This window comes from Felis catus, chromosome B2, assembly GCF_018350175.1.
Source record: "Felis catus isolate Fca126 chromosome B2, F.catus_Fca126_mat1.0, whole genome shotgun sequence".
Taxonomy (NCBI): Eukaryota; Metazoa; Chordata; class Mammalia; order Carnivora; family Felidae; genus Felis; species Felis catus.
The window spans coordinates 109,493,542-109,565,630 of NC_058372.1; the positions used below are offsets into that span (position 1 = coordinate 109,493,542).

General features: G+C 35.6%; 1 long non-coding RNA gene across 1 annotated transcript; it reads left to right on the forward strand.

Moving 5' to 3' along the window:
• The first annotated feature begins 31,758 nt into the window (after window positions 1-31,758).
• LOC109499876 lies at window positions 31,759-59,935 on the forward strand. The gene is made up of 3 exons (XR_002157428.3): window positions 31,759-31,946; window positions 57,982-58,107; window positions 58,332-59,935. It is a non-coding gene; the product is annotated as an uncharacterized LOC109499876 (long non-coding RNA).
• The last annotated feature ends 12,154 nt before the right edge of the window (window positions 59,936-72,089 follow it).

Here is a 72,089-nt window from a genome sequence, read left to right on the forward strand (position 1 = left end):
ATGGCTGATTTCATGAGGAAACTCCACCTCTCTCTGCTCCCTATTTTTGTGTTGGACAAGAAGCTCTTCCTTCTGGAGATAAACTCTTGAAACTTTATTTGCCCATGTGGCATGAAGTAAACCAGTGTCAATCTGAGAACATAGATAAATTTGACTGAGCTACAAAGCATTTAGGCTTTGTGAAAACCAGCCAAATTTCACCATAAAATCTTTCCTCATTTGGCCTACAGTTTACAGTCAAAGTCATTTATCTGTCAAGTATTTATGGAATATTTATTTGTACCAAACACAGAATTATTTTAAGTGCAAGAAAGGAAAAAAAAATCACAAAATATTCAGCGCTAGCAACCCCCAATTTTAAAATTCCATGGGCTTTGAGGTTTGATGATTTAGTTCAAGTTGTGGGTCGAGTAACAGACATTCTGGTCAAAGGACTTATTATTTTTAAATGCTCTATCTCCTAAGTAATATTGGTGATGTAGAGATTCCAGGAAAATATGGTCACAGAAGGTGCAGAGAGCAATCAGTGCTAGTTGAAAGGTTGGAGAGAGAGACAGACACAGAAAGAGATTAAATAAACCATTCCCATAACTCCTGTTTGTCACTTACATGAATGACCCCTTGCCCAGAGAACAGGGATAGAATTGACCTAAATTAAGCCTACTTAGATATGTCTATTTGTCAATCCAAAATCTTTAGGTTCGCTCCATGCACCAACCACCGTGCCAGGCATGAGATCAGCAGTGACTACCAATACAGCCACCAGCTTAAAATGTCTCCTCTAGTTTTTATCAAGCTACGATTCCACATAATTCCTTATTGTTCTGCCATTTAGATGTTTGGCTTTTGAACTAAGGCATTTGAAACAAGGTCAAAAGAACATTAAGATAAGACCAGGATAAAATGCTAGGAGAGTACAGTTTTTGGATTTTGTCTGAGTTTGTCCCATGAAATGCTCCTCAGTGAAGTTTTCTAAACTGAAATAGCTATAACTATTTCCTCCTTCTTCCTCTCCTTCTTCTTCTTCTTCTTCTTCTTCTTCTTCTTCTTCTTCTTCTTCTTCTTCTTTCTTCCAGTCTTCTTTTTGAGAGAGAGAGAGAGAGAGAGAGAGAGAGCAAGAGCAGGAGCAGGGGAGGGGCAGAGGGAGTGGGAGAGAGAATCTTAAGAAGACTCCATGCCCAATGCAGAGCCCTATGTGGGGCTCAATCTCCAACCATGAGATCATGACCTGAGCCAAAATCAAGAGTCAGATCCTTAACTGACTGAGCCACCCCTGCACCCCAAACTATTTACAGTAAAACCTTAGATTGCAAGTAATTGTTCTGTGAGTGTTCTTCAAGATAAGCAAACATTTATAATAAAGTTTAATTTGATAAATGAATGTCTTGCAATGTGAGTAGTACATGATGCCGGATGTCACATGATCACAGCTGAGCCAATGGTTCAATGGTTCTTGAAATTGGGTTTGATATACAAATGTTTTGGACTACAAGTATGTTTATAGAATGAATTATGCTCAAAAACCAAGGTTTTACTGTACTTCTAATTGGCAAAACCCCACAAATGTTTGGTTTGGCCTCACTGGGGGTGGGGTAGCCAGGGGAAAGTTAAAGTTTTTGCCTCATTTTTGGAATTCATTTTTTCCCATTTCTCCTTTTCATTAAATGAGTGCTAGCATCTAAGCTACATGTCCTTTCTGACCATAATTGTTTGTTTGTTTGATAAATTTTTTTTTACATTTATTTATTTTTGAGAGACAGAGAGAGACAAAGCACAAGTGGGAGAGGGGCAGAGAGAGAATGAGACACAGAATCTGAAGCAGGCTCCAGGCTCTGAGCTGTCAGCACAGAGCCTGATGTGGGGCTCGAACTCACAAACCGTGAGATCATGACCTGCGCCAAAGTCAGACACTTAACCGACTGAGCCACCCAAGCGCCCCAATAATTGTTTGTTTTTGAATTCCAGTAGTTAATATGCAGTATTATGTTAGTTTCAGATGTACAATATAGTCATTCAACAAGTCTATACATTACTCAGTCTTATGTATGTATGTATGTATGTATGTATGAAGTCATGTGTCTTTCTCTAATTTACTTCACTTAGATTCTACATCTGTGTTGTTGCAAATGGCAAGACTTCATTCTTTAATGGCTGAATAATATTTCATTGTGTGTATGTGTGTATATATACATATATAATTTTCCCTATCCATTCATCAATCAATGGACACTTGGGCTGCTTCCATAATTTGTCTATTGTAAATAATGCTTCAGTATACATAGGGGTGCACATATCCCTTCAAATTAGTGTTTCGGTATTCTTTGGATAAATATCCAGTAGTAGAATTACTATTGACCACAGTCATTCTAATTAGCCAAAAAGTAGGTGTGGAAAATGCAAGAATTATGCACATTTCTAACAGGTTTTACTCTTGAGAAATTTTCACATGGTTCTCCTTGCTCCTTCCTCATTTTATCCATTCCAGGACACCTATGATTTCAAGAACAGTCCTGTGGGGCGCCTGGGTGGCTCAGTCAGTTGAGCGTCCCACTTTGGCTCAGGTCATGATCTCACAGCTCCTGAGTTCGAGCCCCGTGTCTGGCTCTGTGCTGACAGGATGGAGCCTGGAGCCTGCTTCAGATTCTGTGTCTCCCTCCCTCCCTCTTGCATTCTGTCTCTGTCTCTCTCAAAAATAAATAAACATTAAAAAAAAACAGCCCTGTAAGAAAATACATTAGCACCTTCCAAATTAAAAGCCAATGTATGACCAGCAATGTTAAGGCATTTTGAAAAATCCAAAATAGTAAAAATGGAGTAAAATAGGAAATAAGAAAAAAATAGGGAAGAATGGAGTAAAGAAATAATAAAAGGAAATAAATCAGCCAAACTGTCAAGCTTTCTTGATTTAGGAGATTAAGTGTTGATTTTTACATTTTTTTACTTCAAGATGAGATGATATTGGCATGGCCATTTAGGGCCCTCACTCTTGTCTACATTGTTTGGCAAGCTTTACATGGATGCTTTTGTAGTACAGTAATCGCCTCTCTTTGGGTATACTTTTCATTTCAAAGCAATATATAAACATCACACCTCCAGTTTTGGGAGAGCTTGAGGCACAAAGTAAAACCAGAATGGATGTGATCATGGGAATATCCATAACCAGGCGCTAACATTTACAGTTAAATATGTCAGCATCAGACTTCCTGCTGTACCACCCACCATTTCACACAATTCAGCCAGCTGACTCATTCAAAACCTTAAGGCTAATGAGAATAAATTAATGAGTCATCATTAATAAATGGGCAAAGTATGTCCCTTTATTCCTCACCGGAGTAAAATAACACTCCTGGGTACTTCTGGAGTAAATGTGTATCAACTATATAGTCTTTTGAATTACTAAGACTATCTATAATAAGTTACTTAGGGAAAACATACAACTTTCAGAGATGTGAGCTACTACTTGTCAGGTAAGGGAAACTATAAAACAAATATTTACCTTATATTTATGAAGAAAATTAACTGACAAACAGACTTTGTTATGATTCTTAATGATAATGAATCATAGTTTTATGTGTAATGGTGGAATGAAGTAGTCAGAGATCAGATCGTGGCATTTCTGCCTCCATGTTTTTAATTCATCAACAGAGGTATTCAAAGAAAGCCTTTGTTTTGTCCTTTCTTTGAATTCAGAAGTCTCACACTGTGCACAATATTTTTCACTCCTATCAGGTGATGTAATGACAAGAATATGTTTAAGATCAGCAGATGAGAAATTATATGTAAATACAGTGTGTTATTGACAGAAGCCAAAATACTCATTCAACTGATAAGGAGAACACAGAAATTTACTAGAAGTCAAAAATCCCAAAAGAGACCTCTATATTAATAAGTGCTTATTTTAAACATATTAACTACTTCAATAAATCATATTCTTTGTTTTTTCCATTAATTAAACAAATATTTAACAGTTTTATTGCACTACAATACACATACCATAAAATTCACCCTTTGCAGCTTGATGATTTTTAGTAAACTTTAGAATTGTGCAAGTATCACCATTATCCAGCTTTAGATAACTTCTTTTACTCTAAGATCTCTCATGTCTGTTTTCAGTGAAACCAGATCCCACGCCCAGTTTAAGCAACCACTGATAGTCTCTGTCTCTATAGTTGTGCTTTTTCTAGAAATTTCATGCAAAAGGTGTGGTAGACAGAATAAAAGCCCTCTAAAGATGTTCATACCCTAACCTCTGGAATATATTACCTCATATACCAAGACGGACTTTACTGATGTGACTAAGACCTTCAGATGGGAAGATTATTCTGGATTATTTGGATGAGCCCATTCTAATCACACAAGTCTTTAAAAATAGAGAATTTTTCCAAGATGGATCAAAGGGATACAATCATAGAAGGATCAGAGAAATGCAATGTGAGAGGGACTTGACCCACCATTGCTGGCTTTGAAGAAAGAGGAAGGGGACCATGAGCCAGGGAACACAGCCAGCCACTAGAAGGAAAAATTTCAGAGAAACTGATTTCCCTCTAAAGCCTCCAGAAAGGAACGATACCAAAAGCAATATCCAATATAAAAATAATCAGTGATATCTTTTTTTTCAATATATGAAGTTAATTGTCAAATTGTTTTCCATATAACACCCAGTGCTCATCCCCAAAGGTGCCCTCCTCAATACCCATCACCCACCCTCCCCTCCCTCCCACCCCCTTCAAAAAAATAAATAAATAAATAAAAATAATCAATGATATCTTTTGAAAAGATTGCTAATTATTGATAGCCTATAACTTAAACACCATGTACAGTCTTAAAAGGCTGGTGCTGTCCTTGTTGTCACTCAAAATGGTAGAACCCAAAGAGGCTGGATAACATTTTAATTTTCTACTATCTTTCCTCCCATGGTACCATATAATAAAGATTTTCTTCCCTCTGATTTTTATTTTGCTGTTGTATAAATATTGTTAGTCTAGGAAGAACCGTTTTTTTAATTTAAGTGAAACGAACATTAGCTAATTATTAGCTAATACATCACTTTTGCACAGTCTGTATGAACAGGCAACTTTTCTCTAGTGCCAGATCTCTTCTCATTTAATCAGATAATTCAAAAAATATGAGTGAAAATGTCAAGATCTGATTATTCCCGTTTACCTTGGACTCTGAAAAGAGTCAATAAGGCCTGCTTACAATTTAGCCTAATTACCATAACTGAAATAAGTCCTGTAGGAAAATGTCAGTGAAACTAAAATAATATCCTTTTTTTTTTCATATTAGTTTAGTAGTTTTCCCTAATCTCTACTTATGGGAAAAGATATGGAGAGACCTCTTGTTGTCAGTTTATACTTGAGTTGTATAAATATATAGAAGAAGAATATCTAGATATCTTCTAATGTAACTGAATTTTGTGTTGGTGCTAAATCTCAATTCATCTATTTGACATATAAAGTTATGTCTTATTAAAATTAAAGAAAGCAATAGTAGCTCATTTATAGACTTTTATTTCTTTGGATTATAAAAATACACCTTTAGAAATGATTAGGGTATGTTAAACCATAAATGTCACTGGGTAATAACCTATCCTGAAAATTATTTTTCCTGTGAAGGCTAATTACTGAACTTTAGTTTTTGCTAATGTATTTGCCACTAAATGAGATGTATATGAATATATTACCTATTGTTCAGGCAGCAATTTCTGGGTTTGGAAATTTATAAAAAATAATAAATCCAGGTTTAGTTCATGAAATAAAAATGGTTTGAATCTCATTTAACCAACGAAAAATGCTAAGGACTAAAGCACAGTAAATTCAAGATTAAGATTAGCTCAGATTTGTGCTTTACAGAAAATTCTGTTTTGGGATGTGACTTCAGTATGTTTTTAGGAATCATCGTAATTGCCACTATAACATAAAATTCAGATACTCTTAACCTTTTGCTGACTGATCCTTCACTCATCCTTCTATGCTCTTTCTAATTGAAACTTTTATTATCTAGTATTTGTGAAAATTGAAATTCTGCCATTTGTTACCTTATTTTTATGGGTTTGTCTATATAATGATTTTAAAAAAATTATTAGTGAAACAGATTACAAGCACAGAAAATTAGAGGCTGCTTTTAGCACTTATGTATTGGTCATGGAATTTAAAAATTAAATCCCCAAAATGTTAAAAACACATTAACTATGCACAAAAATTTATAGAATAATTCATAGATGTCAAAGAATATTCTATGATTACTTTTGCACTATATATCACTAACTTGTTCTTTTAGGTTTTGGTTTTGGCTTTTTGTTTTGCTTTTCATGAAATACCAATTGAATTAAGCTTTCTTATGTGTTATTTCAAACTATTTAAAATAGTGTCTGATGGGAGTCCTTTGTTCGTCAAGACACTACGTAAAATTAGCACTATATCCCAAAAATAAGATTGTTTTCATTACTACTGTTCTTATTTATTACTTAAACTGATCCACCTTTAAAATAGTCCTGCTTAAATTGATCCCCCCGATTTGTCATTTATCATGAGTTATAATACAATTTTTGTTTACTTTTGTAAAATATTATACTTTACATTTATAAATTATGTATCACTCGGTACCTGGAACAAGTAATACAGGAAGAGTATCATCTTCTACTGAGTGAAAAGGAGCTCACAATAGAAAGTTAGGAGGGTAGAGCTTGAGTAATCTGGCAAATTATGGGAATCCTTCCACACTTCTCTATGTCCAAGGAAATCCAGAATTCTTTTGACTCTATACATCATATTTTAAGTTCTATTCACATGGTGGCAGGGGGTCTATTTGCTTTTAAAAAGGAAAATAAAGAGTGAAGTGATATTAAGCTTTGTCATGCTATATTCCAATTTTACATTACTATACAATTTTCCAATGTTTTATAAAGTATTTCATAATGACAGTGGGGATCACAAGAGAATATTTGTAGCTACACTAAAGTGCTAATTTATGTAAACAGATTCAGCTTCTACTTTATGAAATCAGTGACTTTTCTTGATTGCCAAAGAGTAGCTTCAAAATGGTGAGTTTCTGGAGTGCCTCAATCAGTTAAGCGTCCGATTTTGTTTTTTGTTTTTTTCTGGCATTCTTTTTTTTTTTCAGTATATGAAATTTATTGTCAAATTGGTTTCCATACAACACCCAGTGCTCATCCCAAAAGGTGCCCTCCTCAATACCCATCACCCACCCTCCCCTCCCTCCCATCCCCCATCAACCCTCAGTTTGTTCTCAGTTTTTAAGAGTCTCTTATGCTTTGGCTCTGGTCATGATCTTATGGTTCCTGAGTTCCAGCCCTGCTAGGGCTCTGTACTGACAGCTCAGAGCCTGGAGACCGCTTGGGATTCTGTGCCTCCTTCTCTCTCTGCCCCTCGCCCACTCATGCTCTGTCTCCCTCTCTCTGTCAGAACTAAATAAACATTTAAAAAAATGGTGAATTTCTTCACATATATGATTGAAGACTATGCTATAGATCATTGGGGTTCCCAATAGTGTCCAAGCTTTTCTTTCTAAGTCACATTTAAAGTATATAGTTTGAGGTGGAATGAAAATATGTACAGTCATTTTAATAAAAGCTAGGAAGGTTTTCTTTGCAAGACCTGCATTATTAATAAATATAATCCCCCATGGGTTTGTTTTCTATGGTGACATTCTTACATTTTAATAAAAACAAAAAAATAGAAATCAATACTCATTTCACAAACTCATGGTTCAAACTATCATAAGTTCTAGAAATAATATTTCCTGCTATCAATATAGGAAAATATAATTTTTCTAGATAACAGGTTAAGGAACATCACTTCTGATAATCCAGTGCCAGTTACTGTATTCAGTGTGGGTGGCTGAACTTACATGAACTTTTTCCCTTGTGTTTTAGCTGATATGAGCCTCGGTTTAGTCTTGTCTGGCATCCTATGAAGTCTATTACTTTCTTTAATACTTTCAGGTTTCCTGTTTCCTTTTTAAATATCACATGTAATGTATTGAATATGTATGCAGTTATATTTTAATAGAATGTCAAAACAGAAAAGAGAAAAAGGACATTTTGCTTTTTGGATTCATCCACATGAGAATTTTCAAAATCATTACTGAAAAAGAATGTTTCTCCAATATATTGAATAATAGCATATTTCTTTGTTGGGATACCCAAATCTGAATTTGAATGTCAAAATCTATTTTTTTGTTTCTCTATAATTTTCAGCAAAATTCCTAGATAAAATTATAAGTCAATAATCAAATGGAAAAAGATTATGTTATACAGTATCTTTTATTTATTTCAAAATAAATTTGGTATTGTTAAATCCACTTATAACCCTCCTTGTTTTTCCTTTTAGTGACTTAGTGGCCTTGTGAAAATTTTAACTTTATTGATGATTTTGTGTACTTATCATGAATGAATGTTAACAAGACTTGACTTATAATTTTTGATATATACGGACATTAAAGAAAGTTTGCACAATGGGAATTTTTTTCGTCAGAAAAAAATGGGTTGATTTTCTCTTATAATTATTTGGGTTTCTGTGTGATCATATGTACATTTAGGATCTGGATGCATACTATCATCTAACTCTTTAAAAGATGAAATTATCATTACTTTTTCAACTAAGAGGAATTAATTTGGGGTTTAAAAACTTAAACAACACTGAAAATGAGAGTCGTCTTCTGGATTTACTGGGGTCAAAAAGCAGTGCCTAATTTCATGGGCACTATCCTTTACAATTCCTGGCATTTTTTACTTTTGAGGGTATCCTGATATATCATTTGGCCTCCTGCTTTACCTCCTTGTTTGCCAAGACAAGTCTCAATGAGGTGTAGAAAAGATATTTGGGGCCAAATAATACAGTGTGGTTGAAAAACACTTGCCTCATGTAAATATAGTCTTGGTGAGAGAATATCTAAGATTTGCCTTTCCAACAATAATATTATGTAGTTTTGAGAAAATTGTGGTATCATTGCCTTAGTTTGTTTATGGGTAGAATTAGAAAGGCTTAATGGATACTGTTAAACATAAGATGATTCTTTGCTCAAGTTGTTAATTTGGAATTCTTTGTAAAATAGAAAATCAGCAAAGTAATGTTTGGTTTCGATATAACATTTTTTTCAAAAGGCTTGCAGCAGAAATGGTTTAGAAAAAATTTCTTAATATAATAATTGGCATCCTAAAAAGCTTGTTGTCCATTGTGTTGTAACACATTGACGATTACCTAGAAAAAAGAGTTTCCAATGACATTATAATACTGTTATAAATCTTTGCTTGCATTGTATTTCTGCTTACTCCTGATGAATTACAAAACAGCTGTAGCAATGGGAAAGTGCCTCCTCACATTTTGTGTTGTGGAGACTCAGAGGTGAAGGGGTTTTTTTTGTTGTTGTTGTTTTTTTCATTGCTTGATTTAGCAATGCTCTTACAGATATGTTATATAAGGTGAGCTTGCTGAATTTGGCTAGTCAGGAACTATTGCCCAACTCCTGAGAGTTTTGTGTAGTCTCTCATAGCTCGAAACTACAAAACAATTTTGTTTTCAAAGTTCATGTAAGACCTAAATTTAGAGATTCTGGAAAATAATTCACATGAATTCTTTGAATGCTTTCTTCTCAGAATTATATTTTTGATGGCCATCCACTTGTATGTAACATTGCCACATGCTGATATCTTCTATCATAAAAAGATGGCAATGGTATTCTTATATTCTTAGCATTCACAGCTCTATATTTTCTATCATTTACCAAGTACTAAAGGCCCCAGGGGAGTCAGTGAGGTGCAAATAGATTTGTCATCATACAATCCCATGTTAAAAATTCTATTTTTGAAATATTTTTGCTATGAGGACAAGTTGCTTAAACTTTCTCAGCCACAGTTTCCTCACATATAAAATAGGGCAAAGAACAGTGGCTAACTAAAGTATAGTTATCTTATGTCTTTACCTCAGACTATTTAAATGAGACTGACTTGTAAAGAGCTGAGCAAAAGCAATTAAAGCAGCAATGAAAAGACACATAATTTATGTCATAAAAGATCCATGGAAACATCCTTTAGAAACAGTAACTCTCTCCCTCATGTAGGATAACTTGTAATGTCTATAAGGTAGGAAACAGCAGATGTTATTCCTTTAACGATCAGTATAACCTTGGGGCTGAGTGGTAGGGTGGATGTAGTTGTTGAATCTTTCATCTGCTTATGTACTGATTGGCGAGTATGTGCATGAAAACATGTGTGTGTGGTGTGGGTGTGTGAAGATGTGGGTGTGTCGGTGAATTGCTAGGATTCAGGAAGCCTCAACCCCAACTTACTTGTTCTGTGATCTAGTCCCTTAATTGTGGTTTCCTCATATTTAAAAGCAGGTAATAACAATTTCTCTCTAAATGTCACCAGTTAATTATAAATATCACATGAGATAAGTATATGCCAGTGATGTACAAACCATTAAGTACCGTAAGATGAGAGGTATTCTTATTTAAGGGACGTATATGAGTATTCAGATAGAAAACAAATGCCTTCCATGCCCCACCATGCTCTCTTAATTTTTTTATTATAAAACAAAGCACAAATAAAGAAAACCTCACAAAAAGTATATGACTTAATGTATTATTATAAAGGGAACACCCTTGTAAACACCACCCAGATCAAGAAATAGAACTTTACTAGATACCCCAGAAGCTCCTCTATGTGCCTAATCCTAATAATAAATTTTTGTGTCCTCCCCCCCAAATAATCAGTACTTTAATTTTTATAGTGATCATTTGCTTGGATTTCTTTATAGTTTTATCACCAAGTGTCCATCACTAGACTCTATACTTGCATTGCATTTATTTCTTTAAAAAAGTAATATGTCTTTTAAGCCTCTATAAATCTACCAGTTCCCTCCTGTATTTCTTTCTCTTTCTTCCTGTTGAAGATTCCAAGTAATTCATACTGGACATTTCCCACAGTCTGAATTTCGTTGATTACACACTCATGGTATAATCAGTAAGTTTCCTGTCCTTTGGGTTTCCGGCAAATTGGCAGCTGGATCCAGATGCTTGATCAGAATGTTTATTCTTTTGGCAAGACTATGGTCAATGTAGGGTTTATTCATCAGTGTATGGTTCTTTCCTTTTTTCTTTCTTTTTTTAAAGTTTATTTATTTTGAGAGACAGAGAGAGAGAGAGAGCACAAGGGAGGGAGAGAGAGAGAGACAGAGAGAGAGAGAGAGAGAGAGAGAGAGTCTCAAGCAGGCTCTGTGCTGACTAGCTTGATGCAGGGCTAGAACTCCTGAACTGTGAGATCATGACCTAAGCCAAAATCAAAAGCCAGGTGCTTAACCAACTGAACCACCCAGGCACCCCTGGTTGAAGCCCACATTGTTTCATGTAGACATGACCCACTGGTTCCTAAATCTTTTGATGTGATCTTGGTAGTCTTTGATAGTTTCAGGTTCATCTAATTTCCTCCTTTGGACTTGGAATTATCCATTTCTCTTTGAAATCTTGGTTTCTTTAAAGGGGAAATGATATTTCAAACCACAATCTGGGCGCTAAGAGCTTGTGACTTCTTTCTAGGTCTTTTCAGTGGACAAGACCAGAAAATGCACATATACATGTTTACACATATATTTAGTTGTATATATATAAAATCTCTCATGACTTCATATCAATACTTTCAACTCATATTTAGTACTACTGAATTTTTACTTAATTTCTGCTGAAGTATACCCATTTTTTTTTGTTTTTCCACACCAAGTTTCCTTGCTTTCAAGGACATGGGGGATAATAGTATCTCATTAGAATTAAATTGTTTTATTTTACATTACACACATGATATCCGCAGAATAACAATACTCTATATGATTATTGAGAGCAGTTATTTATTTTCTACATGTTCTTTCTAGTCATCTCCACTTTTTAAAAACAGCTGTACTATATTTACATTGTCAGACCATCTAGCTATTACAAATGTTCTTTCTTTTTTAACTCTCATTTAACTGACCACATAAAAGACTTACTGAGAAACTTGTAGAACCTAAATGCAAATACTTATGGAGGGAAAAGAGAATACTTAATACATGGGTAGATATATACCATGTTCTTGAATATAATTCATTAGTTAGAAATAATACCATATAGGGGCACCTGGGTAGCTCAGTCAGTTAAGCGTCTGATTTTGGCTCAGGTCATGATCTCAACAGTTCGTGAGTTCGAGCCCCATGTTGGGCTCTAGGCTGACAGCTGGGAGCCTAGAGCCTGCTTTGGATTCTGTGCTGTGTCTCCCTCTCTCTCTGCTTTCCCCCACTTGCTCTCTCTCTCTCTCTCTCAAAAATAAATAAACATTAAAAAAAAGAAAGAAATAATACCATATAAGCACCAAAATAAAATTTAGGTGAATAGCATATTGCAGTAAGAAAGACCTTTCTAAGCATAATATCTAAGGGAGAAATCATCAAGAAAAGATGAAAAATTTTGATTTTCAACCACTATTTTCTCCCAAATAAAACTAGGTCTTTGTAAATTAAAAACTAACATCAAAAATTAAAAACCAATGGGGCCCCTGGGTGGCTCAGTCGGTTAAGCGTCCGACTTTGGCTCAGGTCATGATCTTACAGCTAGTAAGTTCAAGCTCCACATCAGGCTTTGTGCTGACAGCTCAGAGCCTAAAGCCTGCTTCGGATTCTGTCTCTCTCTCTCTCCCTCTCTGCCCCTCCCCCACTCACACCCTGTCTCTGTCTCTCTCAAAAGGAAGTAAACATTAAAAATTGTTTTAATTAAAAAATAAAATGATAAGCTAAGAAAAAATATACATATATGTGAAAGAAGTTTAATATTCTTTGTTATAGAATAAAGTAATATAATAATCTTGTTTGGGCAAAGTATGTTTAAAAGAACTTACCCATTAAAATGCACATGCCCAAAACTAAGTAATTTTCTCTAAGATCATCATAGGTCTAGGGAAGTATTTCATTCTAAATGCATTAATTAAAGTATGATTTATAATTTAACAAATTGAAAATATAATATATTGGAAAAATACACATTTCCTAAAATACAAAATTGGCCAAATTATGTCCCACCAATACTATGATACTCAGCATCAATTAAAAATAATTTTAGCTGTGTTCGTCTGTGTGTGTCTGTATGTGTGTGCATTGACTAGAAAGATGTTTATAGTACTATAAAATGGCAAAACATCTTACAGGCAATGTATATAGACTACTCCAACCCTTTTTAAGAAAAAATTTTTCTGAAAACAAGGCTCTCAGACTTTACCAACATTTAATTATATTTAACTCATTTTAATCTTTGAAATATGTTCGTGACACAAGAAGATCTTCTTCAGTATTATTGAGGTTTGTTTACATCATCTAGTGGAAAAGCGGTTACTTGTATTTCCACTTCCCTTTCTATACAAAGAAGTTGCTTTTAATAGGGTCTTTCCTTATTACCATAAACTATTTAACTACAATAATGATTTATCTAAAAAAACCAATAGACTTACACACATCCAACCATCTGGCATTAAGCAGCAAATAATAAAATTTTGTGTCAGATGCTTAAAAGAAAAAAACGAAACAAAGAAAAAACACTTAAAAATAAAAACACATGACTTAATTTTTGAGGTTAACAATACCTGTTATTTGAGTCAGGCAGTTTGAAATTAATATTTGACAAATATATAGAATTATATGCATATGTATAGATTTTAAAAATTAGCAAACTTATTACCTCACTAACATGGATTTAAAACCTTGCCCTCAGATGACTAGTACGTGGTAAAAACATTATAACCTCATATTCTCTCAAACTTCAGTCTATCACTCTATCCAACTGATAACATTAAAGAAGGATTGACTCATGATATATATCCATTGTATGGGATCAACAGTATTGAGGTAAAGAAAGGAAGAAAACTGAGTAACTCTTAATTGATAAATAGGAATACATTTCAGTGATTTCACAGTATGTGTTGAAATTTGTCATTTTGTTGTTTTTAACTCATATTTGACTTCTTTTTTTTAAATTTTTATTTTAATCACCTAGTGCTCATTACAAGTATACTCCTTAATCCCCATCACCCATTTCACCCATCCCCCAACCCACCTCCCTTCTGGTAACCATCAGTTTGTTTTCTACAGTTAAGAGTCTGTTTCTTGGTTTGTGTATCTTTTTGTTTTTTTTTTCCCTTTGCTCATTTGTTTTGTTTCTTAAATTCCACATGAGTGAAATCAGTATGATTTCACTTTGCATTATACTCTCTAACTCCATCCATGTCATTGCAAATGGCAAGATTTCATTATTTTCTATGGCTGAATAATATTTTATATCTATTATATATATATATATATATATATATACATATATATATATATATATATATATCACTTCTTCTTAATCCATTCATCAATGGATAGACACTTGGTCTGCTTCCATATCTTGGCTATTGTAAATAATGCTTCTATAAACATAGTAGTGCACATATCCTTTTGAATTAGTGTTTTTGTATTGTTTGAGCAAATACCCAGAAGTGCAATTGCTGGATCACAGGGTATCTCTATTTTTAACTTTAAAAAAAAAGCTTATTTATTTATTTTGAAAGAGAGAGTGTGTGTGCAAATGGTGGAGGGGCAGAGAGAGAGGGAGAGAGAGAATCCCATGCTAATAACATGAAGCCTGACACACAGTTTGATCCTATGACTCTTGATATCATGACCTGAGCTGAAATCAAGAGTCAGATGCGTAACTGAGCCACCCAGGCACCCCTCTATTTTTAACTTTTTGAGGAACCCCTACGCTGTCTTCCACAGTGGCTGCCCCATTTTACATTCCCATCGACACTGCATGAGGGTTCATTTTTCTCCACATCCTCACCAACACTTGTTGTTTCTTGTGTTGTTGATTTCAGCTATTCTGTCAGATGTGAGGTAGTATCTCATTGTAGTTTTGATTTACACTTCCCTGATGATGAGTGATGTTGAGCATCTTTTCATGTGTCTATTAGCCATCTGTATGCTTTCTTTGGAGAAATGTCTGTTCATGTCTTCTGCCCATTTTTTAATTGGACTATTTGTTTCTCTGTGTTGAGTTTTATAAGTTCTTAATATATTTTGGATACTAACCCTTTATTGGATATGTAATTTGCAAATATCTTCTCCCATTCAGTAGGTTGGCATTTAGTTTTATTGATTGTTTCCTTCACTGTGCAGAAGTTTTTATTTTGATGTAGTCTGAATAGTTTATTTTTGCTTTTGTTTCCCTTGCTTCAGGGGACCTATCTAGAAAAAAGTTGCTATTGCCAACATCAGAGAAATTACTGCCTATGCTTTTTTCTAGTATCTCATATTTGAACAACGTCATAGCTTTCCATTTATGTAGATGCAAAACAAATAATTGAACAATCTTGGAAAAGAGCAACAAATATTCTTTTTCACTCAGCAAAATTGTTCAAAGCATACTACTATTCAAAACCATTAAATAGTTTATTTTGTAAAGTACCTCAGGAAAATTTTGTGACTTTTCTTAGCTTTTATTTAAAATTCAGTATAATGAGTGTTGTTTTATCAAATGCTTTTCAGCATCTGTTTATATCATTGGGATTTTCTTCTGAATTCTGTTAATGTAGTAAATTACATTAAATTCATTTTTAATGCTAAACCAACTTTGATTCCATTCTAGAATAAAACCAACTTTCTCATCATGTGTCATCATTTTGATAAATAACTAGATTTAATTAGTATAATTTTTAATACTTTTACATATGTGTTCATGAGAATCATTGCCTTGTAATTTTATTTTCTTTATAATGTGTAATTAGGTTTTACTTTTGAAGTCATGTGAGCCTCATAAAATAAGGTAGAAAATGTCTTCCCTTTTTCCTATTCTCTGAAAAATATTGTTTAAGAATAATTTTTTTTTCTTCCTTAAATGTTTGGAACAATTTATCAGTAAAGCCATCTGGACCAGAGCACTTTTGTGGCAAAGATTTTAATTACAGATCCAAATTCAGATATTCTATTTCTTTTTGTGTCAGTTTCATTAAGATGTATTTTTAGAAGAGGGGTGCCTGGATGGTTCAGGCGGTTAAGTGTCCAAATCTTGGTTTCAACTCAGGTCACAATCTCACGATTCGTGAGATCAAGTCCTGCGTCAGGCTCATGAAGACTGCTTGGGATTTCTCTCTCCTTCTTCCTGCTCTCTCTCTCTCTCTCTCTCTCTCTCTCTCTGTTAAAAACAAACAAACAAACATAAGAAACATTTTTAAAAGAAATTTTCTCATTTCATTCTAATTGTCAAAGTTATCAGCATAAAGTGGTCCATAATGTTCTTATCTTTTCAACGTCTCTAAAATCTTTACTGATGCCCTTATTTTTGATATTGGTAATTTGTGTTTTCTCTTTTGCTTTTTGCATCATTCTTATTCAGAACTTGTCAATTCTATTAATCTTTTACAAACACAGCTTTGGTCAACCCTACATCATTAATAATAATGGTATGTGCAATATATAGCAAATTTTAAAAAGACCTCTTTGCTTTTGTTGCTTTCCTATTGTATATAATCAATATACAAAGCCTGGGCAGGTGAGGAGCCTGGGTCCATGGGAACTGGCTTGGAGGCTGGGTTAGCAGGGGCTGAGTTACTTGGTGCTGGAGTGGGCCTTGTGGCAGAATTCATGAGACTAGCAAGTGTAGCCTGGTACCAGGATTCACTGGGGTGGGCCTGGAGCTAGAGTCTATTGTGAAGTCAGCTGATCACTTAACTCTCTTCCCCATCTCCCTCTGTGCTGGTCCTTTCAGGCTTAGAGGAGTGGTGACAGAAATAGTCTAAAGTTGTTCTTTCTACCTTCTTATTTCAGTGTTCCACCCAGGTGCTGTAATCTCTCACCTAGAACCTTTAGCTCTTATGAAGGTATTTCCATCCATGGATACTTGTTCAAATTGATGTTTCTACAAGGGGACAATGCTGGTAACTACTATATCATCATCTTGCTGATGTCAGTATCTAATGTTTTCTTTGTATCTATCCTGGTTGGGGTTTGCTGACCTTAATAAACATGGAGATTGGTTTCTTTCATTAGTTTTAGGTAATACTGGCCATTATTTCATCAAAAATTGCTTTGGTCCCATCCCTTTCTGCTTCTGATACAAAAGACATGTTTATTAGACCATTTAACTATGCCCCAAATTCTCTTACACTCTCCTTACTTTTTCCATTCTTTTTTTTTTCTGTGTTTCTATCTGACTATGTTCTATTAACCTCTCTTCAGGTTCACTAACCCTGTCTTCTGCTATGGCCCATCTTCCATTGAGCTCATCCAATGAAATATTAATGTTGAAATTAATTTCAATAATATTGAAAATTTTAGTTCTAGGATACCCATTGTTTTTCTATAGATTGATCCCATTTCTCTGTTGAAATTCTCCCTGTCTTCATCCTTTTGGGATTTGTTTTTCTCTATATGAACACACTATTTGTACTTGTTTTAAACCCATTGTCTGCCATCTACAGTGTCTGGATTGTCTGTTGGTCCACTTTTTCTATTATTCTCTTTATAATCGGTTACGTTTTCTGCCTTTTTGTATGTTTGTAGTTGTATTATGTGGAAAAGAACTTTGGTTCCAAACGTTATTTTCTACCAATTCTATCTGGTCCTTTACTCTATTAGGTAGATAAAGTAAAAGTGTGATTACTTTAATTTACGGGTCAGGCTGATTTTTAGTTTTACTAAGCCTCAATCTACCTTGGGGTTTGTCAGTGCTCTTTAGGAATAGTCCTTCCCAGATTTTAATTGAGACCCTTATGCAGTCTCTGTTTATTCAGCCTTCTAAGACAGAAGGAGATTGAATTGTTTTCATTAGAGGTTTGAGCTTAGCTCTCTAGACTTCCACTCCACGCATGCTTGCAATTCTGGGAAAAGTCTTATGAGAGAAATGGACGATGCATTTGAGGCAGTCCCCTTCCCATTAGTAAAACTTTGTTTTCAATCACTAAGAGATTTGGGAAAATTTCATTCGGTTTTCTAGAATGCTTGGGCAAGCCCATCAGCCTCCTGTGTAACCCTAAAGTCTGCCAAAAAGAAGCTTAAGTATTATAAATACTATTTGTGAATGTTAAATGGTTAAGGTTGTGTTTCTCTCTAGAAAATATACTAAAACTTATATCAACTGAGAACGTATTGTGTTACTGATTTTCTTTTACTTACATCCAATTAACATTTGTACATGTGGTCTCACATAGTAGTCAACATTGTTTCTATATTAAATTTTAAAATGGCGATCTTTGAAAACATTTCAGTCAAGATAAGATTCTTATTATAGAAGACTCCAGTTTTTGCTAAGCTTACTTTCATTACACCCATGTGGATTCTCTTGATTAAATCATTCCTATTTCTTAGGAGTGAACAGGAACTACTTTTTTTCCCATTAAAGATTAAAAGTTGTCAAACAATAAATATTCAGTGAAGTAACATGAAATTAAAAGAAAGTCCAGAAAATGCTATCTCACTCTTTCCCCCAGGTTCTGTAACTAACCCTCACTCCAGCATGGGTGAGGTGGGTTACAGGAGAGAAATAAGGGGAAATTTTGGAAATTCTTCAAGTTCATGTTTATTTAAACCTTAATCTCTAGAAAGCTACTCTCTGCATATTATCATATTTCACACCTACAGTAGCTTGCTTAGAAATTATTGCTCACCATTCTAGTTGAAGCAGAAAGTAGGGGGCTATGACTCTCATACAAAATCAAGGAGAAATTATGAATTTACAGGACAAAGCTATTTAAAACAGGATGTGTGCTTTTTTGTAATCCATGTGCATTTGTCCTACTAATTAATCTGAGATCATTTTAAGAAGAAATTGAGGCTAAAATTGGTGAGTTATATTCTAAATAAATGCTACTCAAATATGAGAAGCAATTAAGAGGACACAGAAAGACTATAATTAAAAAATAAAAAGCTAACTATCTTCTTTGTATTGCAATGTTGTACATCAAAACAGAAAATCTATTGAAAGTACAGGATTTTACAGCAGATAAATCAATTAATCTAATTACAAAAACTAATCTAGAAAAATCAATTAATCTAAGAAAGCTATAAAGTTATTCCTGACTTCTTAACGCCATGCTAATTAAAGTTCATTCTGAGTCTCTGAATTTTATTATAGAATTAAAATCACCAAACAAAAGCTTTCTTACTAATCTGTTGGAAAATTTAATTCACAAAACTCATTGAATAAAAAATGTGTGTATGAGTATCATCAATAAAATATCCGAAAGGGTGTACCAAGACTATTTTTTCTTGTTTCAAATGAGAAATCAAATCAACTTAGAAAAGAATGTATTGGTTTGTGCAACTGAAAATCCAATTTGAATGAGGTTTGGTCACAGTCTAATTCCCAGCTCATCACTATAGATGGATGGGTATGGGTGGGTCTGTGTGGATAAACAGGTAGAAGGAGACATTAAGGTACTTAACTGGCCAAATCTGGACTAAGTGCTCTATTCCTGGAACCCCAGACTAAAGGAAGAAGGATGTGGATATCTGAGCCAAAACTGGAGAATGAAGTTTGCTTCAGGATAAGGGAAAAGAATTTGGGAAAGTATGAACAAAAATAGAGAGAGAAAAAAGAGGGAAAAAAATAAAAAAGAAAACAGCAGAGCAGTTTTCAGTGGATAGCTGGGGATTGCAGTTCAATTTAATTTTGTTCTTTTTTTTAAATATATATTCTCTGATGTGAAAAATACTAAAATATTTGCATTTATTCTTACTGGGAAGCTCATATAGAGAATTAAATTAGTACTAAAACCCAAAGTACTATCATGTACAGAAAACTTGGGTTCCAGATAAGATGCTCCACCTGAGTGAATTCCTAGCTCAATCAACTCTTTAAAAGTCATTACATCCAGAATTTCTGGGCATTGTTGAATATAATAATGTTTCTTTGGGTTGAAAGTAAGGTCATGCTCTGGTCACCTTCCTCAGGAATATGTCTGAAAGAAAGAGATATATTTGTATGAAAGTTAATACCAGAAATGTGTGTATCAGGCCTTAAGCAAGAACATTCTCAGAATCCAAATTGATCTTGGGGTTTCTAACACCACCCCTGGGGATTTTAGTCTGCTCAGTGAATGGATCAAGAGGTGCTGGTAGTTCAAGAAACAGAAAATCAATCTTTGGAGTCAGAACCTCAACATCAAATTTGCTCCATGAGTATATCTCAGAGTCCCTATAAAAGTGAAGAAACATGGTTGGTGCACTCAAGGTTTCAACATGATATTGAAAAGGAAGCACTTACAAAAATAGGTTTATTAGAAATGAATATGGGTTTCATTTTTCTATTATAATGATTTTATATGCAAAGCATAGCCATATAATGATTTTATAAGCAAAGCTGACTTTCTGTTAAATATCTTTCCAAAGGTAGTTGTGCTAAGAACAAATAGGTCAAGGAAAAAATATTATTTCTACATTGCAAAATAGAAACTGTATTTGCTAAGAGAAAGAAAGAAAGAGAAAGAAAGAAAGAAAGAAAGAAAGAAAGAAAGAAAGAAAGAAAAAAAGAAATGTCATTTGTTAATCTGTTTCTTGTGATGAACATTAGAGTTAAGTATAAAAAACATTTTCTTACATTTTACTTCTTGAAACCAAATAAACTAAATATGTGATTATAAATTATTTCTTTCAAAACAAGCAAAAGCCCAGTTCTACGGTTCTTTACCTCCAAACATGCACCAATAATATGTTTTAGGCAGCATTATTTGTTGACAAGTGAATAATCTGTAACATCAAGGTCTCTCCTTACTAAAAGCACATAAAAAGTGCCTCAGTAGGTTAAGCATCCAACTCTTAGTTTCGGCTCAGGTCATGATCTTACAGTTTGTGAGTTTGAGCTGATAGAGCAGAGCTTGCTTCGTATTCCCTGTCTCTCTCTCTCTGCCCCACCCCTGCTCTCTCTCTCAAAATAAATAAACAAACATTTAAAAAGTGAACCCTAATGTAAACTATGGACTTTGGGTCATAATGATGTGTCCATTGCAGATTAATTGATTGTAACTCTGATGCGGGATGTTGATAGTGAGGAGTTGTGTGTGTGTGTGTGTGTGTGTGTGTGTAGGGGGAACAGAGAGTATAGGAGAACTTTTGATTTTCCACTCAATTTTGCAGTAAACCTAAAACTTCCCTAAAAACTAAAGTTTATTTGTTTAAAAAAAGCATACACATAACGATGTTTCACAAAATTACATATTGTTCTGAAAAGCATCCCAGTAACTATATTCATAGTGGCAGAAATTCTAGCTATTCACGAAACTTACACTCCCAATTTTTCTTGTTTACCTGTTTCTTTAAGTATTTTCTCAATTATCGCATACTGATACAATAAATCTTTTTAAAAACTTAATTCCCTCAGCTTATGTTATCTTTGAACTCTTCTGAGATGGATCTCAACCTACTTCTGTAAAAGTATGAAGCACACATATTTTATCCTTCCAGGAATACTGCAGTTTTTGTTTCATTTTTTTCAGAGAAGTCAGTGACAAACCACTCACCCATCTGTTTGCTTAATAGAATATTTCAGTCAATGAGGCTGGTGTCTGGAGCCAGACATGCCTGGTGGCACTGGGCTTTAGCCAAACATCTCAGACCATTTTTCTAGATGTTTTATGTCCAGCAAAATACAAAGCTGGTCTTACCAAGTACTTTTTCTCTTTAATTTCTTAATTTGTGCACATTGTGAGGAAAATGTAATCCATCTGTTTCATTGGCACTTATTTGACAAATTACTGTTTTGTAAGAGAATTTGATGTCCAAGAAGCCTACGAGTCTTTTTATGAGCATTTGAAAACCTCCATGACCCATCAGAACCCCGGGGAAGTGGGGTTTTCCAAAAGCAAATGGATCTCAGAATTCAGAAGACACTGGTTTAATAAAAAATACAGTGCCCTTAGTATTCCTCATCTTAGGAAGTTTATCCAATACCACCAGAAGAATTAATTAGAAATACAGTCTAGTGGATTTAATTATTAGGCTTTTGTTCTCAGACTCTTGGCTTCTTCTTAATTCTTTCTAATCCCCACTATCCCTAAGTGGTGCAATGCATGGTTCCCAGGCTATATATTTTCTTTTTTCCATGCTCTGAGTATCAAAATGTTATGTTTTTCTATGAAGGCTTTGATTACCTCTAAGTGATTCCATTTCCCTGGGGCCTGGCTCTCTGTAAAGTTGAGTATGTTTGCATTGTATAGGCAGGCACCAACCATATTCCACACTGCTAGCTCTGCAGGATCTTGATGTGTGTTACATTTAAAAAGCCTTTGTGGACTCATAAATTTTGGAAACACTGGAGTAAGGGAAGCTAAAAAGATTTCTTTATTTCAGGATTTTGGTGCCTTTACTATTTTAATAAGTATTGTGCATCCCCTAGAGAGGACAGCATATGGAACGCTGCAGAAATGTGTTCTGCCATGGAGCACACTGCTCAGAGCATCTGGTTGGACTAAGAGATCTGTGGGAAAAACTTGAGAAATTGTGACACACATCTTTCCTCTTTGCATTTGTTTCATTACCTTCCTGGTGTCTAGTGTCTATTGTCTAAAGACAAACAACAAACTGTCTTCTTTTAAAATTTAATTTTCTTTTCATTAGAAAAGAAGGGACATGCCTACCATCATCAGTAGGCAGTCTGAAGTATCAAAGAATATTTTGCAACTATTTGAATGGAAATCCCCATTTCTTGTACTGTTTGATAGTATGGCAGTTTGGCTTTTAGAAGAGCTTATTTCTTTGATTAATTTCTATCAAACTGCACTACTATATACTCTTTATTTTTTTAAAAAAAATCCTGTGAGAATTAGCACATGTTAAATAGGGAAAGAAGAAGTAGAAAGAAATTTTTTAAATAGCTTGAAAGTAAAAAAGAAATTGTGCTGGAAGCCTTGTCTATAATTGCTCTATCACCTATCTATCACCTAGCTATCGTCTGTCATCTCTTGTTTATCTATTTATTATCTATCTATACATACATGTAAGGACATAGGAATTTGGAATTACTTGCTTTTCCTTTACTAAATAATTCTGAAGTTAATCTTTCTAAAATGACTGTATAGTATTTGTCTCAATCCCACACATCAATTAACTACCTGGTTAAGGAATGACTTTGGGAGATGAGTGGGTGGAGAAACTGCTTGTCTGAAAACACCCTTGAGAACAGTCACATCCTTTGTGAGAGCTCATATAAATCTTTCAATTCATGGATGCCTTGGGCGGTAGTGTGTGTGTGTGTGTGTGTAGGAAAGAGAGGGAGGTCATGAGTTCATCACACAGAAAAGGAAAGAAATTAGTTCCACCCTTTTCTCCAATGAGGCAATTCTACCCAATCTCCATTTCAGGGTATAGGATGCCCCCCTGAACACAGAGCCATCGAACATTGAAACCACCTATGTTAGCTGTGAGCCATGCCCCCCACTCTGTCCTTGTATTCCAGACCTCAGTTTATCCTCTAAAGGTCAACAATGATGCTCTCTTCCACTACCTTGATTCTGCAAGTAGGCCTCAGTATGGTTCCTATCAACAAATGAAGAGAATCACAAAAGATTCATGACTTCCTCTCTGTTGACACAACATAAAACACTTTTTGCATTATATATGCAATTATAAATTCATATATTCATAAACCATTCATGTGAATCTTCATTTACTTATATATTTATTCCTGTATATATTCATCCACTTAACAAACATTTATTCAGCATCTACTACATAGATGTTAAGGGTGTTTCCAAAGTTTCTCACTTTGTAACCAAGTAATAATCATTCCAGATTTTCTGCAAAAGGCTTCCAGATGAAATGTAAATACAGAGCAGAATAAATATTAAAGGCCAATAGCAACATTAGTGGCAGGTTTAATTCATTTTAGCTTAGAAATAATGATCTTTTCTTGGACTTATATAAAATCCACATACTTCTAAGATTAATATTAAGTCCAGAATCACAGGAAATAATATTTTGCTTAAATATAATATTCCAGATAGCAAACTGAGTCAATATTCTACATTTTCTCTATATTTCAACTTTTGATTTTATTATGCTTTTGTTTTAAGTGAAATATCATTGCAGAATGAAAATATCTTAGAGATAGAATGGTATGGTTTATAAGACAAGTCCCACAAGAGAATTAAATGTTACATTGGTGTTTACTCCCATGATTTTTGTGTTAGATAAAATTTAAATAGCTAGTATGGAGGAAAGAAAGTGTTTCTCTGAAAAACTTTTCAAACATTTAAAAACAAAATAATTTCCCTTTTATGCCTATATCCTTAGATATCTTAAATATTTGTAATTTTGTTCTTTTTTCAACAAAGTCCTCTTTTCTCTGCTTTGTTTATATCAGTTTTTTTCCAGAAGAGTTGCCTATGTTCAATGACTTCAATTAATTTCCTTCCTTTTTCTATTAAAAGGACATGGATTTGGCTCCACCTCAGTCTTCATTCTTACCATTTGCCTCCGATGAAAATATCAGAGTAATCTTTGACTCTGCTCTACTTCTCACATGCCACATCCAATCTATCAGAAAATCATGTCAATTCTTCTTTTAAATGTTATCCAGGATCCAACTGACTGACTCCCTGCTTCCATTGTTACCACCCTTGCCTAAGTCCCTGCACTAATGGTAAGAGTTAGACAGGGTCCAACCATTAAAGAAGACTCTCAGAAGTCAAAATGAAAGTGCCTATATTTGTAAGGTTTATTGTTGAAAAAGAATGTAATAAGCATTAGTGTAAGGATGCATTCTAGACAAAAGCTGTCTCATAGCAAGGGTCTAGAGAGGCTGAGCCCAGGCTTCAACGGCTTTCCGTCTTCAGGGTCCTATTGTTTTCTCTCAAAGATCAGGAACCAGGGATACGTGCACTACATGGAACACACTGAAACCAGGGAGCCCAAAATGGATTTTTGACTGGTACTTTTTATATCTTGCTGGTCATGCAGGCATATTTTTTGCTAGGTGTCAGAGCCCACTTGAGGTCTCACTGATACCAAATACAGTCATCAAGCTCACTGCTGTCTATAAACAAAATAAATGATGCCAACAAGCTGATAAAAACCATCCTGAAACTTGACCTGGACTCATGGTTACAAAACAACACTATTATTCAGTATACAGTTGACTCTTGGAAAATGTGGAGGTTAGGGGGTACTGACTTCCTGGGTACTCATAAACCTATGTATAACTTTTGACTTCTCTGAAATTTAATTATGAAGATCTTACTGTTGACCAGAAGCCTTACTAATGACATAAACAGTTGATTAACATATATTTGAATATTATATGAATTATATACTATATTCTTATAATAAAGTAATCTAGAGAAAAGAAAGGGTTATTAAAATTTTAGGAAAAGAAAATATTTTTACAGTACTGTATGTATATTTATTGAAAAAAATCTGTAAGTAGCACGTAAGTGGACTCATGCAATTCAAACCTATGTCGTTCAAGCGCCAACTGTTATTTCATGCCTTGACTAGAGGTTAGCACCATCCAGATACATCTCTTACTTGAACACATTTCAGTCCTATTTCAAGCCTCCTGCAATTAACCACCACATCATAACTTCCATTGATTTTATCTTGAATTATTCCAATTTTCCTTTCTTCGATTTCAATCCTTGACCACCTATTTTTTTTAACATAACCAGAGTGATCATTTAAAAATACAAATCATGGGGCACCCGGGTGGCTCAGTCGGTTAGGCATCCGACTTCAGCCCAGGTCATGATCTTGCAGTTCATGGATCTGAGCCCTGCACCAGGCTCTGTGCAGACAGTTCGGACCCTGGAGTGCAATTTGGAATCTGTGACTCCCTCTCTCTCTCTCTCTCTCTCTCTGCCCCTCCGCCACTCGTGTTCTGTCTCTGTCTCTCAAAAAATAAATAAACGTTAAATTTTTTTTAAAAATACAAATCAGAACATTTCACTCCTCTGCCTAAAATCTTCCATGAGTTTCTTCCTGTGATGGCCTAAAAGACTCAAACAATCTGGAAACTCCACCTCCTTCCTTTTCCAGCTTCATATACTACAGCTTTCCCTCTTGCTTACTCTACTCTAGTCACATTGGCCTCTGTGGAGTGGAGACATGACTACCCAGGACCTTTGTACTTTCTGTACCCTCTCTGGACACATTCTTGCTCCATGTAGTGGCTTGGTTTCATCCCTCATTTTCTTCGTTCTTAAATGTCATGTTTCTAGTGAAACTTCCCCCCAACTACCTCACTGAAAATTGAAAACACCTCTCTACAATCATTTCCTTTCCATCTTCTCAGCTTTAATTTTTCTCCAAATAACTCATAGCCATCCAATATATGTTGGATGTTTTAGTATGTTTTATTATCCTTTCTTTACTGTTTTCTCCACTGATTGTAATCTCTCCAAGCAAAAATACGTTTATCTGTTTTGTTCACTGCTCAATCTCTAGCACCTAGAATAATGCCTGTTGAATGAAAGGTTATCATATCTGAAAACCTAGAACACTCATTAGAGCTCCGGACATAAAAGCATAGGAATCATCTCCCCAGTCAAACACCTGCTGTTTATAAAAACAGAAGTTGGATTTCATAATACCAAGGAAGTGCTGAATGCTAAGAAGTATGACGGGTATATGCAAATGAGTGTAATATCTTCCTGGAGCAGAATTAAGGAAAATATCTTACAAATTCAGAAAAGATCATTGCTTTTAAATTTACTTTATAAATTTGAGCTCTTAGACTATAAGCCACTGAAAAACTAGGTAGTTTTTTTTTTTTTGGTCATTGTTGTTTTTAATTATAAATCAAGACATTGTGAGATAAATCAAGATCACTGCTCAAATTTCTAGACCTGAAGAAGCATCTGGAATCTAAATATGACTTCCCACTGAAGTGATAATGGAAGATTTTATAGAGGATATACACCAAGGCTGAACTCCGTAGCCACACATCCAACTGCTCATGTTTCTATCTCCCATGCACCTCAAAGTCATCATGTCAAAAGCTGACACTTCTTCTCCCCCAGACCCAATCTATTACCTTGTACTAATCCCAATCACAAATAATGCCACCAGCATCACTAACTGAAACAAAACAAACCCCAAATCCTGGGAGACATTCTTTCCCTCAGCTCCAGAAACCGATCAAACATCAGGTTTACCCGATAAATATTTTTTATATCCACCTACTCCTTTCCATCACCACTAACACCGCACTAATTAATGCCAATGTTTTCACCTGGATTCTCACCAAAGCCTCCTAACTGATCACCCATGTTTCAATCATTGACCTCCATATTCTCCACGTTTCAGCCAAGGTGAACTTACAAAAGTGTGAATTGATTGTGTTGCCCTTGTACTTCAGTGATTTCTCATTATTGCCAACATAAAGTTCAAGCCTCTTTACATTTAAAAGGCCATCTGTGACCTGGCACCTGCCTATGCTCTCAGTCTCTACTCTCCCTATTCTCTCCCTTGCAAGTTGGGGTATACCAGATTGAATTGCTTTTAGAACCTACAGTGTGACAGGCTGAATTCTACTGTGTTCCAGTATAATTTCCTCAGAGAAGATAACCCCGACTTCCATATTACAGCCCCCTACCAAACACACACCCTACTCCACACACTGAAGTCAGACACTCTTGCTTAGCATTTCCACAGCCCTCTGTAACTCCTCTATCAGGGTAATTACAACACTTTTCCTGTAGTTGTTTCAGCATGTCTTTCCCACAAGACTATCATAATAGTAAACATTAAATGAGTGATTACTATGGACCAGGCTCTGCTCTAAGCTTGATACACAAATTAACTCATTCAATGCTCACAAAACCTAATGAGGTACGTACTACTTTCATCTTGGTTCATAGTGGAGAAAAGTAAAGCACAGAGAAGTAAAATAATTACAAATCTCAGAAGTGGTAGAATAGGTATTTGAGGCCAGAAACTCTGCTCTTAACTCCTATAACATCTGTGAGAGAACACAGCAGTTTACACATACATTTCACAAAAATTTTTGCTTTAATTGTAAATAATTTCACAATTCATAAAGCAAAACAACAACAACAAAACCCAAAAACTTGAGCTGCTCTTGAAAAATTCATAGATTCTTCTTCACAGGGGCCCATGTTTTCTATGATCTCTACTTTCTGTTTTTCTCCCTGATAAAACTAGTTTTTTTCTATATGATACCTGCTTGGTCATTGTAGAAATTAATGTTTGTGATTATAGTTTATAAATTCCTCGGGACTAAGAATCATGCCTAACTTAGTTACCTTCAGATTTGCAATAGCAAGCAAAGTTCCTAGGCAAAATACAGGCACTGGGTAAATACTTTTTGAATGAATGAATGAACGAATGAACTGAAAAAAGACTAGTGACAGTGGAGAAAGCACATTCAGACTGGGAAAATGACACAAGTAAAGCAATTTCAGAGAGATTTTTTAATAAGAGTATTATAATTATGTTTGGAATTTTCTTAAAATCATGGGCTTCTAAAATTCCTCTAATTATGTGATTTTTTTGGCCTTAAGTAGTACTTGCTGAGAGTACGTAATGACAATTCTTAGTTGTACTCTTTGTGCACTCTTGAATTAAGATTTGAGTGTCATTACTGATTTTCATCTTTTCTCTATTACCATGTAAGCAACCCGTTGCTCAATCCATGACTGTATGGTATGTGAGTGTAGTGTGTCAGCATAAAACAATAAACAAAACCCGGAAACCTTTTTAATCAACGCCATGAAGGTGGTTCATATTGGTGTTGTGGCAAAGACTCTAAGAACTTGTTACAAAGGTTAATGATGATGTGATTTCTATTTACTGGAGAAACAGCAGGCCCTGGAGTCCTTTGTAGAAACTTGGTCTCTCTTTTCCTTCAGCATGGATTTTCTCTGCCCAGCAGAAATCAATTAATCTTTTTATGCCCAAGTTTATGCCTCTATAAACTGAAGAAAGCTCTTGCTACCTACGCTCAGAAGAATGTTCTGTTAAATAATGAAGTCATGTCTGAAAAGCGCTATATAAAAACAAAGTATTATTATGTTTTTTTTTAAATCAGAATTAGCTTGTTTTCCAGTTTCTAACTAGTCTGTAATAACTGAAGGACAGTCCAATATTTTCTTGACCCCTTTTCCTGGGTTACTCATGCAGCTCCTAGGAATGCTAATGTACACGCTTAACACTACATGTATTGTAAACGAGTTCACGCATAAACCATTGGTTTTTAAGTACAGCACAAGATATTTCTGCTAAAAAGAAAATGAGAGGAATATGCCTCACTTTCAATATTTTCAAGCTAAGCAGCATGATTTGCTCCTTTAACATGTTTAGATTCACTTTATGTAGCAAATATTTGAAAATCTCTTGTCAGGGAAGAACAAAAGGGTGATACTACTTTCTCTGAGCCAATAAAGAAACCTCTGATCTTTCAAGTAATAAAAATTTCATACAAAGCATTGACATGGGGAAAGCAGTTGTATATTGATGCAGCAAATCTTAACTAAATAACCATTTGCTTAATCGCATTAGTTTGACCTCTTCTTTTCACTGAAATACAGTACTATTTATAAAGTGCTTTCGGGTTGCAGTAAAGAACATTTGTCCACATTATGGAGTTATTCACTGGCTTCTGTGCAATCCTCAATTATTTTTAAAGTTTGAGATATTGTGGAAAACGTTGTTATGGGCTTCGTAGTTTACAAAATTCAATTACATTCTAATTTTCATGAGACAAGCTAACTTTCTTCATGCTAGGCAATATAACACAAAGTTTTCAGAGTTTTAGCCATATTGAGCCTTTATCAAAATGTGCCAGACAGGGAAAGGGACATAATAAATGTCTGAAGTGAGTAAAAGATGTTTTATCAAGATATATTTCATTTTGGTTATTTTCTTGAACTTTTTTCATTGACTCCTTATCAAATGGTCATTTACATATTGCCCTTCCTGAATCAAATTTATCGTTTTAAAATATCTTTGCCAAAAGACTTTTTCTTCCACTTTGAATATGGAGGAGGGATCTTCTTTTGGTTCTTCATCAAAAGATTTTTTTTTTTTTGGCAACTCTCCTCTCTTCAATTAACTGTGAAGAAATCTCAGGTCTGAGGAAGGGATCTCATCCCTAAGAACACCAATCCCATGTTGCTGGTAGTCTAACTGGTCTTTTGTGGCGAGGACCTGGAAAAGGAAGGAGAAGTAACGGGGTCTTGCTTAGTTTAAGACTAGTTTAAGACTGATAAGAAAGAGGATTTAAGTGCTGAATTATGTTGTAAGACAGTTAAGGAAGACTTTCAACTCGTAGGTGAAGGTGAGTACAATAGAGAGTTTCTACATGATATCAAAAACCTTCACCTTTATTTTGGAAAAAAAGGGAGGACTAAACATGTTTATCTTGAATTTGCCTATATAATTCAATCATTCCCTGGCAGGAGCTCCCCCTACTTACCAGAAGCCTCCTCACACCCAGGAGCATATGTTTTCAATTGGAAAGTGCTTGCAAAAAGACCACCTGCCAGCAAAGGGAATGTTTTCCCTCTCCCAGTGGGGGTCTTACAGACAGGTTTTGATGCAGTTAAACAGGAACAGAGCAAGAAGCCTGGAAGAATGATGCTACAGGCTAGCCTGCTTATTTAAAATTCTTTTAAATAGAGAAGGGAAATGTATAAGATATTAACATTATCATTTTTATTCTCTTTATCAGTCCTCCATCAGAATTCTGAGTCCTTTCTTCCCCATATTGCCTCTCCATGTTTCTTTGTTCAGTCACGTTTTGTGATATGACCCAATGGTTTTAACGAAATGAATAAAACACTTTAAAAGTTTCCATTTTGGGGTGTTATTACTCTAAAGCATATACAAAAATCTGTGATTATGAATGTAGATAAAAATGAATCTTACTGTTTACGCTGTGTCCATTGTATATTTAAAGTGCAGAGACAATATGGGGGCTGTTGAAGAACTACTGGCTGAAACATTTAAGTATTAAAATAAGTACTTGAACACCAAATGGCAACCTTTTGTGCACAAAGAGTAAAGTTGAAGAGGCAGGGGGAAACTAAGGAAGAGGGGAATAAAGGAGAAAAGAAATCAAATATCCTCAAAAGAGTTTAGGAACGGGGCCATTCCTTACTTATCCTCTTGGTTTCTGCCATTTTCTTTTCACACATACTCAGTCATTCTATGAGTGTAAACAGATGCTGAGAACTGGAGTTCTGGGGCTCAATAAACATTTTTTTTCTTTGTTGAATGAAAAATAAAACAGGCTGAGGAAAACTCAGCCACCATACTGGAGAGAGAAAAGGCTGTGGGTAAAGGGGCCACTACATATTTTATTTCATAAAATCAATCTCACAAGCAAATAGCTAGAAGGAGTGCTTCCTCCTCTGACATTCTTGGGAGTTCTCCCCATCCCCCCATCGGAGGGGAGGGCTTTGTATTAATCTCACAAATCCGGAGAACACAAGTAAAACAACCCATTCAGCGGTGATAGCCTTGTGTGGGGGTCTGAGTGGACTGGCCCTCATGCCAATGGTGCAGGCACATTCCACAGGGATGAAAGTGATCTGAGACACCCAGCTAGAGCTGACAAAATCTAGGAGGCAGGTGACAAAGTGGTGACATGGTCAATGATGACAACCAAAAAGCAGTTCCAAGTTAATATCACATACAGAGACTTGTGCCAGCTTCACTCTGTATCACATTGTTATGTGGTAGAAACAAACTGCAGCGAGGGGGCAAAAAAAAAAAAAACCTCATTCCACAGATCTTCACTGTTGTGTAATGAGATTACAATGCAAAGGTTTGCTACCCATGGGAGGTCTTTGAGCAATTCACCACCCAGGAACCCAAAACGAACTAGATGAACTCTGCTTAAAACAATAAGCCGAAGGTTTCTGTATTGTATTACCTCACCAGGCAAAAGTGACGAGAAGAAATGGGAATATAAGAAGGAAATAGGTAAACTTCCTATGGTTACTTTCTCATGACACATTTCTCTTGAGCATTCATAGGTCAGCACTGTTTTATAATAACCTGCTTTTAAAATAGCATGACAGAAGCATGTGTAATTTGTGTTTAGTGACCTGAGAGCAATCTTTCAGTAAAACAGTGTGGTTAAGTGCCTGCCAAGGCAACCCTTGGTCTGTAATCCTCTAGGAAATAAGGGTGGAGAGTATTCCAGAAGTATCCATTGCTTTCTCTTGTTTATTATGGGAAAATCTATTGCTTAATGTGAAATTTTTTCTCTGTCTCAGAAGCCCCACTCTACGTGCAAACCATGAGGTTCATATTTTCTTGCTCAAAAAGAGGGAAACAAACTCTTTTCCTTTTGCCAAAGCAAATTAGCATTTATGAGATTTATTTTCTTATGTATAGGTAGTAGCCCAGAACCACACCCCTCGCCAAATCTGCTTCTTGTGTAGCATGTCTCCAATGTTAGAATGAAAGAAAAAGTAGTGCTTGAAGATAAAATCTATTATCTTCTTCAAAATACTCACACTGTGGCAGAAATGGATATCAAGTTTCAGAACAAGGTGAAGGTCTGAAAAAAATCAGGTTTTTTTTTTCTCATCATCATGACTGAACTAACCTTAAATTCAACCAATTTGACCTTCTGCCTGTCACCTAGCCTTCCTGTTCCTGCCTCTCCCTTCTAATCTCCCTCCTTCCTTCCTTCCCTTGACAAATATTCATTGATGACCACTTACTCTGTGCCAGGTGGTTGTGCTAGGCTCCAAAGGTGAGAGAAAAAGAATCCAAAATGAATGAAAAGTTTTCTCTCTTACATTTCACTTTGTACACTCCTAAAATTTAAGTTTCTTCTAACAAGTATCACTTTCTTTAAGGTATCCTAAAAGAACTTTTTTTTTAATTGTTTGTAATATTTATTTATTTTTGAGACAGAGACAGACAGAGCATGAACAGGGGAGGGTCAGAGAGAGAGGGAGACACAGAATCTGAAACAGGCTCCAGGCTCTGAGCGGTCAGCACAGAACCCGACGCGGGGCTCGAACTCACGGACCGTGAGATCATGACCTGAGCTGAAGCCGGACGCTCAACCGACTGAGCCACCCAGGCGGCCCTAAAAAAACTTTTATAAAAAGTAATCATGTCATCATAAAACAGAGCTTGACAATTTTTTTCTGTGAGTCCAAACAGTAAATATTTTAGGCTTTGTAGTCCATATGGTGTCTGCTTTGTGACAGCAGCCATAGACAATACTTAGAGAAATAGGTGTGGCTATGGTCCAAAAAAACTTTATTTACAAAAACAGGTCATAGTCCATTTTTCATTTGCTGAACCCTGATCTAAAAAAATTGAGACAAGGCCCTGTACTCCAGGTAAACATAACCTAGTGATTTTTTTTCCAGTAACATCACACATGAGACATAGTAAGCATTAAATTAAATATAAGAGCACACTGATCTTAAGGAAATTATTAACCATCTCTGGGCTTTAGCCCCTGATTTGAAAATTATAACGGAAACGTAATTAGATATTCTTGAATGTTCTTTCAACTCTGAATTTTGCTTATGTCTTATCATACACCAACTCCTATCATGCAGCCAAACTTATCAAGAATAAAGGTTGCTTGCTAAAATTTCTCTGAGCAGTATGTGCAGAGAACAGGTATCTCTTGCCATTGATAGGATCTAAAGTGTGGGAGCTGGCAATCTGAGAAAAGCCAATTACGAGTCCTGCTAAACAAATAGAAATAAGCCACATTTCATTTAAGAAGCATTTTTATACACATTTTCACATACAATCCTCATTACAAGTACATTGGCTAGCAAGAATAAATATTTCCTTCACCTTTCAAATAAGAAAAGAGAGGATTAGAGAAATTAAATGATTTACCCATTGTCTTATATCTAATGCCTAGCCAGGCAGAACCTTATTCCCAGCCAAGTCCTAATTCAGAGCTCTTCAAACCATGCCAGACTTCTTCCAAAATACACACTTTGAATTACTTAAAAAACTGCAATATGAATGTGAATTGTTGGAATGGCAGCACAAAAATGACTAGTGAATTGCACCAATAAAGGTAAGTGTTTTGTAATAGAGTTCCATGAAGCAGGGAAACAAAACACAAGACAATAGAAACAACCTGTGATGAAGAAGCCACCCACAGTGCCTACAGTACCTGCAGCCCACACCAAAATACAAGTCTCACACACAAGGATGAGGCATGCAGGTCAAGGAGAGCTTTCCTGTTTAGCCCATGAAGACAGAGATACCCCCTTTTTATTTTCTGGAAGAAAGTAAAATGATAAAACTATTAATATCTTCCTAATTAAACATCTTCAAAATAAAAATACATTTACCAATTGTACATTTTTAAAAACAATATTTTTCTATTAGTGGACTCAGAGCTTTGTTTATTCCAGATGACAACAAAAAATAAAAATACATTTACAAATTGTACATTTTAAAAATAATTTTCTTCTTTTTGTGAACTTGGAGCTTTGTTTATTCCAGATGACAACAAAAATGTCAATTATTTCCAAAAAAACTGTATTTTTCATGATTTAGTTTTCACTTGTTTCTTCATGTTTTTCACACTCCATCTGGTTCTATGTATTCAATGTCCTTTTCCTTTTTGCCAAGTTCAAAAAAAAAAAGGCACATGCACTACTCTGTGTCTTCAAAGCATTTTACAAACACTACCAAATTGGAATTCTTTATGGTTTAAAATTAGCTCCTTCTTATTTTTCTCATGAGCCTCTAAAATGCCTCAGCAAATGGGTTTTCTTCTGTTGTTTCAAAAAAATTGTTTACTTAAGTAAATATTATTTGTATGTCATTCAGCATGTATTGGAACGTTTATATAGTCCAGGCTTTTAAGGAAAAAAAGATTAAGAAATGGTAAATTCTTGTTTTTATTTTTCCTGTGAAGTTTAACATTGGTTTACCACATTCTATGGGTCAAGCACTGTGTGGCTGCACTGTGTGTTGACAGAAAAGGAAGCAAATCTCTACCTTTCAGGAAATCATGATTGTGGAGCCGGTCACATGAATACCTTATTTCACTAAAGGCAGACAGATGAATGCGAGCTAACAATGAGGATATCGAGCACTAATACTTACTAAGTCCTTATTATGTGCAAGGCATTTTCTAACAGATCCTCACACAATTAACTCAATTAATACAACTACAGGAAACAACAAAGTACTCTGAAGTTATGGTATGGGAGATAGAAATTAATTTCAACTGTTTGACTAATTGGCCAAGTTTGTAGGCATTTTAAAGGGTTCTCAAACCATTTTTCTTTTATTCCTTCACACAATGGTCTTATTAGCTATGTTTATGCCACATTTTTCTTCCCCCCCCCCCCATTTAAATGTATAGTTCACTAAAATCCCCTGCTATGGGCTGAATAGAGTCCCTGTCCAAAATATTCATATGGAAATCCTAACCCCCAGTGATTCTATTTAGAGATAGGGCCTTTAAAGAGGTAATTAACTTAATCTGAGGTCATTAAAGTGGGCCCTTATCCAACATTAACAAGTGTCCTTATAGGAAGAGAATATTTGGTCACAGACGGGTACAGAGGAAAGACCATGGAACACGGAAGATTGCTACCTACAAGCCAGGAAGAGAGACCTCAGATGAAACTAGCTTTGCTGACACTTTGATCTTTGCTTTGTAGCCTCCAGAACCATGAGAAAATAAATTCGTATTGTTTAGGCCACCCAATCTGTGATGCCCTGTTAAGGCAGGCTGATCAGACTAAGTTGTATATGTTTCTAACATGACTTTTCATCATATTTACTATTTTATTTATGTCTTGTATTTTTAAATGTTTTTATTTATTATTTTGAGAGAGGGAGAGAGAGAGCAAGCAGGGGAGGAGCAGAGAGAGAGGGAGACACAGAATCCAAAGCAGATTCCAGGCTCCAAGCCATCAGCACAGAGCCCAAAGTGGGGCTTGAACCCACAAACTGTGAGATCATGGCCTAAGCCGAAGTAGGACTTCTAACCTACTGAGCCACCCAGGCGCCCCTATGTCTTGTATTTTTGAAATAACCCTTTGTAAAAAGGACATAGCATCTAAAAATTAAAATTGAAGGGAGGAAAACGAGACCGCATAATGGCATTACCAGGCCATCAATACGTTAAGTGACCTTAACCCACTCCCATGGAAAGGGCAGTTAGAGTCACAGGTGATCTAGATGTATCATCCCAGCCCTGATGGTAGAAACAAAAGCTTATTTGTCCTTTAAAAAGTGTAAATAACAAATAGATAAAATTCACACACCATAAGAGAGCATTTATTTAAGAGTTGGGAAAAGAAACCAGATGGTCTCCTGTCCTTTTCCACTCTCTATTCTTAATGGTAGTTCCTATGATTTTGAAGACTGTGTGCATTTTTCTAAAACATTACAATTAGTTGTTAGAGTGGCACAGACCAGGAAAATAAATACTTTGAGAAAGATTGTATAGAACCCAAAATCACATAAACTATTAGAATTATTTTTTAATTCGGAGCACCTACTGGGGCAGGAGGGAGCGATTAAAGGTCATTCTTGTTTACCTTGGACTCTCCGGGTCTTCAAATTAAACATTCTCATAGCCTAGATTCTGAGATTTGGGCCTGCACAGAAAGTACAAAATATATCTGCTTAGAATTCAGAGGCTTCTTTGACGAAAAATATTATTAATAGGTAATATTATACTGCTTATTTTTTCTATGTCAAGCCCCCCTGCTCACTATGAACAACTACTGCTTCTCCTGCCTCTTCCTTGGCAGAGGTTTCAACTCCTACCCTCTGTCCCTGATAACTTACTTGCAAGGCACAGAATACAGTACAGTTCTGAAACATGCCCGAAAGGAAACACTGTGCATGTGTGTGTGAGTGTGCGCGCGTGTGTGTACATGTGTGCCTCTGTTGCTTTCACTTGCCTGGAACATTTTAGCTCCTTTCCTCTCCTTTTTAAATTTTTTAAAAAATTTTTTTCCTCTCCTTTTTAAAAATTTTCCTGGAGAATATGTTTTTAATTATTATTAATTATAAACTTTTTTGAGTTATAATAGACCATAAAAGTACAAACATTCAAAATTTATTTTTTTTTAATTTTTTAATTTATTTATTCATTCAAGTTAGTTAGCATACAATGTAGTACTGGAATCAGGAGTAGAACTCAATGATCAATCACTTACATATAACACCCAATGCTCATCCCAACAAGTGTCCTTCTTAATGCCCATTACCCTTTACCCATCCCCTCACCCACCTCCCCTACAACAACCCTCAGTCTGTTTTCTGTATTTAAGAGTCTCGTGGTTTGCCTTCCCCTAGGTTCATTTGTTTCTTAAATTCCACATATGAGTGAAATCATATGATGTCTGTCTTTCTCTGCCTGACTTATGTCACTTAGCATAATATCCTCTAGCTCCATCCACGTTGTTGCAAATAGCAAGATATCATTCTTTTTGATTGCCGAGTATATGATATACATATGTGTGTGTATATGTGTGTGTGTGTATATATATATGTATATATATATATATGTATATATATATATATGTAATATATATTCATCAGATGGTGGACATTTGGGCTTTTTCCATAATTTGGCTATTGTCGATAGCACTGCTATAAACACTGGGGTGCATGTGCCCCTTTGCATCAGCATTTTGTATCCTTTGGATAAACACCTAGTAGTGCAGTTGCTGGGTCGTAGGATAATTCTATTTTCAATTATTTGAGGAACCTCCATGCTGTTTCCAGAGTGGCTACACCAGTTTGCATTCTCACCAACAGTGCAAAAGTATTCCCTTTTCTCCTCATCCTTGCCAACATCTGTTGTTTCCTGAGTTATTAATTTTAGCCATTCTGACAGGTATGAGGTGGTATCTCATTGTGGTTTTGATTTGTATTTCTCTGGTGTTGAGTGACATTGAACATCTTTTCATGTGTCTGTTAGCCATCTGGATGTCTTCCTTGGAAAAGTTTATTCGTGTCTTCTGTCCATTTATTCACTGGATTATTTGTTTTTTGGGTGTTGAGTTTGATAAGTTCTTTATAGATTTTGGATACTAACCCTTTATCTGATATGTCATTTGCAAATATCTTCTCCCATTCCGTTGGTTGCCTTTTAGTTTTGTTGATTATTTCCTTTGCTGTGTAGAAGTTTTTTATCTTGATGAGGTCCCAATAGCTCATTTTTGCTTTTATTTCCCTTGCCTCTGGGGACATGTCAAGTAAGAAGTTGCTGCAGCTGAGGTCAGAGGTTCCTGCCTGCTTTCTCCTCTAGGATTTTGATGGCTTCCTGTTTCACATTTATGGCTTGCTTCCATTTTGAATTCATTCTTGTGTATGGTGTAAGAAAGTGGTCCAGTTTCATTCTTCTGCATGTCTCTGCCCAGGTTTCTTAACACTATTTGCTGAAGAGACTGTCTTTTTTCCATTAGATACTCTTTCCTGCTTTGTCAAAGATTGGTTGGCCATACATTTCTGGGTCCATTTCTGGGTTCTGTATTTTGTTCCATTGATCAGTGTGTCTGTTTTTGTGCCAGTACCATACTGTCTTGATAATTACAGCATTGTATTACAGCTTGAAGTCTGGAATTGTGATATCTCCAGGTTTGGTTTTCTTTTTCAACATTACTTTGACTATTCAGGTTTTTTTCTGATTCCATACAAATTTTGGAATTGTTTATTCTAGCTCTGTGAAGAATGCTGGAGTTGTTTTGCCAGGGAATGCACTGAATGTGTAGATTGCTCTGGGTAGTATAGACATTTTAACAATATTTGTTCTTCAAATTCATGAGCATAGAATGTTTTTCTTTGTGTTTTCTTCAATTTCTTTCCAAAAATTTCTACAGTTTTTGGTGTACATATTTTTAAAAATTAATTATCTATTTAATCTCGATTTACAAATTTATTGCTCTGAAGTTGATTTTTTTCCTATAATTTTTCAATCTGTTATGTATTGTCCTTGTTTCCCTTTTCATGTCTACAATTATCTGTACCTTTTTATCTTGATCATATTTACTAAAGTATCATATTAATCTTTTCAAAATACTATTTTTTGTTTTTATTCAATTTTTCATTTTTTATTTTCTAGTTAGTTGGTTTATGCTTTCATTTACATTAATCCTTTTTTCTATTCTGTTCATTTTGTTCTGTTTTCCTTGATTCTTGTCTTAAAAGCATAGATTATTTATTTTTAATACTCTTTTTAAATAGATACACTTGGAGCACCTGGGTGGCTCAGTCAGTTAAGCGTCCAACTTCGGCTCAGGTCAGATCTCACAGTTCGTGAGTTTGAGGCTCTGTGCTGATAACCTATAGCCTGCTTCAGATTCTGTCTCCATCTCTCTGCCCCTACCCTGCTCACACTCTGTCTGTCTCTTTCTTTCTCTATCTCTCAAATATAAAAATAAATAAATAGATAGATAGATACACTTAAGTTCATACATTTTCTTCTCAATTTTGCTTCATATTCCAGTAGATTTGTTATATAACACTTCACTTATTTATTTAGCTCTGAATAGTTTACAAGTTCCATATTGATTTGCACTTTAACCTCATAGTTATTTGGTTGTGTGTATGTGTTTGTACACACGTATGTGTTTAATTTCCTCATATATGGAGATTTTTTGAGTAGCTGAATTTCTTGTAATTGTTGATGAATAAGTAAATGCAGCCTGTATAATATCACCTTTATGGAATTTGCTGACATTTTCATTGTGGTGTAACGCATGATAAATTTTTGTGGCTGTAGTCTGTGTGCTTGAAAATGATATTAGTTTTGCATGCATGGTACAGGCTTCTTTGTACAGCTACTCAGCAGGCTGGTTAAGTGCATTACACAACCCCTCCATACCCCTTCTTATTAGTGGGTGGTTTCTTGGTTGGTTTCTGTGAGAAGGATGTTCAGCCTCTCACTGTGATTATGAATTTGCCCACTTTACTCTGTAGGGCTATCGGTGTTTGCTTTACATAGTCCCCTTTGTGGTGCTCCAGCTAACCAACTTGTTGGTTGCCCACGCCTGTGGGCTGTAATATCTATGACTGAGGTGATGAAGCAGGCTTGCTCCTTCTCACGTTCAGTGACAGAAGTTCTCTTGCACATTTTGCATTCTTTTTCTTTCAGGATTTCTTTATATGTTCTAGTTCCCCGAGAGTGTTTTCTTGGTTTTGAGCATCACACATGTATAAAGTTGGTTTTTAGCTTTCATATGGATTTGGTGAAAGATGTGGAAGGAGAGGCAAAATAAAGCATTCGTTCATTTCAATCCTTTCAAGATCGAGTTCAAGAGTTACTCTAAAATGCCTTTGATGGCCTTTCTCTTCCATTACTCCAGGCTCCCCTCTGATCATGCCACTCTTTGTCCCAACTTTGCAATGCCACCAATCTTGTTTCAGTTTCTCAACACAGAAAGATCTTTCCAGACACAAGACTTTTTTACACATTGATTTTCTCTGCATGGAATTTCCATTTGCTCTATAATTTACCTATTAACCATACCTATCCTTCAGGAATCGGGTTCTATGGCACTTACTCAGAAACTTGCTGAATAATCTAATATAACTCAGTTCTACTTTCTTCCAGTACCTACACTTTTTTCAGTAGTATATTTCAAAATCTTATTCTTTTTTAGAGAGAGACAGAGAGAGAGAGTGGGGGAGAGGGGCAGAGAGAGAGAATCTTAAGCAGGCTCCATGTTCACCATTAATGACCAACACAGGGCTCTATCCCACAACCAAGCTGAATCAAGAGTCAGACCTGAGCTGAAATCGGAGTCAGATGCTCAACCGACTGAGTCATGCAGGCAACCCCCAATCTCTGATTGTTACTTGTTTATTTCCTCTTCCCAATTAGTTTCAAACCCTAATTGTACAGAGACTATATCCATTTGTTCCTCACTATATTCCTATGCAGAGACAGGACCAGCAATATAGTAGGTATCAGAAGAATGTTTGTTGAATGAATGAGTGCATATTGCCCTCAAATAGTAGCACATTTAAGATTGAGGAAGGATCACAAGCACTAATAAAGTTAAAATTCCACATAGGATGCATTCCATCTTAAAGAGATGCACTTACTCTGAGAACTTAAGAAAATCATAAAAGCTACGAGTTATAAAGTGCCAGGAATTTTATATTCATTATAGCTAATCTTTACAATAACACTTACATGTACAGGGGAGTAAATTGAAGATTTGGGAAATTAACTTATTCAAGATTGAGTTATCCATAATAGCAGAGCTAGGATTCAAAACCAGATGTGTTTCTTTCTAAAACTTGTCCTTTCTTTACGTTATCATTCTATGCACCATTAGGTAACATTTGGTAGTCTAAGAAATAGTATTAATTTTATTTTGAAAGCAATTTATTTAAGGAAATAAAGTGATATTTTCAGCTTTAAACCTAGATAAGTAAGGCAAATATAAAATGTGATTATCAATTTAGACTCAAAAAAATTTAAATAGCTAAATAAACACTCAAAGATATCCCTGCAGACTAGGTCTTTAGATTCTTGGGGCAAAACCTCTCTAACAAATTTTATTGAGTTCAATTTACCAAAGTGAATAGGCATGACCACAGGATTTAATGGGAAAATATAAGTACCAGTTTTTATTTCTCCATTAAGGCCATGTGGATGGGCTACATTTAATACTTTCCTCAGTTATTTCCATGCATTAAAATAACAGCTCAAGCCAATTTGGGCCAGTTTTGTCACATAAAGCTGATAAACATCTGAATAATTAGATCAAATATCTGGACGATTGGTGACATCTGTAATTGAACTTTTGGAACACTTGAGTATTCTAGAAACAAAATAAGAGATAGCTTTGCCTTACTCACTAAGACTAGAGTGAGAAAATAAATAGTTGTCTTTAAAACATTTATGCACCTGCCTAATATCCTAAATGTGTCTCATAAGGAGATGAACATGATGTGTGTGTGTGTGTGTGTGTGTGTGAGAGAGAGAGAGACAGAGAGAGAGAGAGAGACAGAGACAGAGACAAAGAGTGTGTTTACATTCTTATCATCCCTAGAGGGGATTTGTTTATTTAGTTTCTGCAGCTGAATATTAAAACAAAAATGAAGAGAACAACTTGGAAAGATTTTTATAAAAAAATAGATTCACTCCACCCTTATTACAGCATTATTTTTACTTAGCAAGTTTTATAATAGTTTTGCAATAGAAGCAATAAAGAAAAGGTATAAAAATCTAGAACCTAATAAATTACAAAATTTCAGAAAGAAAAACCTCAGTAATGTTTAAAATATCAATATAAAATATACCCACTAAGAAAAATATGAGATGACAAAACCTTTGAAATAAACACATAAAAGGAGAAACTGAAATACCTTTGAGTGTCTCATGTAAAACCCAACACCTCAATTATTACAATAAAATATGCCAAAAAGCTTACAATATAAGAATTAGCAATTGTCTTAACTTAATTTTCCTCATATTGAATTAAAATAACTTATATTTTGTTTTCCTAAAATACTGCTTTTGTAAATTTATTTCATTCATCTGTTTGAATTTTATTCACTTTTGAAGGTATTCATTCACAGTATAAAGAAGACCCCTGTATCTTCCCTATGTGGGGCATATATGAATAGTATTCATTAGGTTTGTTGGAAACAAATAGAAACAAGCATAAAATGGCAATTAAGATCATGGGTCTGCAGCTAAATATTTATCTATTTAAATCACACATGCAAAAGACATATAATCCATGCATAAAAGATGCCTCTAATTTCTTTTTGGAGAGTTTCTTTCTATCAGAAAAGTTAGTTAATCTATCTGTGCCTCTGTGTGCCTCACTGACAAATAAAAATAACGATATAACAATAACACAATAATGTCATTTAGAAATTAAATTAGGTAGTATACACAAAGCAATAGCACCTGACAGTGAGAAAATGCACAAAGCCATCAGGAAGGAAAATAATTCACTGGTGTATTTCTAGTAATAGTTTTGCAAATTGGGCTTTATAAACATATACTGAAAGTTCCAGTGTACGTAGAGCCATCTCTTTCACAGAGACAAGAATGGAAGGAATTTAAGCAAAAGACCACAAGGAAGAAGATGCAAGGAATAAAGAACAGGAAATTGTATTTTTTTCTGTAGTGCTAAGGGCAAAAAAAAAAAAAAAGGAAAAAACACTAATCTTTGTGATGTGCTGCCCTGAACATTTTACAAACTTGATCTTCATGCCTTGATATCTTGTTTTTTCCCCCACACTTATGTCATGAAACTCAATGATCATTACAAATCAACCCTTTCTCTGGTTTCATCTTCAATGTCCCCCTCTCCTTGTTTCCCATTCAGTATTTGACAAAATAGTTTGACCTCCACCTCTCTCCATTCCTTTTGCTTAGAGAGTATGACAGCATATGGATTTTTTTCCTTTATTCATTTCTCCTCCCACTCTTCTTTCTCCTTGCATGGTATTTTTTTTCTTTCTTCCGCACCGCTTCTTGGACATTTTCCAAGGTTTTTTTACACTAGATAAATGCAATACGGTGAAACACCAACCCCAGTATCTGATATATGAAAAGTGGTCAACAAATGTAAGTTCCCTTTGTTCCCTGACACTTCTTTTCCCAGTGATGTCATCAGTGTTCCTGACTTCAGTAATCACTTCCATATAGATGAGGCTTAAATTTCTGTTTTCTACTGACTTCTCTCCTCAGATCTACTTTTCTGTTCCTACCTACCTGCTGAATGACCCGCTATTAATCTCAATTCTTCCTTTCCCTGCTCTTGTCCACATATCACTACCCCCACTTCTGCGCAAATCCTCCAACTTTTTATTGTCCGGGTCATTTATTTTGATCATTCTCAAAATATCAGAGATAACTTTCTTTGTTCTCACTTTTAAAAGTCACTGGGTCTTAGAGGATCTATATTCAAAATATCTAACACACTCATGTCCTTTTCTAAATTCTCAATATCACCTTACTAGTTTGACTGTAAGCATTCACACTCAGGCAATTTAACAGACTGAAGAACATCTCATTCCAAATCTCTACTCCCAATAATTTGTTGTCACTAATGATACATTAATCTTTCTATAAACGTGCCTGGAGTATTTATTTGATTATGATAATTCTTTTTAAAAAAACACTTTAAACATTCTCCCATATTCAAACTCAATACCTTTTGTAGTAGTTATCAATTTATGTTTGTAGACTTATCTCTAATGATTTTAATTCTTACTCTGTGTTATAGCAAAGCTACATGACTAAGAGCTCCCTGCTTCTGCCTTGTCCTTTCTTACCCTGTCTTCTTCCATATGAGATTTTTTTCCCCCACAGTCATTGCTGATTGTCATTGAACCTATAATGTAAGACTCAGAGTATGTATCATTTTCTTAAATGAGTGACCCTATTCAATTCTAAGGCTTCAACAACAGGAAACATATATAACACAGCTTTTTGTTGTTTAAAGTCTCTACCATAATGCTCCGCATCTTGTAAGTAAAATATATCTGATGAGTGTAGGGACATATTTGTCCTTAAGCATATATGTATGCTATCACTGTGTTCTAGAATAAAGCCCTTCGAGAAGAAGGGGCTTTGTCTTATATTTCATGTTTCGTTTCTCCACAGTTCCCAGAATATTCCAGAAACACCTAAAAGAAGGGAAATAAATGTGACTTTATTTTGGTTGTTGGTTTTGAAGAGAGCAGATAGTTATATCTCTCAGATTGAAATATGAAATAACCACTAGCGTGGTCAGAAGGAGCCATTTCCAGAGGCCTAATTTGAATGATCAGAAATGCAATTTCAGCAACAGGAGCAGGAACCACTGTAACCACAACCAGATTGGAGCAAAATATGATAGGTCTTGCCCTCAAAAAAACTCAGCACTTGTGATTAAAAAAAAAAAATCTAAATAGGCCAATAAGAGAAATGGTTGGAGAGGAGAAAGGAGTCACTTAGTGCTGCTGATGACTTCTTCATCAGCGGATGGAATGTGGGGGATTCTGAACTGCAGCTAGTGCTGATAGGGGCTTAAATATTCATGTCAGCCTTTCAAGAAGGGATCCACTAATACTTCCCCCCCCCCATAATTTTAGAGATGAATACAAGTAAGTAAACGGGAAAGAAGATTTCCATTTTCTGGCACACTGAATACAAATGCTGTCGTTGTGTTTTGATAGCAATCTAGGGAAATGTCTCCACTCGCTCTTATCTTGGTAATAAGAAGCTTTTATGAGGTGATTGACAATTCATTTTTTTAGGATTTATTTTTTCCATTTTCTTCCCTTTTTATTCTCGTTGGGTATTTAGTCCCTGACCAGTTCTACAAAAATAACAGGTTGAGAAATAGTTTATTGAATAGGAGTTTTAGCAAAAAAAAAAAATAAGTCCTAAACTCAAATCCCCAGCTCCTTCTTTAGGATAACATAACTATAAACAAAATAAAAAATAAATACAAACAAAAATTACAGTAGCTTCTATTTGTCGAACACTTACTCTGCAACAGCCACTATGTGAAAACTGTGTTTTATTTATTTTTTCTCCTTTACTCTTTATAACAATCAGGCTTGTGAGGCAAGAAACTTAAGCTTCAGAAAAGCTTTGGTTCCAATATTGTGACTGCAGAGCCTGTGTTCCTCATCCCTGTGGTTTGTCCCTCTGGCTCTACACTGCTGTACCTTAATTAACCTCTATGAACTTCAATCACATTGGTAAGCAAGGTCTAGCCATAAGTCCTACTGTAATCCTCAATTTTGTGCATATTTTACTCCATTAGAGAATTATTTACTTCACTCTGTACTGATTAGACCTGGATTGTATTTGATACTCATGAGCAATAACAAAAGTAAAATGAAATGCAAGTTATTGGCTCCTCTAAAAAGGTTACTTAAGTAAAAATTTGGAGTACTTAATTTTAATCAAAACTTGCAAAGACCATATAAATATTATAGTAATGTGTACTCACAAAGAAAAATTTTCCTTTGGGAAAGGTAAATGGTTAATTAGAGATATTTAGTTAGTTATAATTTGAATCCTAAGAATTATTAAAACTGTGTATGTGATAGTTAATGTTGACGTTTCTTGGCCTATGTGCCAAGATATCTGGTCAAATATCATTCTGAATGTCTCTGTGAGGGTATCTTTGGATGGAATTACATTCAGATTGTCCACCATTAGGTGGGTGGGCCTCATCCAATCAGTTGAAGGCTTGAATAGAAAATGTCAATCTACTCTAGCAAGAAAGAATTCTCTATCAGATTGTCCTCCTGGTTCTACAGGACTTGAATTGCAACTATTTCCTGAGTTTCCAGCCTGCTGTCCTTCCTTCCTTATCAGATTTTAGACTCACCAAACCTCCAGTCATAATAAAAATCTCTCTCTATCTCTGTTTCTGTCTCTATTTCTCTCTCCTGTTGGTTCTGTCTCTCTGGGGAACTGTTCTCAGTATATTCTGTTAGAGCAATACCAGTTATACTTGAGGAAAAGTTTCATCACTATTTTGAAATTTTGAAATCTCTGCATTACCATCAAAATGTTGAGATGATACTGGTCATTGAAAGAACAGAAAGAAAGAAAGAGACAAAATGAGAGCTGTTAGATGCAGAAAAGATTGCATTTTTAAGGACCATTTAAGTAGTTCAAGTTATTCAAATTCTGGTTAATGGTGACAAAGGAGTTTCCATCAAATATAAAAAGAGTGATTAATACACTTCTATCATTTGCTACTTTTTATGAGATCAAAGTTCTTTACAGATTGGTAACTATCAAGATTTCAGAGAGGTGGTCATTTAAGTTTTTGATTAGAAATTTGGTGAAGACACTTCAAACACAAGTTCTAAAATAAAAGTTATATCCACGTTTGCAAATTCAAATTCCTTAGCTGGAAAAAGCTGAAAAATGTTTTATTTGAAAGTATAACACAAAACTATTTAGTTTCTTTCCTAACACTCTGTATTTTACTTTTTACTGTAATTATATGACCTAAAAATGTCATTTTTTTAAAAATCAAGATCAATGTAGACTCCCCAACACCCTCTCCCTGTAAGTCACATAAATATTATGATTTGTGATGTGTCATATTATGAAAAAAGTTGGAAGCACTGTTGAAAAGAAAAAAATAGAACTGGATTTTTTTTCTAATGGCAATAATCATTAAACTTTATAAAACCAAAGGGCATTAGAGATTCTGCTCATCAAATTGCACCTACGTGGCTTTGCATTCTGTAGCAGGAAGTACTTGAGATATTCTTCAGACTTTAAAAGCTTTCAGATAGGATTGCCTCCTTGCAATGAACAAGAAAAGGCAAGACTAGACAAATGGAAACTATTTGGAAAGTTGTTGCAATAAGCCAGGAGCGAGATGATGTAGTCTGAATAAAGATAGTGACCATGGTGATAGAGAAAAGCAGGAAGCTTTGGGAGATATTTATTAATTAGAATCAACAGAATTTTGTATTGATTTGATGGGAGGAGTCACGAAGAAGGAGGGGGGAAATCAAGGTTTCTGGCTTGAGTACTACAAATTGGCAACAGTCCCTATAAAGAGCAGTCTGTTACCTGAATGTGGGGTAGAACTACATTGTCACTAGTCCTTACCCTCTTCATCCTCAAGTGTCTGGTTCTCTCAAAGACACTAAGGAACACAAGAAGACTGTCAGCTCTTTGACATTTTTTTCACTGATCAGAAAAATAATGGAATAACTTTTACCTTCTTCACAAAGTCCCACAGGTCTTTCCAGAATTCTGGATCAGGTAAAGACTTTAAAACTATGAGACCTAGGGGCACCTGGGTGGTTCTGTTGGTTAAGCGTCCAACTTCTGCTCAGGTCATGATCTCACAGTTCATGAGTTCAGAGCCTGGGGCCTGACAGCTCAGAGCCTGGAGCCTGCTTCAAATTCTGTCTCCCTCTCTCTCTGCCCTTCCTCTGCTCGTGTTGTTTCTCTCTCTCTCAAAAATAAATAAACATTAAAAACAAATTTAAAAAAAACTATCAGACCTAACTTTAAGCAATTATAAGGTGCCTCCTGATAAAAACTCTTTCACTTAAGTGAGAGCTTACTCTTTAATTATTACCACCAACCCCCACTGCAATCTGTATTGCTATCTTTTGTTTTTATTCAGTTAAGGAAATGGAGAGATCCACTGTAGTCTTGAGTGATTTTCTGCTTCAGGAAGGCAAAGATACCAACTAGGCAGTAAGAAGTAAATCAGAACACATTCAAGATGACAGCGGCCTTGTAAACCACTTCATGTACCTTCTTTAATCTATAGGCAGGAAAACTGTGGCTCCGGGGGTGAGGTACAATGGGCTGAGACCAGGGAAAGATACAGAGCAGACTACAAAAGATTACTAGAAACATAAATGTAAATGAATTAAGGAGTCAAATCAATTTTTCCATCTCAACTACAATATTTCACCAAAACTCAGGATGCTGTCAGTTGTAAAGCATGGGGGAAGAAAACCTACCAATTAAACTATGACAAAATACTAAGTAGCATCATTGTAGGATACATCCCAATTCGAGATTTGTTAGTATTAAAAATATATAAGTGTCTTAGAATTGATGAGCTCCAAAAGCAAAGCTCCCAAAAATCCTACGATAGTGAGCAGCAGTTCTAACCTACTTTTAAAAGTTAAGATTCCTTGGAACACTAAGATACACAATGAGAAATTTTATACATGGCCAGCCCCCCTCCAGGATTTGGTCCTGCCACAGCTGAATCAGGAAAGAAAGAAACAAAGTGAGAGAAACAGAAAGAGAGAGGAAGGGAGAGGAGGAGAGAGGAGGAACAGATTATACACAACTTTATTCTCTAAAAATTCTTATTTTTCTTGTATTATAGAGAAATTGACTCACAATTCTGTGTTTGGGCTCATTCATAACTTTGTTACAAGAAAAAATTATAATAATGTATAGTTATTTATTCACATGCAATGACTATAAACTATAGTTTGGAAAGGGTCACAAACCACAGAAGTTCTGCCTTCTGCTTTATTTCAAAGCTTATAGCATCATTTGGGACAAGACTAAGTAACTCTGGAAACACTTAGACGGTATAAAATGCACACTTTTATTTTGTAAGCATTCGTTACATGAGTCATTAGATAAATTTCTTCTTCTAAGTAAATTTATCAAATTATTATTAAGTCATAAAATTTTAAGCCAAAAATGAATAAAGAAAGCACATGCTCTAAATTAGAGGAAGGAGGAAATAAGAAGGTATGGGGTGTGGTGAAATGCATAACCATGTAAATGTTATCCAGCTTTCTTAAATTGGATTTTTTTTCTTTTGAGGTTAGATTCTTGCATAATATGTATGGAATAACTTTTTCAGGAGTGTAATTAGAAATGCAGTATGAAAACCCACCTTCTTGCAACATGGCATTACTTACTCCTAAGAAAAATAACATAATATCAAAGCATATGTTTCACTTTAAGTTGCCAGATCACTTGAAAGTTTTTTTCTAACAGACTTAATATGGCTGGGAAAAGCGTACTTCAGATTTGACATAAGAGATTATCATACATCTACTCATCATGTTGTACCTAGGTGGCCTTTGAGTTTCAATGCTGAGCGTTTCAATGCTGAGAAGTAGTCTTCTTATATTTCAGAGTTTAAGAGCTTTTAGAAACAGCAATCTCGCTGAATTCTTGAAAGAACATGTTATACACTTAGAAAATTATATGGATTTTTGAAAATTTTTATTTTAAATTTATTTAATCTAAAAAAATAGTTCACCCATTTTCCCCACCCCCACCCCACCTTTTACATACACCAATCTGTTTTCTCTATCTATAAGTCTGGTTCCCCCCCGCCCACCCAGATTCCACATATAGGAGATATACAGTATTTGTCTTTTTTTTTTTTTTTACAGTATTTGTCTTTATCAGACTTATTTCACTTAGCATAATGCCCTTAAGGTCCATCTGTGTTGTCACAAATGGCAAGATTTCTTTCTTTTTTATGACTGAATATTACATTATATATGTATATTATACATATATATATATATATATATATATCACATCTTCTTTATCCATTCATCCATTGATAGATACTTAGATTGTTTCTATTTCTTGGCTAATGCAAATAATGCTGCATTGAACATGGGGTGCATATATCTTTTCAAACTAACATTTTTGTTTTCTTTGCATAATTATCCAGAAGGGGGATTGCTGGATAAATGGTAGCTCTATTTTTAATTTTTTGAGAAAACTCCATACTTTTTTCCATAGTGGTTGCACCAATTTACATTCCCACCAACAGTGCACAAGGTTTCTCCTTTCTCCATATCTTCACCAATATTTGGCATTTCTTGTCTTTTGATACTAGCCATTCTAATAGGTATGATGCAATATTTCATTGTGATTTTGATTTGGCTGTCCTTGATGATTCCTGAGGTTGAGCATCTTTTCATGTACCCATTGGCCATCTGTATGTCTTCTTAGGAACACTGTCTATTTAGATTATTTATCCATTTTTAAGTCAGATTATTGACTTTTTTGCTATTCTGAGTTCTTTGTATATTTTGGATATTAACCCCTTATCAGATTTATGATGTGCAATTATTTTCTATCATTCACTAGGTTGCCTTTTTATTTTTGTTGATGGCTTTCTTTGCTGCCCAGAAGCCTTTTAGTTTGAAGTAGGCCCACTTGTTTATTTTTACTTTTATTGCTTTTGTTTTCAGCAGATCCAAAAATATCACTGCCAAAACCTATGTCAAAGGGGCTTTTCACCTATGTTTTCTTCCAGGATTTTTATAGTTTCAGGTCTTACATTCATGTTTTTAATACATGAGTTAACTTTTGAAATGGTTTTCCAACATCATTTACTGAGAAGACTGTCTTTTCATCATTATACATTATTGCATCTGTTGTCATAAATTAATTGACCATATATATACATGAGTTTACACCTGGGCTTTCTATTCTTTTCCACTGATCTGTGTGCCTGTTTTTATGCTAATAGTGTTTTTTTTAATTATTATTATGGGTTGTAATATAGTTCGAAATCAGGGAGTATGATGTCTCCTGCATTGCTCTTTTTTTCATAAGACTTCTTTGGCTATTAAAATACTTTGTGGTTTCACAAAAATTTTAAGATTATTTGTTCTATTTCTGTGAAACATAGCATTGAAATACTGATAGGGAGTGCATTAAATCTGTAGATTTCTTTGGTAGTATGGATATTTTAACAATATTAATTCTTCTATTCCATGAGCATGCAATATCTTTCCCATTATTTGTGTATTCCTCAATTTCTTTCAATAATGTCTTATAATTTTCAATACACAGGTCTTCTCCTTTGTTAGATAAGCTTATTCCTAGGTATTTTATTCTTGTTAAAGCAATTATAAATGAATTGTTTTCTTAATTTCTTTTCCTTATGGTTTGGTATCAGTGTAAAGAAATGCAATAGATTTTTGTGTATTGATTTTGTATCCTGTAGCTTTACTGAATTTATTAGCTCTAACAGATTTTAAAAAAAATTGTTTATTCTTGAGAGAGAGAGAGAGAGAGATCATGAGCAGGGAAGGGGCAGAGAGAGGTAGACACAGAATCTGAAGCCGGCTACAGGTTACCAGCTGTCAGCACAGAGCCCGATGTGGGGCTTGAACTCACAAACCTCAAGATCATGACCTGAGCTGAAGTCGGACACCTAACTGTATTATACTACAGTACTATACAGTTATGTAAGGTATAACCATTGGGGGAACTGAGTGAAGGGTACATGATACTTCTCTATTCTATCTTTGCAACTTCCTGTGACTCTAACTTTTCTATATTTATATCTATATTTATATGAGAATCAATGAGTAATGGTGATGGATAAGGTTGAAACATGTTCAGTAGTCAATGACATTTGAGTTTGTGTGTATGTGTGTATGTGTGATCACACTTAATTTATTTGGCTATTTTAATTAACTTCAAAAAAGGGAATGAGATTTTTTATACCTACTGAAAGGGACATGTGCTGAAAAGTTGAGGAACACACTTCCCATTTTATAGAACCATAGTACCAAGTGCAGTTTTTTTCCAGTCTACAAGGCGGAGTGGAGGTGGAGCACAGATTGTTGCAGTGCACAGAGCTGGTGACCGGGAGTTACAGTGAGGAAGGCTGAACCACAGTGAGTTAAGCTAAGCCACACTGGTCTCCTGGCTGTGCTTCTTAGGTCATCTTGGTCACTAGTAGAATATTGTTGCACACTATCCATACTGCTCCTTTCATGTATGGGACTAATAGTTCTGGAAGAATATTTTTACGTTAACTCTACCCCCAATGTGGGGTTCCAACTCACAACCCCGAGATCAAGAGTCGCATGATCCACCAACTTAGCCAGCGAAGCACCCTTAAAAGAAGTTCATTAAAGTAAAGTCAATTCCTTTGCAAGTATTCAATTGAAATAAATTAACATCTTAAGTAGAGAATTATAACTACCAAAATTATCTTCAGCACCTACTACACAGTTCACTTCACATTCAGGGCTGCGGACAGTGCTCCTGAGCTTTGTCCTCATGAAGCTTATTAAAAAACACAGAATATGAGGGGCACCTGGGTGGCTCAGTCGGTGGATCGTCCGACTTCAGCTCAGGTCATGATCTCACAGTTTGTGACTTTGAGCCCCACATTGGGCTCTGTGTGGGCAGCTCAGAGCCTGGAGTCTGCTTCAAATTCTGTGTCTCCCTCTCTCTCTGCCCCTCCCCCACTCATATTCTGTCTCTTTCTCAAAAATAAATATTCAAGAAATTAAAAAAAAACACAGAATATGATGGAAATGAAGACTAAGGTCTAGACATGTGCAAATGCAATTAAGCACCTTTGGCCTGATGCAAAGTGTATAATAGACCTGAAGCAAGAAGAAGAAATATTTCTTCATATATAACGGTACTTCTGAAATTATGTATTGACAATTAGAAGATAAAAGTGAAAATATAAAAAAATTACGTCGACATATAGAAAAGAGCATCAACGGGTTTTGCAAAAGGCTTGTAAGACATAGTTGTTGTTTTTTTTACATCTAAGCTTATGAAGTTATTTTATACATGTTTGAAGAGAAATATAAAACTTATTTTTAGGCCAAATGTTCATGAACAAAAAAGTTTAATAAACCAGGTATTAGAATTTGGGCTGGAAATATTAATGTTATTTTAGTTTTTGTGAGTGATTTCCAGGACCGCTTTGACAAGTTAAGGGATGATAGTAAGGAATAACTACAAATTATTACAGGTTTTATGACATAATTGATAGTGTTTTCCAAACTTAAAGCCTAAGCCATGTATCTAAGAGTGCCAGATAAGTCTCTCACTTTATTTCAAAGTCCTTCATAGTAGTGCTTTAAAGGATCTTATAGCAGTAGACTCAGTAGTTAAAATTCATACTCTCTGTGTCACACTTACGAGGCAGAAAATAATTCATGGCTAGACATCCCAAATTTCAAGTCAGGTTCTTTCCAGACACATCTGTGCACCAAATGAAAATGCAAAGCATTTCATTGCATAGTACATCATTTGATTGGGGAATAAATGGAAGATTTATTCCTAATAGTTTTTTTTGCTGTTCACATTTAAATACATAAGATAAAATGGAAAGGAAGTTCTGGTTTGGTACTGCTTTCATTACAATTGCCAAAAGCAGTGATCTATAGTTCCCCCCCAAAAAAAGAAGAAGAAGGAGTCATCACTCTTTCAGCTAATAGTAGATAAACATTTAAAATGTTTATCTTAGGGGCACCTGGGTGGCTCAGTCGCTTAAGCATCCGACTTTGGCTCAGGTCATGATCTCACAGTTGATGGGTTTGAGCCCTGCATCAGGCTCTGTGCTGACAGTTCAGAGCCTGGAGCCTGCTCCAGATTCTCTCCCTCTCTCTGTCCCTCCCCCACTTGCTCTCTCTTTCTCTCTCTCTTTCTCTCAAGAATAAACATTTTTAAAAAAGAAATTAAAATTTTTATCTTAAAAATGAACACTCTTACATGAGTATATGTCTTTCCCAGTGAACTTTGTCTTATTCTGTATACTAACCATCCTTGCTGTTGAGTAGAAAACTTGCAAATTTTCTCCTACATACCTTAATCTTTACCACCATTTAAAGAGAAGAAGAGGAGCTCCTGGGTGGCTCAGGCAGTTAAGTGTCTGACTTCAGTTCAGATCATGATCTCACGGATTGTCAGTTCAGGCCCCATGTAGGGCTCTGTGCTGACACCTCAGAGCCTGGAGCCTGCTTCAGAATCTGTGTCTCCCTTTCTCTCTACCCCTCCCCTGCTCACATTCTCTCTCTCTCTCTCTCTCCCTCCCTCAAAAAACAAACAAAAAAAACCCAAAAAATAAAAAAATTAAAAAAAACTAAAGAGAAGAAGAAATTGTGATAATAGCTTAATCTAGCAAGTTTGAAACAAATCCACCAGAAAAAGTGTAAAGTGTACGATAATTAAAATTACATTGAGTAAAGAAAGGAAAAATATTGTCTGTTCTGAAATTTAAGACAAGATGGGAAATGACTTTTTGAAGCTTTTGATTTTGAAAAGTTATAGAGAAACAGGAAGTTGCAAAGATAGAAGAGAGAAGTATCATGTACCCTTCACTCAGTTCCCCCGATGGTTATAACTTACATAACTGTAGTATAATATGAAAACCAGAAAAATTGACATGAGCACAATGTGTGTGTAGCTCTATAACATTTAATCACATGTGTAGATTTGTGTAATGGCCACCATCATCAAGACACAGAACTATGCCTTCACCACAAAGATCTCTTTCTCTTGCTATCCTTTTATAGCACCCTTCTGCCACCATCCATAATCTCTGACAACCACTAATTTGTTCTCCACCTCTATAATTTTGTCATCTCAAGAATGTTATATAAATGGAATCATACAGTATGTGATACTTAGAGATTGGGGTTTCTTCTTCTTCTTCTTCTTCTTCTTCTTCTTCTTCTTCTCCTTCTTCTTCTTCTTTTCACTCAGCATGATGCCCTCAAGATTCATCCAAATTGTTGCATTATGAATAGTTCATTCCTTTTTATTAGAACAAATATGCAGAACTGCCAGTGCTGGTTATATGATAAGAGTATGTTTAGTTTTTAAGAAAACTAAGCTGCTTTCCGGATTGGCTGTACATTCTCACTAGTAATTGTGCAAGATCCATTTCCCCTCCTGCATTTGGTATTGTCACTATTTTTACTGTAACTGTACAAATAGATGTGTGGTTATATCTCATCAGGGTCTTAAACTGCATTTCCCTAATGCTAATGATTTTTAACTCCTTTTCATGCATTTATTTCCATCTGTATATTTCATCAAAAGGCCTGTCTATTTATTTTAATGTATTCATAGGACACCAAACGATACACGATACCAAGTAATTTCTTCAAATAGTAAATGTCGTTATTAATCAAAAAGGCTAATTTTCTGACTAAGGCTCCTATGTGACATAATCCAAGGTATTGTATAGAATAAAATTACAGTGCATATACCATCCTATAATTAATAAACATTAATTAAAGTTTAAAAATACTTTCAAAGCAGTAAAAAAGTACAAAAATATAAAATCCCCAAACAAAATGAATCAAAGAAAATAATCAAATACTCAATGTTTTCAAAATAATTTAAAAACAGTACATAAGCTTATAATTGTAAGAGAACAAAGGAAAGGTTTATAATGATGCTTTGTCTGAAAAAAAAGCATTTGTACAGAATGATATGATATAATTTACATATTCGTAATAATCAGAAGGTGAGAAAGGATAATTATTTAATATATATTTCTAAATAGGATTATTTTTTAAGTAGCTTTCTTTACACTTGTTTTTACTTTTTATTAACAACACAAGGAAAGTTACCAGAAGTCTTGGTATTGTATGATAAGTAGACTTATCACAGGGGAAATAAATGTCAACATGATAGTTATTGAAGCTATATTTTGTTTTTGTTTTTTTTTGTTTTTTTTCAATATATGAAATTTATTGTCAAATTGGTTTCCATACAACACCCAGTGCTCATCCCAAAAGGTGCCCTCCTCAATACCCATCACCCACCCTCCCCTCCCTCCTACCCCCCATCAACCCTCAGTTTGTTCTCAGTTTTTAAGAGTCTCTTATGCTTTGGCTCTCTCCCACTCTAACCTCTTTTTTTTTTCCTTCCCCTCCTCCATGGGTTTCTGTTAAGTTTCTCAGGATCCACATAAGAGTGAAAACATATGGTATCTGTCTTTCTCTGTATGGCTTATTTCACTTAGCATCACACTCTCCAGTTCCATCCACGTTGCTACAAAGGGCCATATTTCGTTCTTTCTCATTGCCATGTAGTACTCCATTGTGTATATAAACCACAATTTCTTTATCCATTCATCAGTTGATGGACATTTCGGCTCTTTCCATAATTTGGCTATTGTTGAGAGTGCTGCTATCAACATTGGGGTACAAGTGCCCCTATGCATCAGTACTCCTGTATCCCTTGGGTAAATTCCTAGCAGTGCTATTGGTGGGTCATAGGGTAGGTCTGTTTTTAATTTTCTGAGGAACCTCCACACTGCTTTCCAGAGTGGCTGCACCAATTTGCATTCCCACCAACAGTGCAAGAGGGTTCCCGTTTCTCCACATCCTCTCCAGCATCTATAGTCTCCTGATTTGTTCATTTTGGCCACTCTGACTGGCGTGAGGTGATATCTGAGTGTGGTTTTGATTTGTATTTCCCTGATAAGGAGCACCGTTGAGCATCTTTTCATGTGCCTGTTGGCCATCCGGATGTCTTCTTTAGAGAAGTGTCTATTCATGTTTTCTGCCCATTTCTTCTCTGGATTATTTGTTTTTCGGGTGTGGAGTTTGGTGAGCTCTTTATAGATTTTGGATACTAGCCCTTTGTCTGATATGTCATTTGCAAATATCTTTTCCCATTCCGTTGGTTGCCTTTTAGTTTTGTTGATTGTTTCCTTTGCTGTGCAGAAGCTTTTTATCTTCATAAGGTCCCAGTAATTCATTTTTGCTTTTAATTCCCTTGCCTTTGGGGATGTGTTGAGTAAGAAATTGCTACGGCTGAGGTCAGAGAGGTTGAAGCTATATTTTGAATGCAGTTGATAATTCTCCTGAATTATTGAATTTACTTGGATGAAAATATTCATTCTACCAACATTTATTAAGCACCAACTGTATACCTTTATTAAGCAAGTACTGTGTAAGGCTCTTGGAATTCATTGGAAATAAATATTCTCTGATTTTAAGAGGTTAAAATATAGTAGGAAGAAACAGAATTACAAAAAGCTTAAGTGCACTAATATTTCCTTGAAATGCTAAAAGAAAAAGGAATGAGATCTTATGGTCCAAGATAGTTAACTCTCTGAACTTACAATAAAACTATTCTGAATACTTATTTGATAGAATTTACTTACATAGCACTTTAATTTCTAATTTATTTTCACTTAGAAATTTCAAATTCATGAAAATTACATAGAAAAATGGGAGAGAGATGAAAAGATGAGAGTTGATAACAACATTCTGTACCTAATAGTTATGAATTGTATTATTTATTTTCGCTCTATTAATTAATCCAAAAGGTTTGATTTGGTTCTGGCTAATGGAAATGCTATGTATATCTGTTGTATACTGTAAGTATTTACATATTTCCATTATTTAATAATTAAATACTGTATAAATTCCAGACTGTACATGTGAGCTAATATAGTCACACATTAAAATGTGACATAGTATCCTAATATTAGAATTCATGTATGAGAATATGAATGGTCATTTCTCATAAATTTGATAGTGTTTCCCAGAACTGAAGACTCCAAGAAAAAAAAAAAAAAAAGTACATGCATAAAGTACTCTCTATAGACCTGGAGGGATTTTACAGGAAAATAATGGGAAGAATTGTTTCCAATTCCACTCAGGACTGAATACAGAGACATGAAAGAAAAGACGCTATTTGGATAGAAGATTTCTTAAATGCTTCAAATTTGAAAGGGATAGACGAAGTGTGTTAAAAATATCCACCACTCTGAAAAATACCTGAAATAGAATTTTCCTTTTATAGGTCTAATTAGCCAGGAAAATGGGCTGGATTCCTTCTCAAGGTCACTCTAACCTCTAAGGAATCTATGTCTTCTCTTCAGTAAGAACAGAGCCTCCTTCTCTCTTACCTCCATCCTGATCAGGCAACGTAATTGGCATTCTGTGATTGCTTTCTTAATGCTAATACCACAATAAACAGTGCCATCTACTGACTAAATTCTGTAATTGACTACCTCTCAGAATAGTGAATACTCATGTTTGTTATCTATGTTTGTTTACATGAGTCACGTGTTATAATATACTTATTTAAAGCTACCAGGAATGTATATATCATCTATCTTGATCTTCCTGTTTTTTGTTTTTGTTTTACAGATGAGAAGGTTGAGATCCAAAAAGATCAATCAATTTGCCCAAAATTTTGACAGGTGTTTTTCAGTGAGCACCACCATGAACTAAACCCTGGGAATAGAAAGAAATTTAACACTTTGGAGGTGGAAATCAATCTGTAAAGTTGTCCATCCATTGGGGAAAATATGTGACAAATATGATTAATGACAAAAGTATGAAATCCATATAGCAAGGCAAGTTGAGAAATAGCTGATGTAAAGTTTTAGGAGAAGGAAATGCTCACATGTAGTTTTAAGTTAAAAAAATGAAAGAGGAAATACTAAATTAAAGTTATTTTGTTCTTCTCTTTTTAACAGAAGGTTGAAACTATTTGTGGATTGTTACAGAAGCTTGATTTGTTCTCAAAAATGTATGATATATAAAATCAACTCATTTTGCTTTAAAATGTCTCCCATCAATACCAACTTTTGGATCAACAACTAAAAGAAATATATCCATATTATATGTAATCTTTAGCTTTATGGCAATTAGGATGAAACAGAGTCAACTCAATGAAAATGAGTTTTTTAATTGTTTCATTTTTTCCTTATTAAGAACTGAAGCATGGTTGGTTTGTATCTGTGCCCAAGACATAAGGTGTATCTACAACTATTAGATCACATCTAAACACTACTTTCAAATGGGTTTATAGTTGCATTCTTTGTAGCATTTTAGTGCAGTGTGTCCTACTCAAGCAAAGGTTTCAAATATTTATGGGATGGAATCCTGAACATTCTATCTTCTTATTTAAGGCAGGAAGTTGTCAGGTTGATACTTTTGATTATTACAACGGACCCAGGTATTTTACTGTTGTTGTTTTTAGGATAACACAAGCTCATACAAAATATATGAGAATATTAAAAATATACATCAAAATAAGAACCTTAGTGTTAACCAGTAGTAAAATAAATCACTTTGGAAAATATTTCCAATCATCATACTCAAATTTTGTCCTGACATCTCCCATCTTCTAAAATTGGAAAAAAACTAAAAGCACTGAAAATCCAACTTTGACTTTAACTTGAGACCATGAGAGCATATAGGGTTTCAGAACATGGCTTGTTTTCTCTGCTACTCACACCCCCAACACTTTTCCATGAGTCAAACTAGTGTTCTAAGGAAGCAGAATCCACCAGCACTAAGATGTCAATGGTAATAACATAACAAAAACACCAGAGAAAAGAGCTTTCATAAGTGTTGTGCTGTGCTGAGGATGTACATGGCACTGAAAGCGATTTGGGGACTGAAGACAGAAACCCGTGCTGAGGGCATAGTGCTAGCCTCCACAGAGATGTCCTCTTGGCACAAAGTCAGGATAGATCCCAGAGAAGCTGACTGCAGCAACTGGAGCAAATCCCGAAACCACACTACCATTCAACAGAACACACAGATACTTGTTCTCTGTACATGAATATTGGGGTTTGTATCGGATTTCAAAATAGTTCACACTCAGCATCTTCTGTTTCCAGGATCTTATTTGATGACCCCTTCTCTTTCCATTATTTGATCAGAAGACTTGGAAAGCATGACTCTTTCTGCTTCATTTTTCTCTTCACCTCAGAATTAAGTTTAATGCTCTATTTGCCATCTATGTGGTTGCATTTATGTTCTGTGGCCTTTTTTTTTAACCACATACTGTGAGAAGTTTTAGACCCATTTAGATGCTATCCACTTGCAGGTGACTGGTAAAATCAGAATAATCCAGTATGAAAATGCTCCCAGTTCTTCCTGCATTCTCTCTACTACAGTGAACTTTTCCAATCCTTAGGCATCCCAAACTGAGACATTTACTATGTGATTAACCAATATCTGTGGGCTACTTATAAACTGCTTCTTATAAGTCTGGTAGTTAATAAATTGACTTTAGATTTGATCGGTTCTAAATTTTAGGGAAAGAGAGAGAGAAAGGGTAAAGAAGAGTAAAAGAGAAAAACAAAGAGAGATTGGATCATACATACATTTATAGAAACAACAGCGACAACCAATGCAGAATATTCACTCTGAGAAAGTAAGACATTTCACTTGATTAGCTTGTTGTTTTGTTTTTAAGCACAAATGGTTTGCCAGGAAAATTTAAAATTTAGAATACAAGATACAATTTTCCATAAAAGCAGAGCATTTGCCATTTTCTGGGACTTGACACCAGGTTGAAGAAATCCATTTTCACATTCAGACAGTAGCTCTCTAATATACAGGCAGAAGCGTTTTTCCACCATTAAAGCTCTGACTTTTTCTTAAAATAACAGGTGAAAACTTAGTATATATTTGGAAAATCTTGCCCCATTAGTGAAAAAATGTCATCAAAGAGTGTGCCTATGTCATTCCAGGAAGAGTAGCAATACCAACTATCCATTTCATGTGGTACACAATCACTCATGGTTTTAAAATCACATTGACTGAGAAAGAGAAGTCCTATTTTTCCTATTTGATATTACTCCTAAAAGATGAGTTTTACTAAATCCAAAGTCAAATATATGGAGGACTCTGTTTAACTTCACACAGGTGAAAATTTTGAGAGAGATGGGATTCTTTTTTTTTTTTTTAATTTTTTTTTCAACGTTTATTTATTTTTGGGACAGAGAGAGACAGAGCATGAACGGGGGAGGGGCAGAGAGAGAGGGAGACACAGAATCGGAAACAGGCTCCAGGCTCTGAGCCATCAGCCCAGAGCCTGACGTGGGGCTCGAACTCACGGACCACGAGATCGTGACTTGGCTGAAGTCGGAGGTTTAACCGACTGCGCCACCCAGGCGCCCCAAGAGAGATGGGATTCTTAATATGCTTGTTTTTCCTTATGGAATAACTTCTTTATTAGACAAATTCTCTGTAATTGTTCAGGGTCATGCCTGAAATTAGCAAATGCAACCCATGAAGGAAACTCAAAGTGAAGTTAAAATATGTACAATTATTTTCTGTTTGTATACCAGGTGACTAAATTTGTGACATATAATGGGCTCTAGCCAATTATCTAAGCAGCAGACAGCAAAGCTCTAAAATGTAAATTCTCCATTTGATTCATGTGCCTCAACTTTTAGAAGACTCACTTTTTACAGGAAATGTTGAAAGGTGTTCAAAATTACAACTAGGAACTTGCCACTAAATATGATCAAGAAGCAGTCCTATGGATCCATTAGTTTTTTTTTATGTTTATTTATTTTTTGAGAAAGAGACAGAGTGCAAGTGGGGGAGGGGCAGAGAGAGAGGGAGACTCAGAATCCAAAACAGGCTCCAGGCTCTGAGATGTCAGCACAGAGTCTGACACGAGGCTTGAACTTGTGAACTGTGAGATCCTGACCTGACCTGAAGTCAGAAGCTCAACTGACTGAGCCACCCAGGTGCCCCTGGACCCATTAGTTCTAATCCCCACTGATTAGGGAAAAGAAAAATCAGTGTTCTGCCCACCAGCAAACCCCTTCTAAGTAAGTGCTTTTCTAGTGTCCTGAGGAGGAAAGAACAAGGTCAGCTGCTACTTGAGCCATTCTAGTTCTTTAGAGCCCAATCCACTGACTTATCCATATATTCGGGTCCAGCCACAGTTTTGAGCAGATCTTGATACAGGTAGGTAGATATTAACAATGTCTTCAATTATGATAGGCAGAGCTTGGAAATAAGTTTCAACATACAGGAGTCAGTGATCCAGTTAGGATGGCTATGCTCCCATGTACCACCTCCATGCTACCCATCAGGTGGCTGCACCTGTGTTTCCAAGCACACCTCGAATAGAGTCAGAGACACGCAAGGGAAGCCCATTCTGGGAAAAATCTGACAGCATTCAGGAGAGGGCATCAGCAGTTCTTCTCTCCTTAGTTCTCTAGTCGTCCCATCTGAAACAGAGCCCTGGTTTGAAGAGCTGCTTAATTCTTGAAAGGGGCTGTATCTCCTTCATATATCTCTCATTGCAATAGGAGGTCCTTTATAAGCAGGGTGAAAATATATTTTAGCATCTTTCTTCTGAGCCTTTTGAGAGTGAAAATGAAAGATACTAATGACAACACCAGGATACCAGGCATAAACAAAGACTGGATGAGCCAATTAATGCGTATGAGTGTCCTATTATAAGCCTCTAGGGTTTTAGGGGAAAAAAATGAAAAGAAGTTTACTGTTGGGTCCAGTGCTGTTTGCTGGACACTTTACCAATACTTAAAGCTCATTCCTTTATGATTGTTCCTTACCTTTTATTTCAAATGCTCCCTGGCAAAGTTCTTGCCAGTTCTCAGCTTTGCAATACATTTATCTTACATTTACCACATGTACATTATACATATACTATCTTATACAGAGTGGGAAGACATAACAGGAATAAATGAACAATAGAGTGATACTGCTGATTTGCCAGAGTAATATAAATTCAAAACATTGACCAAGGTCAAGTTTGCTTGGAATTATTATCACAATTTATTTGACAGTATCCCTTGTAATCTTTCTGGCAAAGTGTCTTATACAAACTAATGAATGATTAGCATGTGGTTCATTTAGAGTATTATCATCATTATCACTCCAGTTTACCATGTGGTATTTGTTTCTTTGGGCTTGACTGTATTTCAAATATAAATCTTCTACTCTAATATTTCCCATTCTAATTTTTAAAAGGTCGATTTTGGGGGTGCCTGGGTGGTTCAGTCGGTTAAACATCCAATTTCAGCCCAGATCATGATCTTCTGGTTTGTGGGATTGAGCCCTGCAAGGGGCTCTGTGCTGACAGTGTGGAGCCTGCTTGAGATTCTCTCTCTCTTTTTCTCTCTCTGTCTGCCTTTTCCCTATTGTGCATGTGTGCACATGCTCTCTCTGTCTCAAAATAAACAAACAATATTTTTAAAATACAGATAAATAAAATGTAGAAATATGGCTACATTTTCCACTGTGCAATTTTTTCTTTAGTTTGTAATGGTTAGTTGCCACTTACAACGACATTTTGAACTTCTTTTAATAAGTACTTTTATCATCTTAGGAGGCTATGTTTTAACAAAGAAATGAAAATCAAAACCACAATGAGATACCACTTCACACCTATGAAGATGGCTATAATCAAAAAGACAGATAATAACAAGTGTTGACAAGAATGTGGAGTAATTAAAAACCTCATATACTGCTGTGGGAAAGTAAAATTGTGCATCTAGTTTGGAACATGGTCTGGTAGTTACTCAAAAAGTTAAACATAGAGTTACCATTTGATCTAGCTATACACACACACACACACACACACACACATACATACATAAGATGGAATAATATTTGGCAATAAAAGAAAATAAATTATTGATATATGCTACAACACATATGAACCTTGAAAGCACGGTGCTAAATGAAAGAAGGCAGTCACCAAAAAACACATTTATATGAAATGTGCAGACAAGCAAACACATGCAAACAAAAAGCAGATTCATGGTTGCCTTGGACTGAGGGTGTGGGGAGGTTAGGGAATGACAATTAAGGAGTACAGATTACTTTTTGGGGTAAAGAAAACGTTCTAAAGTTGATTGTGGTAATGGATGCATGACTCTGAATATACTAAGAGCCAGTGACTTGTGTACTTTGAAAGCCAGTAAATTATATACTAAAAGCCAGTGGTTTATATGATATATGAATTATATCTAAATAAAGTTGTTTTAGAATAAGGTAGCTAAAATATTTGGTCTTGCAGAATAATATGTCAAGGATATAATCATGATTAAAAGATGTGTACCAAAAATGACATAAAATTAAAATAGAAGTGCATAGGCAGTTAAGCCAATTACTAATTAAATCATGAAACATAAACCCAGTATGGGGTGATTTCTAAAAGACCCAGATAGAAAGAATGGCCCAGTTCTTAGAATTTAAAATCCCACTTGACAGACACATAGACCAATGGAATAGAATAGAAACCCCAGAATTAGATCCATAAACGTATGGCCAACTCATCTTTGACAAAGCAGGAAAGAACATCCAATGGAAAAAAGACAGTCTCTTTAATAAATGGTGCTGGGAGAACTGGACAGCGACACGCAGAAGGTTGAAACTAGACCACTTTCTAACACCATTCACAAAAATAAACTCAAAATGGATAAAGGACCTGAATGTGAGACAGGAAACCATCAAAACCCTAGAGGAGAAAGCAGGAAAAGACCTCTCTAACCTCAGCCGTAGCAATCTCTTATTCAACACATCCCCAAAGGCAAGGGAATTAAAAGCAAAAATGAATTACTGGGACCTTATGAAGATAAAAAGCTTCTGCACAGCAAAGGAAACAATCAACAAAACTAAAAGGCAACCAACGGAATGGGAAAAGATATTTGCAAATGACATATCAGACAAAGGGCTAGTATCCAAAATCTATAAAGAGCTCACCAAACTCCACACCCGAAAAACAAATAATCCAGAGAAGAAATGGGTAGAAAACATGAATAGACACTTCTCTAAAGAAGACATCCGGATGGCCAACAGGCACATGAAAAGATGCTCAACGGTGCTCCTTATCAGGGAAATACAAATCAAAACCACACTCAGATATCACCTCACGCCAGTCAGAGTGGCCAAAATGAACAAATCAGGAGACTATCGATGCTGCACTATAGTTGCACTATAGTTGCACTATAGTGCAACCCTCTTGCACTGTTGGTGGGAATGCAAATTGGTGCAGCCACTCTGGAAAGCAGTGTGGAGGTTCCTCAGAAAATTAAAAATAGACCTACCCTATGACCCACCAATAGCACTGCTAGGAATTTATCCAAGGGATACAGGAGTACTGATGCATAGGGGCACTTGTACCCCAATGTTGATAGCAGCACTCTCAACAATAGCCAAATTATGGAAAGAGCTGAAATGTCCATCAACTGATGAATGGATAAAGAAATTGTGGTTTATATACACAATGGAGTACTACATGGCAATGAGAAAGAACGAAATATGGCCTTTTGTAGCAACGTGGATGGAACTGGAGAGTGTGATGCTAAGTGAAATAAGCCATACAGAGAAAGACAGATACCATATGTTTTCACTCTTATGTGGATCCTGAGAAACTTAACAGAAACCCATGGAGGAGGGGAAGGAAAAAAAAAAAGAGGTTAGAGTGGGAGAGAGCCAAAGCATAAGAGACTCTTAAAAACTGAGAACAAACTGAGGGTTGATGGGGGGTAGGAGGGAGGGGAGGGTGGGTGATGGGTATTGAGGAGGGCACCTTTTGGGATGAGCACTGGGTGTTGTATGGAAACCAATTTGACAATAAATTTCATATATTGAAAAATAAAAAAAATAATAAAAATAAAATCCCACTTGAGTGGTGATAGGAAGATAAATTGCCAGAACTCTGATGTATTATTATAACTGGGCAAACCCTACTAGATTTATTCTTGACAGAGATTGTCCATTAATCCAAAAGGCAGAAATAATAGTTGAAAAATATAATAGCTGCTAATGAGTATTCACATATGCACTTAGTGTTACCTCAATTTAAGATAGTATTTATGAGTGCAAGATTTAAAGCAGTTTGGGTTTGAATCCTCTGTAATTTAATAGCTGTGCGACCCAAGGCAATGTACTTCACCTCTCCAAGCCCCAGTCTCATCATCTCTAAAATAATATGCACTTTGTAAGTTGTTGTTGTATAACAGAAATGCTCTTGGCATATAATCACCAAATTTGCTGTTTTTATTACCCCTACTTTTAAAAACATCAGATGCAGGCTGCCATAGCTTGATGCGTCTTTCCTCTAGCAATAGATTTCAGGCAGGCATAGGGAAGCAAGCAAATGTTTGTTAATGAGACTGAAACTTTAGTGTCCAGTTGCCATGTGATTCAATCAGTGATGAGTGAGGATGAAAATGTAAAAACCGCTCTTTAAATTGCAAATGATACAGTATCTCATCCAATGGAAAATTATACCAGTCACTCTGACACTGGAGAACCATGAACCATGACCATGAGAACATTTCACTTCCCTGTGGATTAAGTGAACATTTGTACATATATTTCACTATGTGTCGTGTACTCTACTTTTAAATTTAAAAATGGTGCATTTTATGTTTTCTTGTACTTTGGTTTTTATCCTGGCAAATACTGCTCAATTTTTTGCTCCATCCTCAAGTTTTAGAGATGGAATAAAATCTAGGAAAATCTCTTTTGTGCCTTCAGGAATAACTGATTATGATGGTTTCAAGTTTCTGAGATTGTTAATAGAAACAATGTAAAAAACACATGGTATCATTGAGTTATACATTATTTTAATGAGGACTATACTACTTTCCATTTGCAAAACAGTTGAACTGAATATTGGCATAGAAAAATACTTGTTGCTCAGAATGAAAACATCTACTTTATTATTATTATTTTTTTACATATACGTATTCTGAACTCCATATAGGAAGGAATATCTACTAACACACTAAGGGACAATTTGAATACAACACAAAAAGTCAAGAGTGTTAGATTTGACATCAGATTATTGGGGTTTTGTTTCTGCTTCTCCTGCCTGATAACTATGATTTGGGGAAATTATTTACTCTATGCCTTGGTTTTAATTATCTAATAATAATAATAATAATAATAATAATAGAAACAACAACATAACGGCCTAATAAGGCTTCTGCATGTGAAAACTGTTTACAAGAAGACTTGGCGCATAAGTACTCAATAAAGCTGTTATCAGGTAATGATGACTTAATAATTAGTCGAATCAAGAGAGCAATAAATACCCAGATTCCCTTACCTGAAAACATTAGAATTATTTATGACTATGAAATAGAGCAAGACCTTCTCAGAGGCAGGGTTGTGCTAGATCAATCTTTGTCACCCTGGTACCTTTATTAGTGCCTGGCATATCGTCCTCACATGATGAATACGTATGAGTGATCCTCTCCAAGCCTTAGGCATGCCTAACTCCTCTCACCATCCAATCTCAGCCTCAAGCGTTTGCCCCAGAGACTCCTCCCGGAACCAGTTACAAGCAGCCCCTCACTTACCACTCTTAGCCCAGAATCTACTTTACCTTCCTCACATCTCTTATCAATACAGCAAATTATCTTTTCCTTTGTTTACTTACTTACTATAATACTAAAATACAAGAATCATGGAACTCATAAAACTTGTCCATGTTTTCTTTGCTATATCATCACAAAACAGTGCTAAGCACATGCTAGTTTCTCCACAAATATCTGCCAAATCAAGAAATTTATTTTTGGGTAGAAATGAAGTTTTGTGAAATACAGCAGTTGCTTGTAAAGAAGAGATATTCCCCATTTTTCCATCTTGTAGGACTTTGGGTTTTCCAGGATGTAGATTTTGTGTTTGGGTTTTTTTTCAGGGAGTGTCTTTGGAATCGATACCTGTGGAGATGGAGGGGAGACATAGGATTGCCCAAGAGAGAAACGCAGATGTGATGTGGGCCCCGGGAGCCCCAGCCAACTCCTCATGTGAGCTTTGGAACTGAAATGGCTCATCAGTTTTCTCGTGTTGTATTGAAACAGCCATGACTTTATACATCTGTCTCAGTCAGCCATTGTCTGTGGATCACACACAAAAGGGCATGACCTTGGCAAGGGGGCTGTCTGCAGCTGAGGGGATCCTGGACAGGCTCAAGGCTGAAAGAGAAATCTGGGTGTTGCATCTTGCACCTCTCACTCTGTCTTTCTCATTCTTTCTTTTAGACTTTTCACTCTATCATTCAAAAACCTTACTGTGTGTTTTCTATGTGCCAGGCACCGTCGCAAGTTCTGGGAATTTAACAATGAACAAAACAGAGCCCTTAACCTCCAGGGGCCAACATTCTAGAAAGGGAAGCTAAACACGTATAGTAACTTAGGAAATTGTAAACGTTATAAGGAGAACTACTTCAGGTTAAGGTGAGGAAGTGGTATTTTAGCTGACATCTGAAGGAAGTCAGGGAGAAAGTCACGTATGTATTTGGACAAAGAGTCCACCAGGAGAAGGAGCATCAAATGGGAAGTGCTAGTGAATTCATGCAGCAGCAGGGGGGCCCACGTGGGAGGGGGGTAGGGTATGAGATCAGTGAAGTAGGTGGGGGCTGATTTATGAGTTGTATTCTAAAGCTCAAACTTTGGAAACTTACGAGTTTTTTCAGTACTTCTCTGACTTTCTGCCCAAAAGTTAGTCTTTTATCCTGACATGGGATATTTAGTTTGGGATTTGATGATTTCTCCTATTTATATGTTGTTCCATGGACTTATTTGGCTGTTTACAAGCAAGGGGCAAGAAAAGTCTCTGTAACCAATGGTTGTAATTTTATTTCAACAGCTGAAATCTCCCAGATGTTTGCTGTTTTCCACTTTCCTGAGAGAGGTTTTAGATGCATCTGTGTGCTGAATTAATATTTTACATCTCATTTTCCTTTCCTTGGAGGATTTCTCCTCTTTTAAGAAGTTTTAGTTTTACTTGCTTTTTCTTTATATTCTTAGTATTGGTTATTTGAGATAGATGTAACATTAGCCTGGTACACAATACCCCATAAAATTTGTCACTATAGCAGAACTATGGCTAAACAAAACCCAAACAAAAAAGGCCATGCTATACATTCTAATCAGGGGTGGAAATGAGGCATTCTTCCTAGTATTTTTAGAGAAACCAGGTGGCTTTATATTCATAAATATTCTACTTTAACATATGTAAGCCATTATGCATCACAAAAGAGATAGGCAAACAAGATCAACTTTGTAATCTTCAACTTGGATTAGTCAAGAGAAGCAAGGACTGAGGATGGGGTGAGATCAGGTGGCCTCAGGGCCCAGAGAAAACTAACCCACTGAATTGCAGAGTCCAACACCCAGCTCCCAATACCTATAGCAGCACAACAAGAGCAAACACGAGCCAACCTCAGCTGGAACAGCTTCTTCAGCATCTGAGTACACAACTGAGTATTCAATTTTCCTGATAGCCCCCGGAAAGATGGGGACTCCTTCTCATGTTTTGCTTTCAGAATCTACACCAAGGCTAATGGAAACTTAGACTCACTCTCATTTAACTAGAGATAAGGAAAACAGTAGAAAATGAGGGGAATATTACATGAGGTTGAAATGAATTAAGAGCTGGACATAATTTCTTACCAACCAATATATTCGTCTCCCTGAAAGTTGGTAAAGTATGCACTGTAACACTGTTCTCTCCCTATCTCTCTTTCATAAAGAGAACAATAGAAAACTTATCTTTCTTTGAGGGCAGAGTAAGGCCCCTTTGATATACACTCAAGGGCCCTGAGATGAGCTGGAGAATAGTTGGGGTTCATGTAAAGGCAGTAAAGTCTTCAGCAGCTGCCCTGCAAGTAGAAGAAGAATATAGGACTTAGAATGACACTCCATCCATCCACAACCAAGAAATGAATGACTGGGGCCAAAAGAGCTTTGCATGGACTCAAATGGAATTAAAAGTTCAGAGCATGTAACCAAGACAACAGTATAATTGGATGTCAAAAATCCTAAATTTCTATTTCTCTTGATTTCCATGTGTTCCTTTCTTATTTGACTTTGTACTTGCATCCTACTCCTAAATCTTTATTTGTCTCTGGTCTTCTATGTTAGCTAAGATGCTAACAGGTTAGGGTAAATAAATGAGACAATGAAATGGCCTGTTGAGTGAAGAACAACTTCATTGGAATACAGGACTCAAAGATGATGTAAATTTGATAGATGGGAAGGAAGTAGATATGCCATTCAGAAGAAAAGACAAGAGGATGAAGTACACACTAAATAGTTTTTGTTGGGAAACAATGTGTATGTGGTGGTGTTGGGAATATGGTGAAAGAGGAGGAGGTTTAGGTGGTCTAGGGTAGAGGCAAGGAGACTTGGTGTGGATGACAGGTATTTTGTATATTTTTCTCTTTTCAACATGGTTGCAGTGTAACTCCACTCCTTGGTCCCAGTTGATAAATCCAGTCATCTCTTCCTGCTCTAAGACGAGCTGAGTTCTTTTGCTAAAATTTTTGGATGAGAGTGGAGAAATAAACAAGACTCTTCTTTCAGTTCCTGGTCTATAAAATGCAAAATTCATGTATCATTAAGAGTTCTGTGCAAAAAAAAACTGACATGGTTCTATTAAGTAAAGAACAAAATTTATCAGAAAGATACTGAGGACATTAACAGAAGATAAACAAACTTTGGGAAACCTAGGAACCCAAATCTTTGGATCTAGTTTCAAGATCTCAGAGACCATCTCTTTAGAGTGCTACGATCGCATGATGGGAAACCCCAATCCAATTACTTTCCTTCATTCCTCTCCCCTAAGGACATTGATCTCTACATTGAAAGTGTGAATGGTGTACCCTGAATAACACATCAGCTTCCGTAGGGTGGGCTGAGGGATGGGAATGAAGGGGGAGGGATTCCTACAATTACCATCCCAGCAAATTCAGGTGGTGTTGGAGAGGGTCAGACATACCCCCAAAGAAGGGATATCAAGAAGATCAAAAACAGATGAACACATTATAATTTGGGAGCTGACACTCCCAAAACTGCTTATGTTTTCTATCATGATAACAAACGAAGTGCAACAGAGAAAAGGAGGTTGTGAAGCAGGGGGAGGGAAGAAGAGAGAGGGAAAATGAATAATTTGAAATGTCAAGAAGTTCAAAAGATGTTTAGTTTGTAGCTCAAGGCACTGCCGCAAATTCCTGGCACACAACTATTTGAAACAAAGAAAATAAAAATAATATATCTATTGTTTTTTGAAAGAAAACGTTGAAGTATGACTTTGAGTCATGGAAAATACTCTTGAAACTTACTTTGGTAACACTCTTTCATTGTGTAGTCTGTATCTATTTTTCCCCTTTTACATGTTTTACAACCCCAAACTTAATACTTACAGTGGGTTAATGGCAACAATAAACAGTAGGTCATTTAGTGAAGATTTTTCTTCATCACTACAGAGTTAATTAAAAGAGGCCCATCTTCAGTTTTCCTCAAAGGCAAATAACACATGGGATGCATTTGCAAACTCCTCATTGAAAGCCACTAGGGAAATCAAGTGCCATCAGTCACTCCACCCCAACCCAGAACTTTTCAAAGTTCTGTTTTTATTAGCTTCATGTGAGTTAAAATAATGGACTCATACAATCTTACTAGAAGAGTTACTTTATATTATTTTAAGAAAAAAAATTAACCTAATTTGATGTTCTCATTTAACTTTTCCATTGTTCCTATTTTTACATGCAAAATATGTTAACACTTTGAGCAGCCTTCCTGCTACCTTTTCCTAAGAATTATAATCCATGGTAACAACACGAATGGTCATCAATCAGACAGTAATTAAATAAACAAATATAGCTTATGCATATATGGAATACTATGCAGAAGTTAAGAAGAATAAGGTAGCTCCATCTGAACTGTCAACGACACAATGAAGAAAGCAAGTTACAGAGCATAGCCTATATTTTATAATTTATGTATAAATTAAGCAAAAACAAAATTACACCCATGTGTATGTAAATGCATTGAAGAGGGTATGAAAGAGCCTGAAAGGGTACACATCTGGGGAGGGAAATAGATTGGTCATAGGGAAAAGGATATAATTCTTTTTAGTATTATTTGACTTGTAATGGGAATGTATTACTAGAACAATTTAAAATAAATTTAAAAATCTTAAAAGAATCATTATCTAAAGGGTTTTAAAAAAAACTAGTGAGGGATGCCTTGGTGGATCAGTCAGTTAAGCATGTAACTCTTGACTTCGGCTCAGGTCATGATCTCATGGTTTGTGAGATCGAGCCCAGTGTCAGGGTCTGTGCTTGGCGTGGAGCCTGCTTAATATTCTCTTTCTCCCTCT